Source organism: Thunnus maccoyii, chromosome 12, assembly GCF_910596095.1.
Source record: "Thunnus maccoyii chromosome 12, fThuMac1.1, whole genome shotgun sequence".
Taxonomy (NCBI): Eukaryota; Metazoa; Chordata; class Actinopteri; order Scombriformes; family Scombridae; genus Thunnus; species Thunnus maccoyii.
The window spans coordinates 15,084,277-15,145,224 of record NC_056544.1 but is presented as its reverse complement, the minus strand read 5'-3'; the positions used below and the strand labels follow the sequence as shown (position 1 = coordinate 15,145,224).

Genomic DNA, 60,948 nt, shown 5'->3' with positions numbered 1-60,948 from the left:
TGGACTTAGAACACTAAGTTATGACCGACTTAGCTTAAGACCAGGTGTAAGCCCTGTTGGTGTAACGGGCCCCAAGACACTGGCACTGCGAAACAGGCTCTCCTGGATGACAGCAGGTCTGCCTGATGCCAAGCAGGTAGGCCTATAGTGTGATTATGAAATCTGAAAGCCTTTTTTTTTTTTTTTTTTTTGTGAAACTGCAGATTTAGGTCCCTCCCTAACTCAGATGACACTTGCGCTGAGTTAAATAATCTACTAGCAATGCATTTATTTTCTACCAAGAAACACTATCCAAATATTATGAATTTTACCCTAGATTGAGCTGTGAAAGAATTGGGCTGTGTGTCTGACTTCCAATCAATTTTGTAATGGCATGGCTCTCTCTTTCTCCTCTCTGCCTGTTGCACCATTCATCTGTCAACTCCTTCCATGGAGATGCAGTATTTTGCTCTTTCTATTAAATTTCTCTGAATACTTTACTCGAGAGGAATGCCTCCTATTAAATCACTCCCCACTTGATTATGATTAGCCTACATATGCAGCACTGTGATATGGAAATATGCTGCTTTAATCAAAGACATGATAAATATGAGCATAGGCCTACATACAGTTGTTCTGCATCTATGCAGTCTGCACTTGTATTAGATTAAGTCACCTTGACTTGAGTCTATAGCTATCCTAATGCTCAAGTTACACTGTACCTAGCCGACATTATCCAGTCTTTCTATATTGCAGGCCATCACAATGCGATTTGCGTCTGTGTTGGACAGCAAAGATGTGCTCCTTGCTGCTGTCACATTGCTAAACTTTAAAGTGTTGTGGCTGAGAGAAGAGGAGAGGAGAGAAGCCCTGAGGACCCTGCTGACTATCGAGTGTTGCGCTTTCCCCCATGATGAGCAGGGCACAACGCTTTAGCAACTGACCCCCGCCTCCAGCAGCAGTGAGAATGACTACTTTGCGTTTGATGAGGAGGATTCAGCTTCCCTCAACTCCTACACTGAAGTCATTGAATATTTGAAGTCGGGGTCAGAGATGGAGATCTTGAACCGTTTCCCTGCAATAAAGACTATATCCATGAAATTCATGATATTGATGCCGTCTTGTGCACCTGTGGAGAGGCTCTTCAGCCTGGGCAATCTTGTGCTGACTCCGAGGAGAAACAGGTTGTCTGACGATTTGAGAGGCTCCTCCTCATGAGGTGTAACCACTGCTCTAGTGATAGAAACACGTCAAATAAGCCACACTAGTCTATAAGCCATGGTTTGGTGAGCGGGTGAGTTTGTTTCAGTGTGTTAGGCCCATTAAATGCAGTTCATATGCCAATTAAATGTGTTTTTTTCCTTTTAAGTCTGTCATCATCTAATGGCGTCACGAAGCCCAGTCTCTTATATTACTTTATTTATTGTTATTTATTGAGGCAATTAATATTTGTACTAGGTGGTGTTAGGAAGGCCAGTGTCTTTTATATTGTTTTATATATTTATATAGTTTTATTTTGAGGCAGTTAAAGCCTATTGCCGTTGCCGTCTTGATTGGCCTGCTTGAGAGGCCAAGGGCTCAGCGCTATTCGGACATGCAATTAAGCATTGTTCTCACCACAACGTTTTTCTGTGAAGTGCTCTTTGGGCTGGTTTTCACCAACTTTGTTGTTGGCTTTGTGGTTTTACTTTATTAAAGAGCATAAAAGAAAGATCTTGTGCATGTCCTCCTTATTAGGATAGGGATTTGTGCTGATATGTGGGCATGGATAAGGTTTAATGTTATACTGTTAACTGGGAATGACGCAACAATGCATCTCAGGTGATGTTGCAGAGTAATGTAACAAGTAGTGTAACAAATTACTTTCCACAGGGAGTAGATAAGTAAAGTAATGCATTACTTTTAAAAAAAAAAAGCAAACTCACATATTATTGTGATTGTGGTTATCTTCATTCTATTTAACACTGTTTACACCCTCTCCTCTCCTCTCCTCTCCTCTCCTCTCCTCTTTCTTTAATAGTAATTCACCACAGAAAAAAACATGCGCTATAGGTGAATCCATACAAGACATAGTTATCTTGGTATTGTTGATATTTTTGGTCTCTTTTTTGTTTTTGTGTTTTGTAGTTTGAGTCACATTTTGGGTCATTATCATTTGGAGCCTACAATTGACAGAATATATCACTGTTAGCTTTTTCTTGTCTTTTTTCTAACTAATTTTTAATGCAGTCTTAAGCAACTTACATCAAATCAGTTGTATATTTATATATATGTATATATATATATATATATATATATATATATATATATATATATATATATATATATATATATATATATATATATATATAATTTCAAATCATACTTAAAAAATCCACAAAAGCCTGTGTTAACTGCAGAAGTCATCCTGGTTGGAAATCACTGATTAACATGAGATCAAAAACTCTCCTCTTTTCATATATAACACATGTGTTATATGGCTTCACTGTGTTACAGTCTGCAGTTTCTGGTCAAAATCTGTCTCCAATTTGTATTTTCTGCCTAGTATAGATGCATTGTTGTTTTTTCTTTTTGTGATTTAACACCAAATGGGAAAAGGAGTTTGATTTTTGCAGTTTGCGAGCAGGGTACCTTAACTTCAGTCAAGTCCTCGGGTGTGATTCAAATATGAGAGCTGACTGACATACATATGAAAGTGTCTCTTAGGGCTACGCTGATGTGAGGGATGAGCTCAGCAGAGAGTTTGTTCTACAATTTATAAGACTGCCTACAGAAAAAAAAGTAAAGCTACTTGCTCAAAGAGTTGGATAGGGATTTATTGCAGAGGGTTCAGTGTAAGCAGTGTGTACGTGTTTGTTTGTGTTTATGTGTCTCTAAGAGAAAGAGAGTAAGAGAACATTTGCTGTTTTTGAGAATGCATTCCAGCCTTAATTCAATGCACACACACATGCATGGATGCTCAGTATGAATTGGATTGAAGTGAATGGACATCCTGCTATAATGGAAAGTGACTGTAAGACTTTGCTTCAGGTTGTTTAGTTTTGTATTTGGTCAACATGCAGAGAAGGTCAAGGAATAAACACTTAACTTCGTTTATGCTATTCTAAATGACTTGGGGAAGGATGAGAATAGGAAAAAAAAAACATTATTACAAAATCTAATCATTTGAACTTCATTTCAGTTGCAATTTTGAAAACAAATCATGTTTACACACGTGTGCAGGGGCAGGTTCACAATGAGGCAGCAGTTTCACAATGCATATTTGTTAATGTTCACACCAAGCCAAGTTGTTGCCAGTGATTATCTGCTTTCACTTCTATGTTTATGAAGCCAAAGCAGAACTGCCCCCCTATCATTAACTATCTACAACTATAATTGAATGACATTTCATAAGCAATATTGAACAAGAAAATTTTTAGCAGAAAAGGCTTTTTAACTCAGGGGTAATGTTAGGTTCAAGTTGTATGCATAGTCACATGGTTTAGGTTGAGAAATTGCTACTAAACCTCAAGGCTTAGACAACATTTTCAAAACTATTAGGAAACCTTTGTAAAAAATGAAAAACGGAAAGACACAACACATCATTTTCAACACCAACATAAAAAGGTTTGATTTTTCAGTAATGTTCCTGTTTAAAAACTCATTTCTGTTAGTCAAGGTTTCTTACTTGAGCCAATCACACTGACTACTGTTCACTTAAGGTGCTTTGTGTGAAGTTAGTCTGTTTTGTTAACAGAAGACATTGATCGACAGAGATTACCAGGGAGAGAGACTGGATACTGAGATAATAACGAGATGAGAAAATGTGACACAGTGAGGAGATTAATGCAAGCAGAATAGTCAATTACTGTCAAATAGACGCAAATTGAGGCTGGAAACAGTTTAAAAAAAATAAAGCTGTTTTTTTTCCTCACTGCAGGTCGAGAATGTCTAATTTAACTCGTTTGCTGTGTCAAAATGTTTCTGTTGCTACAAAGTAGAAATTAAGAGTTTCACAATTTTACTTAAGTAGCTGAGACACTGCAGACAAGTTTTGTCATCTCAAACACACACAGACATAAAAAACACACACACACACACACACACACACACACACACACACACACACACACACACACACGACAAAGAAAAAAAAATAGGGAAGTACATTCTTGTACTTCTTGGATATCGCATGACCACATAAGGTCATGACAGTGTCTGTGTTTGTCTTGTAAGACTGTCTATCAGACATTTCTATTTGTAGGATACACCAAAGTCTGTCTGTAAAAGATAATGACATAACAGTTACTACTGTATGTAGCTTTAATCTACTTTAACACCCAACTGTCTGTCTGTAAATATATCTATCTGTGATTTTTCTGTTTTATGAGTCATTTTTTCTTAAATTCAAGTATCCATGACAACCTAAAATGCTGGCTAACTTGAGTGAGTTTTTATTCCCACGATGTCTTATTTAGCTTCTTCTGTATTTGGAAATACTGGGGAGCAAAGAGGAACTTAGAAAGTCCCCATTGATTGAAATGAAGCAAAATACTTCCTTTACTGCACACAGTCACCCTTTATTTATTTATCCAGCAGACCTAATATATGTTCTTCACAAGCCAAGACAGGAATTTTAACGAAATGTCTACTCTCAGAGTACAGCATGTGTCATATGATAAATATGCTGAGATTGTTACATAAATGAATGTTAAAATAGCTCGCACTGACTTCATAGTTGGAGTGTGTAATCAGGTCTCCTTGTAAAAGCCTAAAGTTTACATGCCAACATGCCAATAGCTCTTAAGTGATGGCTTTCCTTAAGAGACTGAGAGAGAGAGAGCAGAGAGGCAACTCCTTATATAGACGAATCATCTCTTTCTCTGTCTTGCTCTTTGCCTGTTTTTTCAGCGCTGGGCCCAAACATTTTACAGGACTGAAAAACAGCTAAGGTTCTCCTCTGGGGTGACCGGTTTTATTTCTGGACACTTGTCAGATTCCACTACAGCAACCCTTTAGTCACTTTTCATTATTGCTCACATTCAAAAACTCACAGAGTGCGCAGTGTTGGGCTCACTCATATGTGTGTGTGTGTGAGAGAGTGTGTGTCCCTCCCCATGTTGGCAGGACCAGTAGGTTGTAGTGATTTATAATACCCTTCTGCACGGCCCAGTAATTCCACGAGGCTTTACTTAATGCTACTGGTAATGTCACAGTCACTTTTTTGCCATCATGATTGTATGATCAGTGATCCACTGTGAGCTCTAGTGGTCTTTCCTACAATTTGTTCGGCTACAGACTCGAGCTGGATAAAGGGATATATTGTCTGAGCTTTCCCCTCGTAGGTGAGCATGACTGAGAATAAGGTTTCTATAAACCAGATGAGAGCTACACAGCCATTATAGGACAGGGTCAGCGCAGTATAAATTGAGAGCAAGGTTTCCATAGAGGAAATGATACGCATACGAGGGTCACTGCAGTGTAAGTTGAACATAAGGTATCCTCAGAGAGAAGGGAAGGTATAATAGGTTCCTTATAATGTAGGGACAAAATACAGTTTCCATCAAGGAAATGGCAAATAATAAAAAAATATTACCTTGAACTGTGACAGCCAGTGCAGTAGACCTGAATATGCATTTTGTTGCACTAAGCCAGTGTCTCTGACAGCTTTTTACAATTTATTTCTTGTGTCTTGTGATGGTTAAAAAGAGAATCAAATCTGAGATTTTGAAATGATCCCCACAGGCATAAAAGTGTGTATAAAGCAGATCTATACGAAGAAAAGGTGACTTCTACATGCAGGTGCGTATGCAGTAGCAATCAAAAGCAGGCAAATGAATATGTAGTGAAATCATTTTCATATAAACAACAGTAAATAAGGATTTCCATCAAGGAAAGTGGCGCTACACTGAGGTCATTAATCAACACTCGCTCGAGGTGACTGGACACTGAAGTGCCTCAACAGCAGCTGTGATATAGCGTCACTGTGTAACACTACACACCCTGCCAGTCAGATAGCACGCTGTGTGTGTGTGTGTGTGTGTGTGTGTGTGGTTGCATGTGTGTGTGTGGGCGTCTGGTTGCTATTTGTCTAAGATGGCTCAGACACACCTGCAGACATGGCGAGGCTTGTCTCATCAATTTTCATGTAACTATGCCTGTAGCTATGAAAAAGCACACTGCATGTTCAGCCAGTCATGGTCAGGAAGTGTGTTTTTCCGGATTATCAGACACAATGTTTCATCTTCAGTAGCTAGAATGTGAAATTTATTATTAAAAAAAACAGATTTGTATCCACATTTTATAAACTCTTGAATTTCTGAATGTGTAGGCAACGCTGTGAAAGAAACAGCTGAGAGCAAAACATTTAACGGAAATACATCATGGTTATGTGACCACAACCGCTTTTTTAGCTCTTGCATTTGGCTTTACATATGTTTCTAAGCTTGCATCATACAGCATGTGAGGACACACAGTATGTGAGTCAATGCACATTCACTTCTAATCTCCCCCTTTTCAGGACAGGAGGGTAGATTGAATTCTACTTCATGTCAGCAGAACACTTTTTAAAAAAAAAAAATCTTACTTGAATAAAACCCTCTTTTGCTTGACTGAACTGAAAGGACATTGACCACAACGCCACAGGCACAGGAAATATGGGTGGGTGTTTATGTGTGTGTGTGTTCACATGACCTCACTCATTCACATCTCTACAACTACTTCTGTTTAACCTGGTGGTACCTTCAACGCACTTTTGTACCTTTCATTTCCCCTTTTCATTCTAAATGTGGGACTTGAAAATCTGGGTGGAGATGGGTTTAACTGCTATTATGCAAAAATGCTGCAACCTTTTCTTCAACTATAGGGTGTGTTGCCCAATGTTCAGATCAGGGCATGTGAGGGAACATTTCCTTTATAATCCTAACATAGAGAATTCATTTTAAGACACATTTAATAAAAGGCTTCTTATGAATTCATCTCACATTTCTTATTGAGTTTACTTAACTTCCTCTCTGCGCCTCTGTGTCTGACATCATTCAGCGAGTGTGTGTGAGTAAAGTAAAGCAACCACAAGAATTCAGTGCGCCATGCAGGAAACACATAAGTCTCAAGACAGAGGGCCCATTCTTACACAAAGTGGGCAGGGTGCAGTGACGTTGTGACCAAAACACACACACACACACTCACAGAGAAAGAGGAGGAGGAGGACGGGAAACAAGAGTAGAGAGGGAAACAGGAACAGAAAGTGAAGACTTGTCAAGATGTCTGGGTGAGGGGGATCAGAACAGAGAAGGAGCCGGATGCCTAAACAGAAACAACAGAAGTTTGAGCAGCTGACTGGATCAGACAGGAGGGGAGACTTGAACCTGCCACTTCACAAACGCCCGCGGGGTAAGGTGCTGCTTTGAAATAGATCTTGAGTGCCGGCAATACTTTTAAACTGTTCTGAGTGGTGAGCATTTATATATAAGCTGTTGATGCTTTTTGCTGTGTTACTCTGGGAAAACAAAGGCAAAATTCTTGCTATTGTGGGAGGCTCTTTTTATAAAAAAAATATATTTTGGCAGTACCATCTAACAGGATGTTTGACAAGTTATGATGATAAACTGATAAGTTTCTTCCTGCCTTTGAGTGCTGCAGCGTGTCACTATAACACACTCTTAGTTGTTTTCTTGACTTTTAAAATAAACATCTAATTTTGCGCTAAGAAGAAATTTTACCATGTGATATAATCTCTACTTGCTACATCAACCATATAGAATGACTTTCTGTTCAATGGACCTTTGCAGAAAAAATGTTTACTGATGATAGTTTCACATTCTGCTCCTACTAAGAATGTCCTCCACTTTGCTCCTTTTACTCAGTCAGGATCGAGTTGACACAAGTCTGAACCGCAATAGGCTTGTGCACTTGTGCACTCACTGTGGAGAACTGTACTCCTCTAGACTTTTAGTGACAGCGAAACAGCTGCACTTCCACGATAGCTCAAGTTTTGAGCAAAAGAACTTATGATATGAGACTTGAATTAAGTATGTGGGTTTAATAGTTTGTTGCTGGTCCAGTCAAACTGTGCATCAATATGGACTGATAAGGGCTTTGCTCTGACTGTGCGCTCGGGGCAAGTCATTAAAGATTCCTGCCTTGCCTTCTGTCACAGCTTTGTCTTTTAGGTCACACATGTTCCTTAAAAAGCAGCAGGGGCCATACTGATCGCAATCATAACATTTTTCTCAGCCCCTTCCTGGCTTTGTGTGCCCCAGAAATGGCCTTTTCCTGTATATGAATGGCTCCAGGAGAGCACAATGTCATGAGAAAGTGAAGAGTCAGAGAGTCAGTCAGAGTCTTAGAATGGCATCTCAGTGAAATCATATGAGCCAGGGAAATATTTAAAGCTTAATTTAAAACATACTTAGAGCTATTTTTATTATAAAAACATGGCTATACGGTCTATAAAATGACCTGTTGTTGTTTATTTTCATTAAATGACAAACTAACCTCAACTCAAACATGCATCACCACCAGTTGGAGTGTGAAAACCACAGAGCTGCAAATGGCTGACAGAGAGACACTCAAATGTTTACCTCGAGAAGAGTTTGAACCATCCGAGTGTGAAACTATCTGAGCTGGAGAATTTTCTGTAGTAATACAATAAAAAAACTTTTTTGACATTAAAAAGATAAAATGAGATCATATCATCCATGATCTAAGATCTTTTTTTACATTTCCTGTGTTACTTCTTGTTAACACTGCACTAGTACACCCATGTTTAGACACAACTTTCAGTGATCTCACTGTTCCGGGCCACAGACTATAATTATCATAACACTTAGTGACTTATTCATTCCATTTAATGACTTAACCTCTGATACATTGTTAGTCATCTCTTTTTCTATAGCTAGATCGCCCCTCTATGCTGCTCCTGGCCTCTGTCTCTCTCTTACAGACATATTGTTCAGTGGCTCGGGCTTGTTGTGTTGACAGTAGTTTCATAATGTAAGGGAGTCGCTCACCGAGACCAGAGTGTACACAAAGGTGATGGAGCTCAGCCAAGCTCATCACAACAGCATGTACCTACAGTAAAGAAAATAATCACGAATAATGCGGCGGTGACACAATCACTCAGAGCAATGTGCTCAGTCTTCATTGTGGCGGTGGTTCTCAACCTTCAAATGAAAGGTTGTGTATTTGCGATGCCCTAGTCACTGATCGCATGTCTTCTGGTTATAACGGTGAGTTTATTTGAATCATTTTTTGAAGTAATTCAAAACACACAAAGATTAGAAGAAAATCTGAAGAAATGTGCATCATTTTGTGTAGTGGAATTTTTTTTTATGCTTTCCTATCCTCTTAATCATCTTTCAACCCACCAGGTTTAGCTCTTTGTGGGGGTCATGATCACCAGGTTGGAAACCACAGACACTTTGATGAAAGGTTAAAAAAAGGTCAGCTTGCACCTGAAATCTAAAAACAAAGTATAAACTTTACAGGCTCAAAAAGCCCAGGAGTGCTTGGCCTAAAATACACAACGGCTTGTGTGACCTTGTAACTAACATTAATTGAATTTCAGTTGCAAAAAAATGTAACAGTAAGCCAAACAGACAAATATAGTTTTCAATGTGGTAATTTATTTTAGATCAGTGCTGGCTTCGGTGAAACTGCTTACTCTGAACTCTCACTTTGACGTTTCAGGTGACGCACTTGCTACTTAGCTTTAAGAGCTCAGTTTCCTGTTGAGAAAATGAACAGGAGGGAAGTTAGTGGGCTGTCTGAGGGTAAACCAATTTCACACATGAGACGCAACGCACAGCGACATCCACGCCAAATCTATTTGCTCTCCACTTGCAGGTGCATCTTCCTCTCCCTCTCTCTCTCTCTCTCTCTCTCTCTCTCTCTCTCTCTCTCTCTCTCTCTCTCTCTCTCTCTCTCTCTGCCTAAGAAGCAGCCAAATGTGAGATGAAAATCTTTTCTCCCTCCTGCATCTAGAATACAAAGGAGCCCTGTAGCCGTGAGCTACAGAGACTCTAAGGGACATACTTAAGTCAAATGGTGTTTGAAATCATTGAAAAACTATCGTTGTTTAACACCATTTAAATAAAGACGTCGCCTCAAGGCCTTGGAATTAATCAAACAGTCTATATTCTTTGAGAAAAAAGAAACAATATTTCTTTTATTTCTAAGACTTATCTTATTGCAGCCCCTTTACACCACATGAATACCTCACCTTATGTTTTCTTCTCCAGGAGAGCTGTTAAGAAGAGATTTCATCTGAGGGCAGAGGAAAATGTTACAATCAGACATTTATGAAAACTAAGGCCAGATCCCGTCTATCTCCTCCAATGGGAACCATTAGCCGGCTATATTCAGATGAATCTCCTGCAGCATGGTTCTCTCTAGCTTACCTCTCTCCCTCCTCTCGCTTATTTCTGACACTCTGTCGCACTCTCTGCCTCAGCGGGACTCTTAGAAAGATTGGTTACCACTATCTCTCCCTCAGACACAATCTCCCTCCATTTCTTCCTTTCTCTCCTTTTGCCTCCTGTCTTCCTCAGAGGGACTTTTAGAGAGATCTGCCCAGAATCCTGAATGACTCCTCTGCAGTATTAATGAGGGGAAAGCTGAAAATCTGAGGCTGACATTGACAAGAGGGGAGAGCAGGAGTAGAGACATTAAAGATGGAGACAGAAAGACAGATTGGAGGCAGGGAAGGGAAAGAGGGAGGAAGACAAGCTTTCTGCTGGAAACTAAATGTTCACTTTCTCTGTATTTTTTTTGTTCCACAGACACACCCAAACTCAACCACCCCTCTACAACTGGATTAAACTAAATCAAGAGCCAAAGGGCAAGAGGACAGGAGAGGACAAAGAGCAAGAAAACGGAATAAACAGACTTGGCTGATTTGCGGCTTTCTTCAAGATCAGAATCATCACAACGGGGCCATTTCAAAGAAAACCTTCCTATAAACAGATTTTCTTTTGGTCTCTTGGATTTGTTTCAAAAAAATGCTTTGGCCTTTTAACTGCTTGACAGGACACTTTAAGGAAGGAGGCATATATGAAGTCACCCTCCACGTTTCCAGTGATTCCAACTAACATAAACAACATAAGCCTGAGAGCATACACAAACATCACACAGTCAGCAGATAGAAATCTGCGTCTCAGGGCATCTATCTAAACTCCAATCATCAAAAGCAGGAGACATGAGAACATGAAAGCACTGAGGCTGACCTGAAAGTAAAACTTCATATCTTAAAACTCCAAAGCAGCAACCACATAACATAAAAGGACTTTAACTTAAATTAAAAGCATATCTTAATTATTTTTGGTGTCTCCAGCTGCCTACTATGCACATTTACTGTCTTATGAGCTTCACAAACCTCTAAAGGATTAATTGAAACTTTACAACTGCCAGACAGACTCAATTAAAAGGAGTCACAGCCCCGTATCCTAAAGCCATGGATGGGAAAACAGACAACATCCAGGATTTTTTCAACCAACTTTGGAGCTTTGCAACAGACAAACACAACCAGGGTGTCTACAACACAGTCTGCCTGGTGGTTCTTCTAATTCTTCCCCTGCTGGTCCTCCTCACTACTTTGGTGGTGTGCTGCCACTGCTGTTGCTGTCGCCATGCCAACGGCTGCTGTTGCTGCTGCTGCAAACACACTATGGCAACTGCAGGGTCGGAAACGAAAAAGAAAAAAAATGCGGCCAATACGGAAGACTTGTGGATCTCTGTGAAGACGGGGCCGATGACACCTGACAGGGTTGCCCTGACCATGGTGTAGGAATCCCTTTAAAAAAAAAAAAAAAAAATATTGCTGATCTTGGGTCAGTGGATGCAGTGGAGCTGATGAAGTGTCAAAGGGGCAAAAAACTCTGACTATCTTGGACTCAAAGGAGGCTAAAGGAAATGTTCAAACAAATGGGGAGAACTTCACATCGTAATGGACACAGCTTTGGTTTAACAGTGTACAGATTCTTGTAATTTTGTATTCATATATATGTGAATATATATCATATATATATGTAGTATGTGGAGGTTTTATGACAATGTTTACAGCATTTTGTATGAACTTTTTAGTGTGTGGTACATAAAGGAAGAAATATGCTAGACACAAGCCTATACATACTTACAAATGTGTGTGTGTGTGTGTGTGCTTGTGTGGTTAGGTTAGAGAGAGAGTGTGTGTATGTGTGTGTGTGTGAGAGAGAAAAGTACAGTGTTATTGAGAGCACTTTGTTCTTAGAGCTCCCATGTGAAATTCATTGTGTCTGTATTTGGGAGAGAGAGCCAATTTAAGGACTGCCCAGTGTTGAGGTGGCTGTAATGCTGCCTACTTTTCACATGCAGGCTGCAATCTAGACTGATGATTGACTCTCACTTTCTGAACTAAAAGCCTTCCAAAATGTTGAACTCACAGCATGCTGAAAGAAAACTATACCTTCATTCATATCAATATCTTTCCTGTTCTTGCTTTATTTGCTGTTGCAGTATTTAGGTCAAGGGAGCCTTAAAGGCACAATTTTTAATCCAAATGTAAACAAAACCACCAACAAAAATTTAAACCAAACATTCCTCTCAAACTAATAGTCTCTTAATAAACTCATTGATACTAGATAACAAATATATCTAAAGTCAATTAAGTTTTCCGGTTTGTTTATATCAATAATGCTTGGAAACCCAGCCACAGTCAATTATATTCCGTTGAGAAACAAACAATAATCATTTATTTCATCTTTCAGCTGAACTCCTCAATTATGCAAATAAATATACCTCAGAGTTATGTGGTCAAACAATCAGTGCTTTAAAAGTACAATTTTTTTTTAACTTATTTACGTAGCAGAAACTCTGGAATAATCAAATGATTTGGGCTTTAAGTGGATTGTGCCAGAAGGCTCATTTTTTTAAAAGGTGTATGACATCTCTAAGCCTGATACGCAGTAGCGTCTCAGCAGTATCATCGTCTTTATGCATTAGCTTACACTGGCACTAAGTTGATCTTCTTGTTCAAGTGCTGCTGGGAAAACAGGCCCCACTCATTTCATTACTGCTCAGACAGATACAGTCCCGTGTGGAAATCGGGGTTCGTCTCTTCTGCTTCATGTTCAGAGAGAGAAACTGTACTTGTTGGGCTTAATTTGAAAGCTTGCCCTGCAAAATAAAGCCCTTGTAGCAATGCATGATCACTAATCAGAGCTACGCCGCCCATACTGAGAGGTTTGCCAAGAAATAACATCATCGACATGTTCAGAGGTTGGCTCAACATGTTATTGTGGTTTGTATTTGTCAGAGGGAGATAACAGTCAGTTCACAGAGTTTCTGTTTTTATATGACAGAGGCAGGCTTTCTTAACAGCACATACAGTGAAATAATAGTCAAATAGATAAAAGACAGGAAAGATAAAACTACAAAAACGCTTTCACATGCAAGTGAGTTTTGAGAAGACATTTTAGAAGATGATTCTGACACACAAACCTGAGATACAAGGCAGGGAGTCACAGCTGGGCGTCCAATGCTGCAATAATTAGACAACCCAACTGATCACAGATTTTGAGCATTGATGGGTGAAAAATACCTGTCATGTGATCGTTGATATTTTGTTTTTAAGATACGGGGGAATTTGTTTTGCTTTCAGTTTTCTGCCAGTGGTTTCATCAGTATAATTACAAGGAAAAATGTAGGCAGGCAGGAAAATTATGGTTCTGCGAAAATAATCAACTATTCTGGCATGCATGCATATTGATATTTTTTCAAGTTCATTCCAGTTGGCCTCCGGCTGTACTCAGTTAGCAGCTGACCATGAGTTACTGATCCTCATTATCAGTTTTCAGATCTATCATACTGTAGAGGATTGTTAGTGTTTTTACAACCCTATAAATGTTTACTATTCTGAGGTGTTAACATGTTCACACCATTCACACTTTTCTCCTCAACACCTATTAGGCAGTATTTGTCATATTGAACCTTGTCGTGTTATGACTTTCCTTACTTCCCTCACACATCATATTTGATTTTCTAGGGACTACAGTATGTAAATCAGGAGGCAAAGGGCAGAAATATAAATATATGTGTTTTGCTTTTTCCCCTTCGTCGTTTTGCCTTGATCAGAGGGAATAGGGGTGGGGTTGGGGGGGATGGCAGGGGGGATTTGTCATCTGTTTGAACTGCAAATCTGCCATCCTGGAGAGTTTTCTATACGATAGCACCACTTTTTTTGATCCCATCCAATTATGCATGACATTGTATATTTAGGACATGTTTTTGTTGTTCCATAGTTGAAAAAAATGCTGAGGTGATTCTTTTTTTTTAATTATGTGCCTGGCTGGGCTTTGTTGGTTGCTCTGCATGCATAATTTATCTTGACATATAGAGATACAATGATAAAGGAGAGCACACTGTAGAAGATGACAGGGAGAGAAATAAAGTATTTTTCTAGCTTTGTGGAATCTCATTTTTCTATTTCTAATATAAATTGAAGTTAACAGAGCCTTTGAAATTTGACACCAAGTCATTATCTTTATGTGTAAGCATATCACATATTGCACCTGCCTCCTCTTTCAATGTGGCTGCCAAGACTTAAGAAGTATGCTCACAAAATTCAGTATTTACTGTGTAGAGCAGTGTGTACGTGATCACTTTTTGCAGAGTGTTAACACACTTTGCTTACTGAGACCACAGGAACTGTGACTGACTGTGAAATGTTAGGAAAAAAAACAAAACAACAACAACTAACAAAGAGCTGCAATTGTTTTTCATTTATGTACAGCATGACCTCTACTGTGCATGGCTTCAAACAGCAATAATTGATGATAAGCTGACAGTGGGTGCTGCAGTGAGTTACAGAAATGCTTGTGGATGGCAAAAAACAACCAAAAAAAAAACATGCAAATAGAAATCTATATTTAATGAATAAAAGTGATGGAGGAAAGTTACTTCCGGTTTAAACTGTAAGCTGCTGAAGCAAAGCAATTAATAGGCACTTCTGCCTCCAGTGATCTTCATGAACATGTAATTTTCATCATCGGTTTGATGGCCATAGCAGAGGAACCTTTGATGCAAGTAATCAGTTTGGCTTGAGGAGCAGTTCATCTCTGACGAAATTAAAGCTCAGACATGTACTTTGGGAAATTTGTTCCGTCTCACGGATCCTGATTCTTAACCTGCGTGAGATTCTCAATGTTGTCAGAGTATTAGCATAACTTTAATTTCAGCATGTAAACAACATATTTGTTTATTTCAGTCTTTAAGGCTGGAGGACGTGGCTTTGAGAACAATCTTTCATAACTTGTAATCTTTTCACTTTGACATGTAAATGTGAAAAAAAAAATCTGGAGGTGAATCCAACTCTCTGAGAAATTGTTTTAATGTGGTTATAAATAATGTGTGATAAATTGGGAATAATAATCAGTGAGCTTATTTTTAACACTTTAGTTAAGTGGTTGTCGACCTTTTTGGAAGACCTGACCCTTTGTAATGAAGGGCCCAAAGCTGCACATTTGTGACTCCACCTGTACATGAAAAGTACACATATATAGCCTCATTCAGGTCACATGTGGGATATAAACTTAGAAAGCCAGACAGCTGTGGCTGTTAATTTTTGATGTGGGAAGCACAATTTAGTGTCAGACATCCAAACACCACATAATACTGCTGCTCAGGAATAGGCTACTTGAAGGTGGACTACTTGGGTAACACCTCTATTGCAAAATTTGAACCAGCTAAAATGCATTGTTTTATATTGGCACATGTGTGAAAGTGAAAATCAATCAAGGAAAAAAAATACATTAATGAAAAGATCAATATATACATCATTCAACTCAAAACGCTGCCACTGTATCCCTGCAATACCAGGACAGACCACCAGGGGTCCGCTTTAGCTATAATGTACCTCATAATACAGGAACTTGCACCATCATCATTAGTAATTTTGGTACTTTTTTGCTTTTTTGCTGTGTGACAGTTCATAGGCTATTTCGACATCTCTTCTCTTCTCTTTTGTGACCTCTCTCTGGTCTGCACTTCTCTCTTTCCATGAACAGCTCACACTCCACCCCTTAAAACAAACACTCCCTTGTTACAACCACGTTCTGTCATGGAAAAAATACATCACACTGAAACTCAGGCATAAGTATCAACCTGACCAACACAGCCAGACAAATGTATGTATGCATGCTACTGTACTGTATTTATACACACACACACACATATGAGAGAGACTGAAAGAGAAAGAGAGAGAGGGAAAGAGAAAGGGCAAACTTCTCTTTCACCCCTTTGTGTTTATCCTGGCACGGAAAGAACAACTTGCCTTGCAGAGCAATGGCAGGAACCAATCTCCTTAAAGTAATTTGCAGTCACTGTGGCTGAAAAGGCCTTTCCCATCAATGAGCTTTTGTGAGACATTTCATTTTAAAGTTGAAATGAAATGCTATGCTAGGAATATCTGCTGCAAATTTGTTTTTGATGAATACACAGTAAAATGTTTTTCTTTTCTCTTCGTCCTTTTGGCCTTTGGGGATGAAGTGATGTTCCTGAGGTGTTGTTTGAGCAGTTTATGTTTGATAGCTGTATCTTTTTGTGTTTAAAAGGAGTAATCTGCTGCTTATATTCTGTCAGTACAGTTTTGGTTCCTTCCCAGGCAACCAGTTAGCTGTTGCCATCTACAGATTAGGAAAAACAGAATTGGGAAACTGTTATTAGACAAGATGGCAAACAGTCATCAGTTCCTGCAAGTAGTAGCTCAAGTTATTATGATGGCCTACTCTAGGAACACTGCAGTCATAGATAGAGAAAATCAACGGCACTCGTGTATTCATCAACCTTACAATTGGCTTAACAGGAACAGATTCAAGGTGAAATTCAGGTTTCATAATAGATTTATAATGTTAACTCAAAATATTCAAAATGCAATCTGAGCAAACTGATCAAGAGTGTGGTTGAAATCTCCACAAAAAAAAATAGTGGGTGGACCTTGAGTTATGTTAGACTGTGAATAGATGCAGATTGTTGAAACTAAAGCTACTGATAGTCTTTGGATATCTTGTACTATAGTTTTTAGGTTTAGGGATGCCAATGTCAGCCAGTCAGTAACTCCACCACTTTGCTCCAGACTGAAATATCTTGACATGTTTTGGATGGATTGCTGTGAAATTTGATACAGACATTCATGGTCCTTGAAAGGTGGAATTCCACTGACTTTCCTGATTTTTCACTCATCCAGTGAAATATCCCCACATCTACAAGATGGATTGACACATCATATTCTCCAGACAGTCATGCCTTGAGGATGAATCCTAATGACTTTGGATCTAGCACCACCATCAGTTTGACATGATTGGTTTTCACCAGTGAAATGTCTGATTATGGATCATGAAATTTGATACACACATTAATGTCCCCATCAGGATGAGTTGTAAAAACTAATCATCAGGTAAAATTTCACTTTGTCTAAATTTGGCAAATGTTAGCATGCTAACATGCTGAACTAAGATGAAAAAAATGATATAAACCTGGTAAACATTAGCTTGTTAGCATTGTCATTCTGAGCATGTTAGCATGCTGATGTTAGCATTTAGCTCCAAGCATTGTTGCAAAGATCCTCTCCAGACATATTTTAAGACATATAAAAATACCCAGAAGTTTAACTGCTGGACACAAGATGTCTCTTACTTCACTGTAAAGTCCATTCTCAGTGTTTGTGCACTGTAGGCTTCAAGTTTCCACATCACACTTGTGTAAATTGATTACTGGACCAAGATTTGCTTCCAAACTAGTTATCACAAATCCTGCTCATAGGCCCAACCCTTAAAATTAGATTTTCAATGAGCACAGAGAATATTTCCACTATCAGCAGATGAACGTTGAAACAACCTTCTAGTGTCAAACTCTGCACATGCAGCATTCTGCACAGTGAAGCTCAAACACCCAACTGTAGGAAGAAAAATTTATTTTTGAGTGGATGGGGTTTTTAAGTACAGTCTCACAGAGCTGCTAGCATGGCTATAGACTTATATTGTTATTGTGGCTAAATAATAACACAGTAATATGACACTACAGTAATAGTAAAAATATATAAAATCCTTCCTGACATTTCTATAGTAAGATACCCAGTCTTCATAACATCAACTGTGTGCAGAGTCTAAATTTTTTCATTAAAATCTGTGGAGCATAAAGATAGAGCCTCATGCTCATTAATTATATAGTTCACCCCATAAAAAAGCTCAAATTGTCCTTAGATGAGGAAAATGACAATGTCTTCATGTCACAAAAACTTTTTATTTATTCATTCTGTGAATGTGTGGCATGAATATGAATGAGCTATAATGTTGATTTGACAACACAATTGATACAGAAAATATTCATTCTGATTTCTTTGTGAACTTCTGACCTTGAAAAGACTGGTTGGGAATTGTCTGGAATAAAACCTTATGGGCCATGAAAGCTTAAAAAGACATCTTAGGGAATGCAATTTATGAGGGGCATGGACTACAAATCAGCTCTGGCAGATTAGCAGAAAGGTTGATTGATGTCTTCTGTCCTTGTCACATAAACCAACAGAGTTTGTGATAAAAGTGTAAAAAAATGTAATTAAGTAATAAAGTCAAAGTCAAAGCAGTATTAATAACATTTGTCACCTTTCCAGATTGAAAACAAGAGTTTGGTCATTAAGTTCCTGAGGATAAGGCGACAAACTCTGATGAAATTAATTCCTGTTGACGTTTGATGAGGGCACATTACATTGATTGATATGCGTTGTCCCTATCATATGATCGTAAAACAGGAGCAATATGGCCATTCCAGACAGCCATCCATTGTTGTTCTCTGGCTTGTCCCACACCAGCTACTGTAATGTGATGTGACAGTGTTTAAGGCACAGTGGCAGTCTAATGTGACACAGCCAGCCAGCGTCATGATCAATAAACTCAGGGCTCTAACTTGCTAATCGTCTGCACCTGATTCTTGAAGAAAACACACAAGCTGTTGGTACCACTTTTTTGTTTTACATTTATGTTATTATGACAATACTACTATACACAGGAAAAGCTGCTACTATTTCCTCTTAAAACATGAAATTAACAAATATTATACAAATAACCTGGGTTGCTGCCCTAAGATTTTTTTTCCAAAAAGTTTAAAATGAATGCAGTAATTGGTGAAGAAACTGAATTTTCAGTTTCCAATTTCCCTCAAATGCACTGTTTCCTGATTTAAAACAGCTTTCTACCAAAATCTGTGAAACATGAGTTTTTGTTTTATTACAATGACATTATAACTGATACACTAAACTCAACTTAATGTTCAACTTCAGTTCACTTCAAAACAACTCCAAGGCAGCTTCCTATTTGCCGCTTTCCCACAATCACACTAAACCTAGGAATTACTGGTGAATCTCATTGTAGACAAACAGCTAATAAGTTACTATTGCTTTTGAGCAATTCTCTCTTTGCCCAAAAAGTGTAAATATTGTCCTAGACTTGAGGCACTTAGGCATGTAGAACGGTGGGAATTCATGGGTGGTTATAGGTGATCCACACTGAACTCTTTCAACTGCACGAATATGAAGACATAAACCTAAATCTAACATGATGGCAGGTTGATACGGCAGAAGACGGCTGGTGTGGTTTAAGTAGAAGGTGCCCTTCTATTTCTTTTGGAGGATTTTGTTTCTGTTCTTCTCTCTGGCCATCAACGATCGTCTTTTCCGGCTGGACATGGCTCCCAGAGGTCGGATCTTCATCTCTGTGAAATCGAGGGATGTCAGGTGGCCCTTCCATGGTTCCCAGTTCACTCCCTGAAAGTGGGACAACAGATTGAGTGAGAAAGAGATTGAAGCGAAGAAGGGGAGAAATGAGTAAAAGTAAAGTAGAGTAGAAGGTGGAGGAGGGATGAAAGAGAGGAGAGGGGGGTAAAATGAGGGAGACAAAGGGAGAAGAGGCAGGTGGCATGACGGACGGGCAGAATGACAAACACTAATAAATACCAGCCTCTAGCTTCATTTCATGTGAATACAAACTTGTTTTGACTGTTATTGCATTTTGCTGACAAACATTGCGGGAGACATCTGCAGCAGCAATATTATGGATGAAATCTCGACAAGAGCAGAGAAATCCTCTGGCATTTCCTTCAGTATCAGTCTCCCTTAGACTTAATAACTGTTGTTGTTACCCTATCAGCCTGGTAAAAAACACTTATGGTTTATAGCTGGTGTGAGAAATGTGTTTTCTTATCACTGCTGATGGATTCAGGCCACTTCTGCTTCACCTCAACAATCCAAAACAAAATAAGTTAAAGTGGACTGGGGTGAAGTTGTCTTTGATTGCTGACCAGGGAACTGCCTCCTGCTCGGCTTTTTTTTTTTTTTTTTTTTTGCCTTTTTGCCTTTTTGTAAGTGGGTTTAGAAAAAAATGTCAAATACCAATCATTAATTTTTGTTGTGTTGCTGTGTATCATTTCAGCAGTTGCAAATAGTAACACGAGATGCATTTTGCATAACTGTATTTCTTTAAGCAGTTCGCTGAAGTATACATAATGAAAAATGAAAAGAAAAAAAAACTTCCAAACTTTGTGATAAAATCTGAGTGCTGAAACCAATAACTGTTGAGTTAATCAAGAACAACACTCAATGAAAACTTTATTTGCCACTCAGACCAAAGGACTGTAATACAGTTTTGGGATCCACAACTATCAAAGATCAATATTGTTTTGACAACAAGTCTACAATATATCTTAACTTAATGAAGCCGATTTAAATGGTAGAACTTCACACAAAGACAGAGAATAAAATTATTAGGCAAAATAGGAGTCAGGGCATGATGTTTGATAGACCTTATTTTTTTCCCCACCTGCATTCCACGAAGACCTGATCTACTCTGCCTCTGATTGGCTAGTACTCGTTGCCTTTGTTGGTTGGGTCGATTAGGTTTAGGCATGAGCCAATCAGAGGCAGAGTAGGGGCGGGTCTTGGTAGAATGCGGGTTTGACAGCCTTGTCTCTTGCTGTAACCATAGACTGTAAAAAATAGCTGTAACTGGTAACTTGGGGAAGTATAAATCTGTCATCACATAATACTCACTGCCACCTATTGGTCTAAAGGCACACCACACCTGAAATCAGAGGTTACTTAAAAACCTTGTGCGTCATGTTTAACAATCCTGTATTTATGTCAATAAAGTTACAGTATGATTTAATGCACTTCAGATAAAAATTCATTTTGAAGATGTATGATGATTTGCATTTACATGATTTCGTCATCCTGATTTTTCATATTGTATTTTTGCTCTCACACAACATGCAACTACATGTCTGTCCATTCTGGAGGAGAGATCCGTCCTCCATTGCCCCTCCTCCTTTATCTGAATTGAGGGTGTTGTATGCTGTACACCTTGAGCAAATTTGTGATTTGTGATATTGGGTTATATTTATCAAATTGACTTGACATGACATGAAAATCTAGAAAAATAATTATTTTTGTTCTTCAAAATCACATTTTGCATGCATGATCCAATAATCCATAATCCCTGCTCACTCACCATACTGTGCCTGTTGTCACCCCATTTGCCGTTGAGGTTGGCCAGGTGACAGTTTTTGTACCACCAGGCGCCACGGTGGGTCAGGGCACAGTTACCCAGGGCGATGTCATTATCTGAATCAACAGTTGTCCAGGGTCGACCTTGATGGTACGTCATTGCATCACCTAGGGATCGTCAACAATGATAAACAATAATAATTAGCACTGTTGAAATGTTCAAAACTCTAAAGAAGCGTCTCTATGCAGTTCATCTTTCCTCTACTCGCAATATATTCACAGAGCTTGCTGCCTCCATCTGCTCACAGATGGAAGAAATTTAATAAAATGCCAAAAATAGAGAGATACAGTAGCACAGTATATGTTGTCTCAGCACACTGTGGTATGTGTAGACACAGCATCCCGCTGTTGTGAGTCTGTATCTGTCTGGCTTCAAAGCCTACTAAAACCCTGCCTTTGTCAGATACTGCCTTCCCTCTATAGCAACTGTCTATTACTGACTGAATATAAGTTTCTGAAACAAATATCCCACCTGCTGTTGGTGTGTATTTGCTTTTCTCAGCACCCCATGGCATGATGGGTGTGCCCACTGCTTGAAACCCTTACATTCCCACCCTTGTCTATCTTATTACCATCCTTACCGTCTCTTCTTCTCTATAAGTCCCTCTACTTGAGTTAAGTGCCAGAGAGAAAATATAAGCCTTCAAAGCTACAGTATTTATATTGCTTGTGGCTTGGAGAGGATTTTAAGAGCAAAAGCCCACCTGCTGTCCCGCTGTATTTGCCAATAGTGAGCTTGAACTTCTGCTTGACTGGGGCGATCTTAAAGTTGTCGTACACAGCGTACACCCTCTCTGAGCCAAGGCCCAAGTCAAACCTCAACTCATACTGGGTGGGAGTGTTGGTGAGCTCATATATCTTATCCAGACCTGAGGGAACACACAGCCAGAGAATGTAAAAGAGAGAAAAGACACTCTGGTACTCGATTACTCATTAAATGTGCATGTTTCAGTGTCTGCAGAAAAACCCCTGAGAACACTGGAGCGCTTACCAATCCAGAACTCGTCTGTCATGTTGCCAAAACCTGCAATGTACTGTCTCCAGCGTTTCATAAAGTCCAGCTTGCCAGTGGTACGGCGCTGCAGCATCTGAAAGCAGCAAGCACAAGATGTTCACTGACTGCAAATGTTTACTTTTGGTTGTTGTTTCCCACTAATATGTCTATCGTCTTCACTTATTAATCATTTGTACCAGCCAGCCGCCTCCATCAGTGTCCATGTCGCAGTAGACTTCTATTGGTTTGGAGCGGTCATTGTTGATATAGACAGTGTAGATGCCACTCTTCTTATTGCCATTCTTCATGATCTGAATGCAGTCCATGGGGAAGGGGTACAAAAGACCAACTAGGGAGGAGGATGTGAAATGAACATTAGTAATGTTCGCGTAACTCTCATGATGTAAAATCACATTAAAGTGCAACATAACGTTATAGAACATCGACAAATGACAAAAAAGACAGCAATGTACTGTGACAGGATGCAGAATTATGCATGTTATCCGTAGACTTGGAGCTGACAGCAGTGACTGAAGCTGCATACACAGTACAGACCTGTTCTGAAGATGGTCTCTACCACCCTGCTCCTCTTGCTCCCCCTGTAAGCAATGATGGTGACGATGTATCTCTTGCCCATCTCCAGACTGGATACAGCAAAACTGCTCTCGCCAGCTCCGAGCTGCTTTTCAACAGCCTGACCACAAAACACAACAAATTAATCTTACTGACTCAGTATAATACATAGTAACATAATAGTCTTATGTTATATATAATTTTGTATATAGTGTTCCTGACATGATGAAATTACATTAAAATGAGTGTTTTAAATTTCATTTGGACACAGGCATGATGTTGGCTCCTCAATAATTAAAGTATCAAGGAAAAGATCAGTAACACCATCTGTGTGCTTATTACTTCTAGTAGATTAATGTCATTTTTGGCCACAAGAGGTCAGTGTTCTACTGAGAACATTCACCTTTAGCCTCAGCCTGCTTCAAACAGTACAAACATGCGTCCATTTGCTATTTTAAAGCTTTGGCAAAAACAGAGCTTAAAATAAATTCAGTGTTGTGTGGTTTGTCATTCCTCTTTTGCTGCAGGACTCTACATGGTGGCTCTGCTTTTATCTGATACAGAATAAGAGGTTTTGCATATCCTCCTACGCTGTCAGTTTTCCACTTTGTTGGATAATAATCAATATAAACATACCGTGATACAGAGTAGTTTATTTCTGTATTTCCAAACTGTGAGATAAAAAGTTCAATACCTTAGCTGTGGCATTATTATACTGCATTGTAGGAAAATGTGTAAAGTCTGTCTCTCTCTCTCTGCGTAATTATGTGTGTGTTTTCACCCTTGTGGCTCAGTACCTCCATGGTGCTATCCTCATCTCTGTAGGTGAGGATGTACCCATCAATGTCAGCCAGAGGAGGGATCCAGGTCAAAAAAGCAGACTCCAGCGTCACATCTGTGGCCTTCAGGTCCCTCGGGGCATCAATATCTGTGGGTTAGAGTGTACATCAAAGCAGATGACAGCACAAGAACACAGTGTGTACTGAATGCTCATTATCAACTCAGCTCAGGGTTGGGTAATAGGAGGATTTTGGTGCTGCTTTCATTGGAGTGTAAAACAGGGGAAAATAATTGTGACTGACTTCTCTTCTTTGCCTCTCTCTACCTGAAGCTCAACGCCAGAGATGACTAACATCCGCATGCAAAGTTACAATTTGCCTCTACAGATAAACTGGCAGTTATTGTCTCCTTTATTTAAATGCTTTGGAGGCTTGGCCTGAAACAGATGCTGAAATAATTTGTCTGACACGAAGACGCCTGCTGTAACAGTGGGAGACTTAACCTCCCATGGCTCAAGATATTGGAGTAAGTGTATGCCACCATGAAGAGCAAAATCAACCCAAGCAATCTATTATTAACTCACGTCAAGAGTTATACTTTTAGTGCTCTTCTGCTAAGAGAAAAAGTAGAATACGGTTCGATTGAGGGTAACACTGCCTTTATTTAGGAATTATCGAATAGTAACTTTTAAGATCAGTGAAAACATTAAACAGCTTTGTGGTAATTAAATTGTAATTGGAGAAAATAGTGTGAATAGTGGCAAATTTAGTAGCACCTTTGGTACCATTAGTGGAATGCAGCTCATGAAAAAGTCTATGAAACACACTGGTGTTGGTTTGAGACAGCTCCAACTGACACATTAATGGTGCCTGTTACTAGGCCCAATAAAGTCACAAATGTAATAACACATGCTTTTATGTATCCCAGATGATTTCTTTTGACACAATGGCTTTCCTATTTGAATCCAGCATGGCATTGGTCTGTAGCCACCGATGGTTGCTAATGAGTTACGACGAGACAAGTTTATAATCCAAAACTCTGGCCTTTGCTGCCTAATTGAAAAAGATCCAGCTTTCACTTAGAGCTCCCAGGTGATTTTACAGATCATCTGGCTCACACAAAGATACCCGTTGTAACCCATTCACCATGTGGTGCTGCTGCTATTTTTTTATCCCACACTGAGTTACGAGACATACCCGGTGACCTGGCCTGGCCTGTGGAAAGCATTTCCTGCCAGAACAGAAGTGTTGGTGCTTTCGGGCAGTTCTGAAGTTTAGACTAAACAGATTTTGAATGGGTAAGAAATGTGCAGTTGAATAAATCAGAGGTCATATGACATAAGAAGTGATGGATTGTTGTTTTGCAAAAACAGCATTATTACTGAATGAATAAATAAAGAAATAAATCCCTATGTCCAACTGGTTTTCAGGTGTCTACAAAATTCGGTAGACTACTATGGTTTGTTTGAATTACTATTTTTGACAGTACTGGTTGTTTTGAAAATTACACAGATCAAATATAAAGGTACACTTTACTGTACATTTACTAAAAAAACTCCATAAATTCCACATATAATGAGAGGTTTAGGACCAAAGTGAATCACCCAGATGCTTTCCCTGACCCCTGATACTTAACCTTTGACACCTGTGTTTATCATGCGTGTCAGAGGATAATAAAACAGTCAGGATTCCAAAACCCAATTCAAGGAATTTTGCTGAAATTAACATCATGAAATTTCTGATCACCTTCATAGGAATTAAATTAGTCCTTGTCGTCTTCAGAAAGGTATTAACTTTCCTGTGCCTGTGCCAGTAACCTGTCTCTGCTTCTGTAGAACCATTCTTTCCACAAGTTAGAGCAACATGTAGCAGAACCTGACTGACTGAAATTCTTATCAGCATTCTCAGACTATGGTTTTTGTATTTAACAATAATACAACAGTAACCTGAACAATACCTGGGAGTCATTACTGAAAGGCAACTTGGCGTTTTGATACCTTGTAGGAATGCTATTTCTAGAATGTGGCTGTATGCATTTGCATTGTTACATTGGTTTAGTATGTTACACATAGAAAATGTTCTTTTATCAATGTACAGCCATGCTAAAACTTAAAAATTATGACTTCAGGATGTAATCTAGTTTTGTTTCTATGTTTTTCACCTCCTGTCAATATGAGAATAATATTCACTGCATGAAAAAACAGATTTTCAGCCCTGTGAATGCCTGTAAACCTCACTAATTCGCAGCAGTTAACAGCTGTTTACAGCCTGTGAAGTCCCACATTCGCCTTTGTCTGTGGGGGGTGGACTTCACACCCCCTGCAGAGATCTGTGATTTAAGCATAAATTGACAGATTTACCATTTTCACTGCTGTCTCATATAAACATCAGACTGAGGCCTACTTTTACTGGAAAGGTCCAGGATCAGATCACATTTATCAGGATAGTTTTCCGTATATAAACTGCTTAACCTCTGTGCCTCTTTGTATCAATGAATGCAGAAATCTTGACTGCCACAAAGAAGGTAAAAAAGTGATAAAAGGTCTTTGTACTATGAAGTTAGCTTATCATTAATTTATCTTCACCACTTTAGGTGTTAAATGATGAACTGCCTTTTCAAAAGAAAATGGGTCTTTAATATTACCAAAAGAAAATCCTGCCTGATAGTGTATTAACCTGTCTCAGCTTCTGTTGAAATCTTCCTGGTGGATTTGTTTCCCTTGATGGCCCAGACGTAGACAGTGTAGAGGACTCCAGGCCTCAAGCCAGTCAGACTGTAAGAGGTGCTGTCAGGCCCAACTGGGATTTCCCCACTAGAGCCCTCAGAGGAGCTGTAGGTTAGGACGTAGCCATCAATTTCTGCCTGGACCCGATCCCATGACACGCTGAAGCTGGACTCTGTTTCATCTCGGGCTAAGAGGTTAGCAGGAGCATCCAGTTCTATAGGAAGATGTTAGTAGAGGTGGTTATGATGCAAACTACAGTACAAGATGTATTGTTTCATTTCTCACTGAAAGGAGAAATCAAATAATTTAGTGTGCGTTTTCTAATAACATTACTAAATGACAGTGAGTAAATAAAGAATGAAAACATGCAATATAACAAACATAAAAGATCATATTTTAAATAAATTGACCAATAGATCAATATCAAATGTAGAAACTTGTCTCAGCCTGCATTTAAATCTTCATGCTAGCTTTGCATGCCTTGACAGTTGAAAGGTAAGTGACGCAAGATCTCAGGCAGTTAAAGGGAGTATCAGGCCCCATCGAGGGCCTTGAGCTTTCATCAGAACAGTAGCTAAAACTACTGTACGTTCCTTTTTTTCTGACTGCATGTGGTCTCATGACTCATTGATGACATGCTCTCTTTCATCTTACACCAAGAGATTCATATGAGCATCCAGTTCAGCATATGGAGTCATGGTTAAAACAAAAGCTTAGAGAATTTTTCCATGAAAAATGGACACGGGAGCCCATTCCTGGAACCCAGCCGGAATCTGGGTGAACCTTGTAGCTCAGCCAGAAATGCTGGGATTCTGGGGCTATGTGGCACAGACAGAGCAGATTTCAGCGATGTCAAACATGCCATCAAAAAGTGACTTTGAAGGTGTATTCTCTCCACTCTGGAGGAGAGAGAGACTGAGCTAATGGATGGGGTTGAGAGACACTCAATAAATATTTTTGGGCTGAGCTCTGGACACAGCATCTGTCTTTGAACCAAACTTATTACTAGTTATTTGTTGCAGGGAGAAAAACTTGGATTGTATATTTAAAGGGGACTGTTTGTAATTTTCTGTCATTTATATACTGTTATATTGTCGGATGTCTGTTAAATATGGTCAAAGTTCCAAAACGTGAGCTCCCTGAAAGTCAAAAGCCAGGGCTTCAGCCTGCTCTGAACACTCCATTTGCAAAGTTACCTCTACTTCCCCATTGAACTGATGTCAGATTGTCATTCAGATGTCCATTTTGCAGTATTTGTTGCTAGAGTTGTTGCTATGGTTGTTCAATGGGTTGTCCATTCGCATATCTCGGATTGGATTTCAGCTTGTTAGAGGATATAGGAGAACGATTAAAAGTTTGGGGAATCATCTATAGAAATGCAGACATTATATCAGGTCATGCTAGTAAAGAGACAGCTGAGCCAATATTCAATCCATCCTTCACCTGTTGTCACAAACTTTAGGTAGTGCAGTAACTGAGAGGATCACATTGTTAAATTTAAACAAAGGCTGAAATGATGTTCCCCAATATGTTGGATGCCCTCAGTCTGACATAGTTAGGATTTTTGATTTGAGAGGAACTGTGTGGAGCAGCTGCTCCTCAACAGTAGCAGGTAGAGGTGTTTTGGACACTTCGAAAGAACGGCTCTGAGGGCCTCTTTATGCTCCAGGCATGACTGACTGTGAGGAAACCGCAGGTTAGTCCCAGCACATGCTGGCGGAATTATACCTCTGAGCTGGCATGGGAGTGCTCAGGAAGAGCTGGAGCAAGTTATTGGGGGAAAGGATGTCTGGGCTGCTTTGCTCGCCGTGACCTGAATAAGCAGTTGGCAAGTAGATGGATGAACTGATGGATGGATACATTGGAAAACTACTTTAAACAAACAAGCTGACTCTGATTAGTCTACCATGTGAGAAAACACACTTATTTTTTTGGGAGGTTTACAAGGGAGTTGTCTTGTATTTCAAAACACCTGTAATTATAGGGTGTTTGAAGAGCTGGTGTATTCAAAATGGATATAATGGTCAGGTAATTTGATATTTGAAACCTGTCTCAGCTTGTGTCGAGATCCTCCTGCTGGCTTTGATTCCCTTGACGGCCCAGACGTAGACGGTGTAGAGGACTCCAGGCCTCAGGCCAGTCAGACTGTAAGAGGTGCTATCTGGGCCCAGAGGGATTTCCCCACTAGAGCCCTCAGAGGAGGTGTAGGTTAGGACATAGCCATCAATTTCTGCCCGGACACGATCCCATGATACGCTGAAGCTGGTCTCTGTTTCATCTCGGGCTAAGAGGTTAGCAGGAGCATCCAGTTCTATAGGAAAATGTTAGTAGAAGATATTAATACACTACTGATGCAAACTACAATTTACAGATGGGTGACAAGGTATGAGCGGAGTAACATAACAAATGCGGGGCAGGAGGGGTCACTGAATGGTTTGATGAACATGATGTGAAACATAAGCTCTGACCCTCACAGTCACCAGTTCGCAACCCAAATGAACAACTTTGGAGGGTCGTGTTAGACATTGTTCTCCATCACCATCATCAAAATACCAAATGAGGGAATATCTTTGGGAAGAATGGTGTTCATCCCTCCAGTAGACTCTAAGCCAAGAAGCACTGAAGCTATTCTGGAGGCTCCTGGTGGTCCAACACTTTAATAAGACACTTTATGTTGTTCTTTTTTTTCTTTTAATGGGTCAACCATCTGTATATTATTTGATCTCCTACAGACAAATACTACATTATTAAGATGTCAATCATAGAGAAAAGAGTTTCCTTCAAATCAGATAATCAAATGCTTTGGATTTGAACATAAACTGTTGGATTTAAGACCTGTCTCAGCTTGTGTCGAGATCTTCCTGCTGACTTTGTTTCCCTTGATGGCCCAGATGTAGACAGTGTAGAGGACCCCAGGCCTCAGGCCAGTCAGACTGTAAGAGGTGCTATCTGGGCCCAGAGGGATTTCCCCACTAGAGCCCTCAGAAGAGCTGTAGGTTAGGATGTAGCCATCAATTTCTGCCTGGACACGATCCCATGACACGCTGAAGCTGGACTCTGTTTCATCTCGGGCTAAGAGGTTAGCAGGAGCATCCAGTTCTATAGGAAGATGTTAGTAGAAGATATTAATGCACTACTGATGCAAACTACAATATACAGATGGGTGACAAGGTATAAGCGGAGAAACATAGCATAGGCAGGGCAGGAGGGGTCACTGAGTGTTTGATGAACAGGGCATGAAACATAAGCTTTGACCCTCACAGTCACCAGTTTGCAACCCAAATGAACAACTTTAGAGGGTCATGTTAGACAGTGTTCTCCATCACCATCATCAAAATACCAAATGAGGGAATATCTTTGGGAAGAATGGTGTTCATCCCTCCAGTAGACTCTAAGCCAAACAGCACTGAAGCTGTTCTGGAGGCTCCTGGTGGCCAAAAACTTTACTATGACACGTGATGTTGTTTTGCAGACAAATACTATGTTCAGAAGATGCCAATCACAGAAAAAAGTGTTTCCTTCAAATCAGATAATCAAGGGCTTTGGAATTGAACATAAACTGTTGGATTTAAGACCTGTCTCAGCTTGTGTCGAGATCTTCCTGCTGACTTTGTTTCCCTTGATGGCCCAGATGTAGACAGTGTAGAGAAGGCCAGGCCTCAGGCCAGTCAGACTGTAAGAGGTGCTATCTGGGCCCAGAGGGATTTCCCCACTAGAGCCCTCAGAGGAGGTGTAGGTTAGGACGTAGCCATCAATTTCTGCCTGGACACGATCCCATGACACACTGAAGCTGGTCTCTGTTTCATCTCGGGCTAAGAGGTTAGCAGGAGCATCCAGTTCTATAGGAAGATGTTAGTAGAAGATATTAATGCACTACTGATGCAAACTACAATATACAGATGGGTGACAAGGTATGAGCGGAGAAACATAGCATAGGCAGGGCAGGAGGGGTCACTGAGTGTTTGATGAACAGGGCATGAAACATAAGATCTGACCCTCACAGTCACCAGTTTGCAACCCAAATGAACAACTTTAGAGGGTCATGTTAGACAGTGTTCTCCATCACCATCATCAAAATACCAAATGAGAGAATATCTTTGGGAAGAGTGGTGTTCATCTCTCCAGTAGACTCTAAGCCAAACAGCACTGAAGCTGTTCTGGAGGCTCCTGGTGGCCAAAAACTTTACTATGACACGTGATGTTGTTTTGCAGACAAATACTACGTTCAGAAGATGCCAATCACAGAAAAAAGTGTTTCCTTCAAATCAGATAATCAAGGGCTTTGGAATTGAACATAAACTGTTGGATTTAAGACCTGTCTCAGCTTGTGTCGAGATCTTCTTGCTGACTTTGTTTCCCTTGATGGCCCAGATGTAGACAGTGTAGAGGACCCCAGGCCTCAGGCCAGTCAGACTGTAAGAGGTGCTATCTGGGCCCAGAGGGATTTCCCCACTAGAGCCCTCAGAGGAGCTGTAGGTTAGGACGTAGCCATCAATTTCTGCCTGGACACGATCCCATGACACGCTGAAGCTGGACTCTGTTTCATCTCGGGCTAAGAGGTTAGCAGGAGCATCCAGTTCTATAGGAAGATGTTAGTAGAAGATATCAGTGCACTACTGATGCAAACTACAATATACAGATGGGTGACAAGGTATGAGCAGAGAAACATAACAAATGCGGGGCAGGAGGGGTCACTGAATGGTTTGATGAACATGATGTGAAACATAAGCTCTGACCCTCACAGTCACCAGTTCGCAACCCAAATGAACAACTTTGGAGGGTCGTGTTAGACATCGTTCTCCATCCCCATCATCAAAATACCAAATAAGGGAATATCTTTGGGAAGAATGGTGTTCATCCCTCCAGTAGACTCTAAGCCAAGAAGCAACAAAGCTGTTCTGGAGGCTCCTGGTGGTCCAACACTTTAATAAGACACTTTATGTTGTTCTTTTTTTTCTTTTAATGGGTCACCCATATGTATATTATTTAATCTCCCACAGACAAATACTACGTCATTAATATGTCAATCACAGGAAAAAGGGTTTCCTCAAAATCAGATAATCAAGTGCTTCAGATTTGAACATAAACTGTTGGATTTAAGACCTGTCTGAGCTTGTGTTGAGATCTTCTTGCTGACTTTGCTTCCCTTGATGGCCCATATGTAGACAGTGTAGAGGAGCCCAGGCCTCAGGCCAGTCAGACTGTAAGAGGTGCTATCTGGGCCCAGAGGGATTTCCACACTAGAGCCCTCAGAGGAGTTGTAGGTTAGGATGTAGCCATCAATTTCTGCTTGGGCACGATCCCATGTCACACTGAAGCTGGACTCTGTTTCATCTCGGGCTAAGAGGTTAGCAGGAGCATCCAGTTCTATAGGAAGATGTTAGTAGAAGATATCAGTGCACTACTGATGCAAACTACAATATACAGATGGGTGACAAGGTATGAGCTGAGAAACATAACAAATGCGGGGCAGGAGGGGTCACTGAATGGTTTGATGAACATGGTGTGAAACATAAGCTCTGACCCTCACAGTCACCAGTTTGCAACTCAAATGAACAACTTTGGAGGGTCGTGTTAGACATTGTTCTCCATCCCCATCATCAAAATACCAAATGAGGGAATATCTTTGGGAAGAATGGTGTTCATCCCTCCAGTAGACTCTAAGCCAAGCAGCACTGAAGCTGTTCTGGAGGCTCCTGGTGGTCCAACACTTTAATAAGACACTTTATGTTGCTCTTTTTTTTTCTTTTAATGGGTCACCCATCTGTATATTATTTGATCTCCTAAAGACAAATACTATGTTATTAAGATGTCAATCACAGGAAAAAGGGTTTCAAGTAGGTAATCAAGTGCTTCAGATTTGAACATAAACTGTTGGATTTAAGACCTGTCTGAGCTTGTGTCGAGATCTTCCTGCTGGCTTTGTTTCCCTTGATGGACCAGATGTAGACAGTGTAGAGGACCCCAGGCTTCAGGCCAGTCAGCATGTAAGAGGTGCTGTCAGGCCCAACTTGGATTTCCTCACCCGAGCCCTCAGAAGAGCTGTAGGTTAGGAGGTAGCCATCAATTTCGGCCTGCGCGTGATCCCAAGACACGCTGAAGCTGGTCTCTGTTTCATCTTGCGCCGTGACGTTACTAGGAGCGTCCAGCTCTGCATGGGGAGTTATGGTTAGTAAAGACTACTAATCACTACATTCAGTGCAAACATAACAGTAACTACACACCTCTGATACAAAGCAGTACACACATAACTCATAACCTTATAGTTATTGTGTAAGAAGTTATAAACAATGGATAAGATGTCAAACTTGCATCGAACTGAGTGGAGAGGTTAATGGGTTTTTTGGTATTTTAATAAAAATGTGTAATTTTCTCATAAACCAGATTTGTTTGTGTGTTGTTGTAAAAATGAAATTTAGGTTAATTGAAAACAGTTCTTTATGTTTAAAACATTTCAATATTACCTATAATGACCCTATTTGACAATTTTTGTTTTGAGGAATACATGTTTGACATCAAATCACATTTTTCCATAAGCAGTTGTACTATTAGTACGCTATGAGCTATGTTAATAAAAACATGCAATACCACACAACTATTGCAAACAAACGAGTATGGAAGAATATTGTTAAGTTAGTCATTGTCCTATTGTCACTTATTGTTAAGAAGAATCAGAACCACTGTTGTTCTGTCTTACAATAACACTGATTGAGAGATCTCATAAAGTATTTTTTACCAGCTCATGTGCCATCATTAGAATATGCTGCATTCAGAGACTTGGTGGATGTCACTATCTTTCCAAATTACCACATGACCCATAATTGACATTAATCATTAATTGATTAATAGCCATTATATGTATGGACATCATGGAGGTGGATATCTGTAGATCTATTTACTTCTGGGGCTCTCACACTGGACAGCACACTAAGGGCAGCTCACCATGTTGTTGTCTGTTTGGGTTTTTAAATGCACAATTACCCTTACAGGGATACTGTTAGCAGATTTGGTTCATATTGTAAGATTTTACATTAGTTTGCAATGTCTAAATGTGTGGGTACAGGTGCAGTAAAAAGCACACCCCTTTGATTTTGAATAACACAGAAGGTGAACACTTTCATATTCCACAAATAAATTCACTCACACATTTCAGCCTCATCTTTCTCTGTTCATGACAGAAAAAAACAGCAACAGTTGCTCCTCCCGTATCCCTCTATATCATAGATCTCAAACAACACTTCTACCATCACCAGCTAGCAAAGTGAGTTTCAAGACACTTCAGATGTGCCCTCCTGCTGTGTGATGTATGAGTGAGGTTATTGGAGCTATCATGTCTGCTTCCCTCGTCAAAATCAAAAACAGGAAAAAAAATCTGAAATCTGAATGAAAAAAAGATTCAAATTGTGTGTAAAAATAGAAAAAAAAGGAAAAGTACATTTGGACTGTTCTACAAAACAGAAGTAGTAAACCACTGTTACCCATTTTGCTAAAATCAATGGAAACCCTTAGTGGCACAAAATAAATACATACACATACAAATGCTTACACACACACACACACACGCACAGCACCACATATTTGAAAATTATTAATAGGATAAAACACTGTGGATTTACATTTGCTGCTCTTCTACTGTGTTCCTGACATGTCAAACATTTGTACTGTTGGCATTTAATGCATCCATCACATCAGAACAAATGTGATAATTATATCTTCCTTTTCTGTTGAATATGAAGAAGTTTTTGGTCCCCATTTTCAACTAAACTTTAAAGCAATTTGGATAAAAGTCAGTCAACTCTCAGATTCACTCTTCTTCTGGCATAAATGCAAGCAGACAGCAATAGCTGCTAACCTTCACTAGAACAGGATTAAGAGACAGCAGAGCATAAGAGACAAGAGACACAAAATAGCCGGCTTAGTTGACTTAACAAAATTGTCTCTTCTCAAACTTCTAATGGACATTCAACCCCAGGCTACACTAAACCACCTTTAAATGAAGTGTCCAGCCTAATTATGTTAAAAAGCCTTTTTCAGTGAGAGTTCAAATTTGCCTCTTGGCAATTAGGCAAAGTGAAAAATGTCTACACTGATGGTTTTAACTTCTTGCCATCCACAAATAAACAAGAAAATTATGCAAAACACCAACACACAAAAGATTAAAAGGAAATGATTGGTGCATTGTACATAATTACTATTTGAGGAGTAAGTTTCCTGAACAAAGGATCTTAAGAAAAAGAGACACATCTTTCCTGCAGGGTATAAAGATGAAAGAGGCCTTGCATGAGGTATCTGATAATCACAGGTCATCGTCCAGACCTTGAGTAATTAAGAAGTGTACAGAGGATACTGTTGTTTTTAGTTTGCAGGTTAACCATGGTGTTCAAAAATATGGGTTAGTAGTTGATCTTTTGTGTCTTACCTTTGTGGAGTTCAATGCTTACTTTGTATCAAATATCAGACCTTTTAACAGTCATTTTCTGTAAGTCTCTTTACACAGAAGAAAAAATACATCAACCCCTCCTCTAACGATCCCAGATCTCATTCAAAGTTTACCTGTTTCAGCTTCTGTTGAACTCTTCCTGCTGACTTTTTCTCCCTTGTAGGCCCAGATGTAGACAGTGTGGAGAACTCCAGGCCTCAAGCCAACCAGCCTGTAAGAGGTGCTGTCACGTCCTACAGGGATCTCGACACTGGAGCCCTCAGCAGTGGTGTAGCTCAGTATATAGCCCTCTATTTCTGCCTGGACTCGATCCCATGAAACGGTTGCAGTGTCCTCTGTTACCTCAGTGGTGACAAGGTTTGTAGGAGCATCGATGTCTGAAGAAGTAGAGATAAGAAGAAGAAAGAAAGACTTAAGTTGAGTTCTTAAGCCTTTCCTCTTACTCTGTTGAGCACAAAGCATAATCCAACTGCACCCAGGGTATAGAAAACAGAAACCAAGAGACATATCACCATGATATACTGTACAAAAACAAGACAACTATAACCAACCTCCACCCTGGATAGTAAAGGGAGAAAACCATGCAACTAGTCAACAAGAGTGTGGCAGGTACAGTAGGAGTAAACAGCACAACCTGTGAGGAACTAGTGGCAAGAATAAAGAGTTGGCAACTTACTATAAACCCAACAAGTCCTCATATCTAAATGACAAAATAGGTAATCTGTCAATGCCTTCCAAAATGACCGATATAACGATTCATGTGGGAAGTTTCTTATCTGCCACCTCTTCAGGTTTGGTTAAGTTTAAGCAACCCTAGCTACCTGGTTAAGGGTAGGGAGAGATCATGGTAATGGTTAAAAGAGATGAACGTTGACTGTTGGTAGGAGACGGGATGTAAACTGCAAAGTCTACAGACAATGACCTCCTGAAAGGTTTCATCCAGACTACTCCTGCATTACCTGCCCACCACCTCCACCTTGAGTTTATCGTTAGTAGTTATTAATGGTTGTAGAGAGTAATTGTTTGTATGACCACAAGAGGTTTCATGTTAAGAAAACATAGGAAAGCCATCAGTCATTCAGTTTATGAATGACTGATGCTGGCGTTTTGCAATACATATACGTCCTGAATCAACTCAGATTTCATTTTAGTCAAGATTAGTCAATATGATTTAAAAAAATATGTACAAATGCTTCAAATGAAAAGATTCCTCTGTTTTGGATCCTCCCTGTATGAGTTCAAGCAGCATGATACATATTTAGAGGTGTTTTAATCAAACCCCTTTTAAAAAATAGTGATGCTTTGATGAAGCATTGTTGAAGTGGTCTTAGTGGATAAAGCATGTGAGTAAAAATCAGAACCAGCATGTGGCAGGTAGGAGTAAAATCACAACTAGTCTGCGGCAGCCTTTGTCAAAAAGGAACTACAGAGCACTTTTAAGAAATGTCATTGATTGTTGTTTGTCTTTTTCAATCCGCTGTAAGTGGCATGCAAAACTTTTCCAGTAGAAATTCACACACAAGCTTGTTATCCAGAGTTTTGTTTCATATGAACACTAAAGAATTTGTAGTCTGGCTCAAAGGAAAAGCTCTGTGAATCTCTTCAAAAGAACATCACTAGCAGACAACACGACCCATGATCTTGTCCTGTCCGCTGAGTTCCACAGGATGAGCTGCACGAGCGGAGCAGAACACAATGCCTCTGTTTGTAAAGTCAGTGGGTTTGAGGTATCACAAGAGACATATGGTAGAGGCAGGCGGAGAAGTCGGTAGGGCATGTGTGTGGATAGGTGTTTGTCTCTGTCGAGGGAATCTCGATGAAAGCGAAGAGAGAGAGCAACAAAGAGAGGGAGAGAGGCAGAGAGAGAGGATAAAAGAGAGAGACACAGAGGCATAGTCAGAGAACCCAACAGAGACACAGAGGAAGTGAAGGGAAATGTAAAAGCAATCATCATTTAGGATTATTCCTCTGTGGCAACCGTTCAGTCAAGGTCAGTCTTGTGTCACAGCACAGTCCGCATCATGAAAACTGATTGATGATGCGTCCAGGAGAAGAACTCCATACCACCTCTTTCTCTCTCGTCTCTTCTCCTGCTGTCACTTTTCTGTCCTTGTGGCTGCACTGCTTGACAGTCTGTCGTGAGCTAAACACAGAAAGAATTTATAATCGCTCTGTTTTATTAGGGTTGAGTGTTTCCTCCAAGGCCTAAAAATGAGAGGTCATTCAGTAGTCTAAGTAGCTAAAGTGAGCTCAGAAAGCATCCATCCATGTGTGTTTTGTGGCGTACAGTATATTCACACAGACTGTGAACTTTTTACGACTACTGCTAATGATTTCAGTGTTTCATACCTGGCTGCTTCAGGCAGATTGTAAGTAGGTTTGCAACTTGTAATTTGGCAGCGACTGGGATGAGGTGGTTACACATGATAGCAGTAATCTCATTTTGGTGGCACCAGTAGTGGCATATACATTATATTTAGAAATTGCACACATACTAGTACACTATAGCCAATTTGTTGAGTTCACTAAGGCAAAACACCAAGACAGCTCTGGCAAAGACTACTTGACAAAGTTTTACCTTTAACTTTTTAACTATTCCTACAGGCAATCTGAAGAGGATGAACTCTGCTTTTTTTATGATATACTGCACATTTTTTGTTGTGATACATAACATAAAATGATGTTGGCCACAGATGTCTTCTCAGTTCAATAAAAGTAAATCAAAAGAATGGCTTTTGAATTGATTTACAGCAGCAAGACAGCAGAAAACAGCCATGAAAGACAAATCATTTGACAGTTTGAAGTAGAGTCTGCTGTTGCATTTTATCCCTCCCTACAAATGAACTCAAATTGTTATTTGGCTTACACCCCTCTAACTAAAGATTATACTTATATAATGCCTTGTTCTCCTTCAGAACACAGGATTCCTTCTCGCTTCTTCAACAAAGAAGTGCAGCTCCTTTTGCTCCTACTGTATATGCGGTATAGCTGCTGTCTCAGCTGTCTGATATGTTCTGTATGTTATTAGATCTTTTTTCCAAGAACTACTACTTTGAAGGGGTGCCTTCATTTGCTGTGAAGTTACAGTATATGATGGATCTAGTTACACCAGACGTTCTACCCCACTAGCTGTGTAGCGACAGTGGCTACCGGGCTACACAATACGAGTTGTGGCTTTGGCCATTTGGAAAACAGCTTATCCATTATGGTTGGCATTTTCAGCAGAGGCAATGTCGACCACAAGACGCACAGAAACAGGCTGTCTTTCATCATTTACAGCCTCACAAGTTCACTGTATAGTCTAAGCCATACAATATGCCTGTGGTTGGAGCCAAGGGAAAATATGTGTCAATAGGGTGCCATTCTTTTGGAGACTACAGTATGTCAGGTGTGAAATGATGTATGTTATGTGGTGGAGTCCCCTGGCTACAGGATTTGTTTTCATGTCCGTCCAAGAATTTATTTGTACTGTAAGGAGCTCATAACTCTTTATGACAGAACTAACTTGTCTGTATGCTACATCTAGACATAACATATGATAAGGATGATATGAAAGCCTCGATTAGGGTTTTGATTAATACACCAAGAGTTTTTCCAACAGTTTTTTTAAGGATATAGCAATGCTGTCAAAAGCAAGCATCAATGTGTAACCTCTTAAAAATGATGCAACGTAGACAAATATTATGTTTGATACAAACTTAACATGTATTATAAATGTGAAGTCATTAGTTCAGCCCCACATTGATACACATGGAAACACAAGCAGTACATATAGTATATTACTGATATACATTGAAGATGAACACTAATGCATGCAAAAAACAAACTTTAAAGGATACTATGTTGTATCAAATACACATAACTACACTAAAGCTATAAATGGTAGAAACTCCCCCAACTGCTTCCATGATTTAGAAGACACACACATACAGAACAGTATCTCTTCACACACACATGCATGTGCATGTTCACACACTTGAACAGGCCAATAGAGTTGTTTCTACTGCACCAACCCTATCTCCTAGACATTATGTTTATACAGTTTACTGCTAAACATAATTCTGTCCATACTGTGTGTTTCTGTCCACATAATGAGAAAATTTTGTCAATTAACACATCTGACAAGGTGCAAAAAAATGTTGATACTGAACATGTGAGTAAAATGTTCAGTGACAACGCATTCCTTTTTTTTCCATCAAAATATCTATCTTGCAGCACAATATCCACAGGTAGTATACCGCTTTATTAAACTTTTTTACTTTGTTTAATACAGAAAAAAGTCTGCAGTAAGTCCAAGCATGAGACATGTTTATTAACATTCAACAGAAACCACAATTTTTCACTAACCTCAACCAAAGTGCTTTTGTTGGCCAAACCTAACCACACACTGGGCTCAGGATGCGAACCTTAGTCTCATGACAATATCCTTTATTTTGTACACCCCCACCACCTCTCTATGACTTCAGTGCGGTAGATAAATGTAGCGCTTCATTCATTTGAAGAAAAGGTTGTCTGTGAACATAATCCAGACAGCAATTACATTTTTCATTGTTTGTCAAAACCAATGTAATGAACAAAGAAGGGGGAGTTCATTTAGTAGGTTTGAGTTTGACCTTTCATGAATCCTTCATGCATCCTTCCTTCCTGTCTTTATAAGGTCTCCCTTTTCACATTTTTGCTTGTCATTTTCCTGGCATCAACTGCACAGAACTAGCTTAAAAAACCTCTGATGGACAAGCCTGAGCACACAGGGTACTCCCACTGGACCACACGAGGTGCTATAGTGTGTCCAGATAACATAAAGACTCAACATTCGTTCCCTCTTCCTAAGCCAAGTCCATCTGCTTTTGGTTAAGTGGGCTTTGGTTGTGTCTTTATTGAATCTGAATCAGCAGTAGCGGTATGTTGTGTTTATACGCCTTATAATCTTTTGGCACGTTAGTGAGTATGAAATGTCTGCACTGAGTAGAGAGTCCTTTGATTATGGTGTTTTCCTAAATGTTATCTGTCACTGAATAATTTTACTTACTTCCCTCTGGAACTTACTTCTGGAACTGATGGCAGTTGGGGGACACCATACATACACACACACACACACACACACACACACACACAAACAGTACAGTACGTATAGAGTGTGCCTATGCTGTAAGATCAGCATTATTTCACCATACCACAGGCTGAGAGAGGCTGACTTATAGAGCCACACTGGATGCACACATGGAAGGTCAACCATAAATTTTAAATGCGGTGCCATTCAATAACTACATAGAGCATAAAGTTCAATCCGCTCTTCATATTGAACAAGTTGCAAGGCCATACTTGATACCGATTTCATATTCAGCACCATTTGCAGCATGGTCAATAAAAAACATGTTTTAAAATTTTGCCTGTGTGATCTTGCATAAAACAGATAAATACATTCCCACACTTGGGATCAAAGTATGTAAAACTATGTATTTCTTGGTGAGATTTGGAGCAACATTTTCAGTTTCTGAAAACAGTGACAAGAGTGAGTGAGATAAGACTGAATGAGAGTAGGGGACCACTACAAAATATGATTAAAAAATCATATGAGAAAGAATGGAAGACAGATGGTAAAAGTGAAGAGAAAATGTAATATCTTTCTACAATGCAGCTTCTATAATGGAAGGCGTCAGCTATAGCCTCTAAGGACAAAGCTCAGTTTCATATCATAACAGTAGCTACACAGTAATGCATTACGTGCAGCTACAACTGAGATGACTTCTGTGTGACCTGTTATTTTTTATACTCTGACTTTCTTGATTTCTTATTTTTCCTTATTTTACTTGTGTTCTCCTATTATTCCTGCTCATTTCTTACCTTGATTTCTTTCTGTTACCTCACTGTCTCCTTTTTATTTAGTACTCTAGCAGTTGCTGTGTTATTTGTGTATTTTCCATATTTCCTCCTTTGTATCTCTCACCTCGTATAACCACGCTGGCCCAAGGCAAACAGCATGTTGAGCGAGATAATAAGTGACTGTTGCACCATGCCAGTCATCATGAAACCAGCACAACCTTGCTGGCAAGCAGAACTGAGGACTATCCTCTTCAATCACCTCTAAAAGCCTTTTCGTGCAACACCTAAAATGAAGGATTGCAGCTACTGGAGTGAAGACAAGCCACTGTCTGTCTGGTGTAGATTAGCACACACGGTAACACACTCACATGCAATTACCACACGAGTAGGTGGCACACTCACACAGAAGAAAAAAAGATTAGCAGTGACAGGGGCTCTTGAGTACCTGACTGGCTTCAAAAGAAGAGAGGTGAGTCTTGAAAATACCTAGCTAACACTGGTGACTAAAAACCATTAAATTGGCTGCCTCAGGGTCTAAAAAAACAAAGAGCCATCAACCTGGAGACTGCTTTTGAACTGAGTAAGCACTCAGGGTGGATGAGACAGGAGGTGAGGGAGGAAAGAAAGTGAGGGAAATATGAGACCAATAAGTAGAAAATAAGAAAGTGCAAATGAGCAGAATAACAGCAGTGACTGAAGACCTGTCGTGACATTGTGGACCATTTGTCAGTTAAATAATAACTTTAAAGCAACTGAATGTCAAGACCAGCTGCTGGAGTGAAACTGTAAAATGAATTCCTCCTCACGTCCTAAAACCGGTCCAAAACACGGTTAAACTGAACACTTATAACTCAATACCACACCACTAAAATCCAACATTACCAGATGGAGCCTGTAAATCATGGACCTTCTCACCTCAACCATCAGGGAGTATCTTGTAGTCGTTACACCATTGATATCACATTTCCCCTCAGTGACCATGCTCACCACAGCCATTAGAACCTGTCCAGATTATTAGGTTGTAAATTCCAGCCCTCCATCATTAACCCATAATTGTACCTCTTGCTAACTGTATTCATTATGCTATTATCATTGGCTGTGTGTTGAAGGTAATACCAGGTTGTATCAAGTACTATGTCACAATTGTGTATGACAGATTATGTGTTTTTTCTATTAAATTTTGACCGCTGGTGAATTATAGGTGGCACTACAAGGGCTAAGAGTCTGTCTTTGATGGTGCACCCAATTCAAAGTGGAAAAATGCATATCTTCACTGTGTCTCTAATGTGTTTCAGTTCCACAAGTGGCTGATCTATTATTTTAAGTGTCATCCAATTCAGAAACAGCCAAAGATAGCACAAATGCAGTCTGAATGCAATTTCTGTACAGCCATATTTCATTTCACGAAAATTAGGCCCATTTTGTGATCACTGATGATATAGAATTTGTTAAAGTGCTGGTCACCCCTAAAGCACAGTAACACATAGCCACATTAGGTTAAATGGATCCTGAATGTGTTGACACTGACCTGTGACACCCGTGACAGAGGAAGATTTTCCCTCAGTGGTTCCTTTGATGGCCTGCACTGAGATCACGTACTCTGTTCCTGGATATAGACCTGCAGAAACACACATTTGTTTAAACTCTAAAATGTAGCATTATGATACTCAATTAATTACATGAACGTGATCATCTAAACATCTTTATTTAAATTTATTACATTATCAGTTTGTGATATAATTATATGAAATGATTTTATGAGCATATTCCACATATTCCAGTTTTTACATATATTCACAGCTTCTGTGCAAACTTGGGTTTAATCTGTTCCAACACTTACCCACAATAGTGTGTTTGGTTCTTGCCTCTTGGCTCTTCTGTATGTTCAGCTCTTCCTCCTGTCCTGCTGGGTCAGTGTGAGTAAGCCTGAAGTGATCCACTTCAGCTTGCGGGTTCTTCCAGTCCACCTGGATAGAGACTTCTGTCTGGCCAAGAACTCGGATATTATCAATAGCGGATACATCTGGGGAGGACAGAAGTGTCAAGTTCATTATAAATAGACAGCAAGGGAAAACGGGCAGTACAGACATGGCCCTTAAACTGGAAATCCTAAGTTAAAGCCTCTAAAATGGCAAGAATCTGCCCTGCTCTGCTCCCAAATGTCTTGATCTCCCTGACATGTGAGCTTTCTGGGAAGGAAGCTGAGCAGGAATTCCATTTTGGTAATCAAGCAAATAAAACAAAATATTATTTTGTCCTATTTTAAAAAATTAAAGTGACTTTCAATCCGGTCTAGTAAGTTCTGACTCGTATTTCTGTCCTACCATGTAATTTTTTATTTATTTTTTATCATGTTTTGACACAACACTCCATTAACATCAAAGAAGTCATAGATAGTACATATCTAAAGTGAAAGCTAAGCATTTTAACACATAGCCACTTGATATTGCCAGACAAAGTTACATTCAGCATTTTGGGCATAAGTATAAAAATATATATAACTGCACATACAGCTACAGTTAGAATGTGGGAATAGCCAGGAGGGATGTGAGTATTTGCAGCATATGGTGGAACAAGACAGAAAGATGTGAACCATCAAAACAAAACAAATGGTACTAAATGGAAAAAGGACTTTGCATATTTTAATAGTCAGCTATTGTGTTTTCCGGGGTGGTGTAGGAGGGGAAGAAAAGCATTCACTTAAATCCTCTTTTGAAGCAGATCATCGTTTGAAGTTGAAAACTATGTGACCAGTGAAACGTGTGTACTCCTCACACAACCATAAGCCAGATGATGGCGTGTTTTCTCATGCCTTTATGGGAATGCCATGTTCTGTGACATTTTTCCGTGGATAACCAGGCTAACCACATTTTAGAGTTGAACTCAATCTCTCCATCTGTCTGTCTGTGTGTCTGTCTCACTCTGTCCCACCAATCCTAGTCTAGTAAACTCATTCTCTTCACATCTGTTGCCAACCACATCTGTTAGCAAGTCTCATTTCCCTTAAACACATCCGTAGAGTCATCTCCTTGTAATTACTTATAAATTGAATGACTAACAAACCAGCGCTCAATGAACCAGTTACTAATGACAGGCTGCAGCTTATTCATTGCTTTTTAGCACAGCATTTGTGTTAAAGAAGTATATGATTGATTGGGATACCTCATCTGACACAGGGATACTGCAAGTAATTTAGCATAAGTGGAACTGACTTTCCATTCGTTCGTGTATATATATCTTAAACATGTGACTGCCCATATCAAGAAGTGATATTGAAATGATTTTAGGTATTAACCCAACTCTTATTGCACAAATTCACAAATCCAGTATTCAAAATTTATAGGTGACCCTTCATCTCACATTTGTTGATCTTCTTCTGTAAAATCTACTTTCTTAGTCTGCAACACCTCCCTGTGCATAACATTTAAGTCTGCCATTTGTGTTTTCATGCCTCACCACCCATGTACTTCATTTTGACCTCAAATGTGACCATTTTATCCACAGAAAATCTAACTAAATCCCCCAGACCTCAGGCCATACCTGGCCCCCCTGCCACATGAGTCTTTTATAGGTCATGTCTACCTTTGCTCTAAGCCACTGACATTTTTTAAAGCCTACACACTGCACCCAGCTCCATTCCGCGTCAGCAGCACTGAAAACATGGTTATTTAGACAAAAGAAACTAATTTTAAGGCCTCAATAATGCTTGATTTTCAGTCCTAATCACAACTATCTGTGCTCACCTGTGGTAGCCTCAATCTTGTCTGCTTCACTTTGGATTTCTTTGATGACAGCGTGTATCTTGACAATGTAGGTGACCCCAGGAATCAGTCCTGTTATGAGGTATGAGTTATCTGTGTTGGGAACCCGAACCTAATGTGGATTGAAACAAAGATGTTTAAATATGTGGTCTTATGCTACATCCTTTATTTATTATCTACAGATGAGACCAAAAAGAGACAAAAAACAACTTGCCTGCTGCAGTCCACTCCCTCCATCTTTTGGCTGATATGTCAGAATGTAATACTCTGCCCCACGAACAGACTCCCACTCAACCAGGAGAGAGACGTCAGTCAGCCGGACCAGCCGCAGACCCTGAGGACTGAAGACTAAAGGAGAAAAAGAGGTACACAGAGACAGAGAAAAATAGCTTTTATTTCTTCAATTGCTTCCTTGACAGTTTCATGTTCATGTGTTCATGGAAGAGTTGTGCAAATCTAATAAAATAAACTGAATCAAAGTCATGTTTCGCAACTCTTCTACCATTTGCTGTGTTTGTTGCCCAAACATTTCTTTCATCAGGGTGGTACATTAAGTACATATGTATCTAAACATTGTCCATTACTCAGTTTTACAGGATTAATTCAACTTGAACAATAAAAGTAGACGTGGCTTTCATTCATCATCGTTTATTTGGATTACTTAACTTAAGCAGGTTTTAAGTCTCTGGAAGGTGAAAGCACGCTAAAATGAAAATATTGGCTGCCTAGAAGGTTGGACAAATTTCTTCAACACCATTGTGTTGTAGTGTTATTGTTTCATATTCTTTACATGCTCTTACAGCTTCTCTTCTCTTTTACCTGTCTCTCTCTCTTACACCGTGTGAGTAAAGTCATGATACAAGCAAAAGGAATGCACTATTTTGAGCATTGAGGTTTATTCCTGAACCTGAGATGGAAACTGGGAAAAGATATTGCTTTTTAGAGGTTGTCGTATAATACAAGGGCAGAGTTCACCACTGGAGGTGGTGGAAAAAATATGGCGGGGGGGCGAATAAAAAGGTATATAAGTATGGGGGAGTACAATAACAAAACAGCAGCCAAAAGACAGAAGACAGCAAGTCAGCAGTGTTGCGGAGTGAGGCTTTCCATGAACAAGAAGAACTTTCTGTGGGTACGATGGAGGGAAATATATGGTAGATGGTGGTAGATTTAGTAAGTAAAGCATAGTACGTAAGCATATTTCAAGGGAAAAATGTGAAACGGGTGGTAAAGGAGTCTGCCATAACTTTGGCAAGGAAAGAATTCACATCAGGTTTAGATGCTGTTCCACACGGCAAAGTAAGGAAGCTTAATGTTTTTCCTCAAATGTAGCAGTCTTTTTCCATCCAGTAGCAGCTAATATCCCCCTGTTGCTACTCAAGGCACGACGATCAACAATCTTTACCCTCAAATAATATTTCAGAACAGCTTGGGTCCATAAATTAACATGTTGATATTGGAAAAAGTGGAACATAATGGAGATTTGTGTATTCTCTGATTGAAAATTAGTTAAATACTTTTAGAAGAAGGAAAAAATGACTCATTCAACTTGTTTGGACTTCTTAAGAAGACTGTAAATCTGCAGTGAGTGAGCACAAAAGAAGTTAATGCTGTTCAAAATATGTTCCTGTGTACTATAATTTCTACAAAGTTCTCCATCTGTTTTTAATATTTTAACATTAGTCACATGAATCGTCTTTCTGAGACAATTCAGAAGTGACCAAATATGGTTCAAGACAAATTCAAAGGGTGCATTATGTTGAACAGTATCTTTTTGTCTTTGAAATTGCCTGTAAATCAAAGGAAACATTTCCGAGACGGTCAAAGAGGATACAGTAAGAATTATCCAAAGCATCTGCATTGTGTTGTGGCTCTAAAGACATTGAGTCTATGTTCACTTTTCATAATCTCACCCATATTATATCCAGACTTCATTAGATGTGGTTGCTAAACTTTCCTCTGTTTTTCACCATAATCTTATGGATAGACAAGCTAAAAATATTTTGATTGTTAAAGCACCACATGAGATCTGCCTTTGATAGTGGAGATAGAAAATAATATTGAAGCTTTCATCAGTGGTGTTGAATTAAACTGCACTATCCCAGATGTACAGTATATCTAAAACCATCACCTCAAGAGTCATCACCCACAGAGCAGATTGACATCCATCATCCAGGTGTTGAAATGGCAAATAGCCACATAAAGCAAAGAATGTCTTCATTGTTTTGCTTTTGTGCTGCTCTTCTCCCTGTGCTTATTACCACTATTATTACTAACACCTAAAATCAACACAATTTATTATTTTTTGTTACCTCCCACTTTCCCTTCCTCCCTGACTTTTCCTCTGACACGGTGCCACTGTTGACGTTGGAATCTGTTCAATAGCACCTACACACGAAGCTAGGTATTCTCTGCCTCTGCAGAGCAAAACACAGCTTGAAGAAACTAAATCGCTATCAAGGTTTTGACGTAGCTGACCTGCTACTGTGGAGCCTGAACCATTTATGCTCTATTCTAGGTTCTAAAACTGTGGTTCAGGACCTGACATTGGTTGTGTGGCAACCTTTGATGGATCCACTTGCAGAAAATCTCCAGTTTTTTAAGTATGTGCACTGTACTCTGGGTTAAATGTAGAGAAAGAAATGCCATAGACAAGTAAAGACAGATGTTATATATAGGAGATTATTTTAAAGCCTATTCTGCAGAGACAAGCACTTTGACAAAGTGAAATTATCTGCCACTGACCTGCAGTCAAATTGTCAAAATCTCCTTAGAAACTGTCATAAACTCATAGTGTGAACTCATAGTGAATTAAACTGTCCATGCTTGGCTGCCATTACTCACCTTTTTGCTTGTCTGGCCTGAAATTGCCACAAAATATAATTTTGTGCTCTGTTCCTCAGGCAGTACGGCAATAGTGGTTTGGTGAGCAGTGCATTTAACAGGAAAGATGATGCTTCTTCTACAGGGTTAAAGCTAGATGGAGCCCCAAAAAGACTGACAGGCGTTATTTTATTCCTGTGGTATTATGTGACCTGATGTCATAAGTTGTCTGGAGGCCAAGGCTACCAGCAGTGACGGGGTCAGAACGGGCCCCATCAGCTGCTCTATCTGAAATAACTGTTGGAGAGATTCTTTGAATACCACAGAAGTAGGTCACTTTGGCCATCATGATAACTGCCATAACGTTAGGTACAGTTAAAGAAACTTATGTCAAGGAGTTGACTGTTTATTGCAAATAGTTTGCTGTTAGAATTGGCCAATAATGTTCTGTTCTTTAAGGCAGACTCTCCATTGGTTATTAAAATCGTTATATCTTAGAGAGCACCAGTACCAAAAGCCTTAAAGCATAAGGAGGAGATTGGTCTAGAGTGGAGAAGCATTGTTAATAGCTGGTTTGATTTTGGATCTGGTTTCTGCTTGGTCAAATACCTGGATTCACTAAACTCTGACACTAACAAATAATTTTATGTCTCCTTGCTCTTTTTTATTCATTAAAGGCAATGCACAGTACAAAACATTCAGGCAGTAGCTTCTCATGCTGACCATTGCTTTCAAAGGTTAAAATGACAAATGTGATGGACGGCAGCCTTTATCAGCTGTTGCTTGTTAATAATAATTTGTAATGGCTAAATCACACACATCACTCTGTAACATTACTTTATGGACTGTATGTTTTTGTACTTGAGAGAGACCAATATTCTGGTGACTCTTCTCTAGAGAAATTATCTAGCTGATCACTCCCAGTGTAACTTATATCATAACATTTTAAGCTTATCTTCTTAAAATTTCTGCATTGTGGCCGCCAGTATTTGGAGCAAGTAGCTTGTGAAAAATAAGGTGAAAAATACTGGAAAGTAGACTGCAGCTGTTATTTCAATGTGTCAAATCAACACTTATGCTATTTATCTCATTTTCAGGTTTTATACAGATTGTGAAAACTAATTAGGCTTCCACTCAAAATTGTAGTTTATCTGCCTTCTCAGCCAGCAAATGATGATTACAGATCTTTCAGATGTAGTCATGTATAACTTAGTCACAAATGTTAAAAGGTAAACTTGGATTTAATGGGGAATTTGAGAGAATTCATTACTCATTCATAAGGCAGCAGCAGAGTGAGAACTGTTGGTTTAGAAAACTCTGTACCTGCATGAATATGACTCCACTATACTTCAACTGCAGCTACCAGAATTAATAACGGCTGTACTCCGTTTAGCTGCTTTGGTTTCAGGGTCCTGGTACTGTGCATACTGGCTCACGATCACACTGTCATGGCGTACTGGGACACTTGAATCCCGACGTTTACAAGTCAAAATGTCAGCTGTAAAAAAGACCTGTCGCCAATCAGCTGATGAGCCATGGACGCTGAAGCATGAATCAAACAGATTGTAGCTGTTCAGCTGGTGCAAGTGCAACAGTGTAAGTCTTAAGAATTCATTCAAGTATGTCCTCAAAGTTTTACTAAATGATATACTATAGCACGGAAATTTATATGAAGGTGAATTGAGCTTTAGGGGAAAGTGTTATGTTTTTAATGGCCCCTTAGCTGCTTGTAGCATCTGTGTTTTCCATGATATAACAGTTAATATTCACAGTTTTATGTCCGCTTAGCCAAAAGAGGTGACTCTATAAAGAAGGTTAAACTAAATTCAAGCCTTGGTCATAAAAAGTTATTATGCTGCATGATAGGAAATGTTGCAGGTAGCTACGCAGGATAAGAATGGCCCTCAGGGAGAAATCTTGTATGAATGATCTATGACCTGCAAGGAACAAATAGACTATAATACATTGTTGAACATTTTTCTAGATACATTTCTCACCAGGATTTTCAAAGACTTTCCGACTGTCCAGATAGTCCACTTTACAACACAAAATCAGGATCTGAAATCAATTCATTTCAATGCAATTATTATAATCTCTGGATTTGCAAAGATTCCGCCAACTGTCAGTTAGCAAACTTACTGATAGTTCACAAGATTACTGCTTTCTTTTTTCCCCCTTTAATAACTCTTTATTGAAGGAATTGATGTACAGTCCTGAGAACAAAACACCAAGGGAGCACCTGGCCTCTAGCCTCTATTTGTAACTGGGCCCTTAAGCACTCTGAGATATATCCATCAATTATGTATCAATTTATTATACACACACAAAAAAAGTTTGTGATATTAAGCATTTGCATAGCTTACCTAATGAACAATCCTCCCCATAAAAGCCTTCATCACAGATGCACTGGCCATCCACACAGCGGCCGTTACCAATGCAGTCATTGGGACACTTCTGGATGCTGCAGTCCTCGCCAGTGAAGTGTGGGAAGCACACACATTTTCCATTCACGCAGTGTCCCTTGTCATTGCAGTTGTCTGGACACATCAGCTGGCTGCAGTCGTCTCCTGTGTAGCCCTGATGGCAAACACACTTCCCATCCACACAACGGCCATTGTCATTGCATTCGTCGGGGCAGGAGGACACCGAGCAATCTGGGCCTTCCCATCCGGGGTTACAGAGGCAGCTGCAGGTGTCGTGTTGGTAGGTACCATGACCACTACAGCTTGTGTCCACACCTAGAGAAAGGTGTAAAGGTGTAAAGGTGTAGTTCCTTTACTTGCTTTTTATTGATCATATCTCTTCACATATATATCGCTGCTTTAAACTAGCTCATAGAAAATATAGTGTTGTCAGGGTGTAAAATAAGATTGTCTGCAGCTCCCTCCCTACTGCAACCTACACTTTCCACTAGTTTATCCTGTAAATTCTGGGTCAAGGGTTGACCTCTCAGCTCAGCTTCCTAATAATATAATCGTTGTGATTCAGCCTACCTGCAGCGCCACCTCTTCCACAACATCCCTGAGCACACTGGGTCTTCAGGTAGTTGACTTCTTCTTCCAACCCATTAACTCTGTACAAGAGAGACTTGAAATCTTCCGACTCCTCACAGTCACACTTGGGCATTTGCAGCATGAGATTGTGTCTGAAGGTGATGTCATTTTCTCCATTCGTAGTGGTTTCTGTCTGCAGACCTACAAAATGTGACAGAATTCAACTTTTTGATTGCTAAATACAGTACCAGTCAAAAGTTTCTCATTCAAGGGAATGGGATGGTGTGTCCAAACTTTCGACTGGTACTGTATATCGGTCACAATTGTTCACACACAATGATATAGTAGATATGATCTCAGAAAAAAAAGCATTTATCATTATGTATTTCTGTTTTGGTTATCAGCACTCTGTATATATGGAGAATGCTCCATGTACTTTCATATTCCTGTTCTTGCTTCTACTTATTCTCAGTTGCATTCTCTCTTTCATTTTTATTTTGTTTATGACCTGCTTGGTCCTGGATTGGCAGGCGCTCTAGTTTACAACTGGTGCTCCCTGGGATGTCGATTTTATAGACATGGCTGAAGGTGACTCCCTGCTCTGGAGCTGAAGGGCCCAGGTGGTTGTCAGCGAAGCTGAAGCGTGAGATGGTGCAGAGTAGGGCCAGCAGGCTCAGGGCCCTCCACAGAAATCTAGTGGTCATGGCTAGAGGACAAGATAAGAGTATGTCATTATTAATTTCTCTGAATTTTCACTGTTTCTTTTTGACACAAGGTAGACATCCTATGCACACAGGGCACAAATAAGTGATTTTACGATGATTTCTGGAGCCATTAGGCTAATTTCGAGTGTAACTATGGAATGAAATAAATGATACGTGCCTAAAAAAACCTTGTTGCAATATTATTTTCTAAATTTGTACAGCATCAATGTATGTGCACGCAGAACACTGGCTGGAATGTATTCCTTTTAAAGGGCATTGGCCCTTTCCAAACCAAATACGTATCATAAATGTATTGTTTCCATGAAACAGTAAAAAGGACAGAAGGGTATTTTGTGGTTTGAACTGCAGTTAGTACTCCGGGATAGAAAACAAAAATGCAAAAGTTTTTACCATTAGTGAACCCATTGCAGTGCCAGCATGCTATAATATATCAGTAAAAGAATAGTTCAACATTTTGGGATATACACTTATTCAGTTTTTTACTTTACTGTTTGTTGTGTTTATTTGATCAATATAGTTGGACCTGGGATGCTCTTATTCACCATCTTTCCAAAGGTTTGATGAGCTAACTCTTGGAAAGAAGGTGAATAAACATATTTTCCCTTTAAAGAAGCGGAAGTAGAATTATCTCTCCTAAGAAAAAACAAAGTCTTAATTGTAGCAGAAGGTAAGTTAAGCTATAGGCTAAACATTGCTTACCTGACTTTAGGTAAGGCAACAAGCATATTTTTCAAAATGTTAATTGTTTGATTTTACCATACATAAAAAGCTTTCATAAGAATAAACTTCATCACTCTTTACTGAGCCACATTAAATTCACTTCTAAGATTGTCACACGAAGTGGCATGAGACAAGACTTAATTTGGAAATTAAATATTCCATCTGTTCTTTAGCGCAAATTTATACATTTTTTTATAGATTGTATCTTCAGCACGAACTTTGCATAACAGACTACAGAAACTGTAGATGTTTGTCGTCATGGCTGACTGGTCCTGAGTCTCCAGGGTTGAAAAAGGGTCAACATTATATTTTCCAGTCAGTGTTCTATAGAGAACTGAAGACAGAAATACTGTCTGGACGATATATAAGTTACATTACATTCAGTGGGGCACGCTGCTGTATATTTAATCTGAGGAAACCTGAACCATCACTGAGGTGTGTGTGTGTATGTGTGTGTGTGTGTGATGCTCTCATTCCACAGTATGGCTGCAGAATGTGAGCAGTCAGCACTTAACCAGAGATCCTTTAGCCCTAAACCATTAATTGTGCTCGGTCAGGCGTTTCAGATCGTCAACGGGTGCAGAACCTCCTCAGTGATGTCATTGTGTCTAATGACGGTGATGTCATGTGAACCAAAAATCCTTACCATGGCTTCCCCAAGAAGCCAAATTACATGCTTTCAAAATAGAAGCCCTGTTTTAACGATCAGCTGGCCTTTTTACTTTGGTCTGTATTCAACTTTCTGGTGTAAAAGTGTAAATAGCAGCAGAAAGAACTTCTGATCTAACTGTGCTGAGTTTGTGTGGTTTATGGAAACACAAAACCTCTAATAAAGTGACTGAATGCTCAGCTATAAATTGTAGGGGGCCTTGCTCTGATGCTTGACAACTGGAAAACTGTAAAGCAGTATATATATATATATATATATATATATATATAAACCCAAATTTGTTTCAATGCTGCACATACTGCATAACCATAGAGGACAGTATCAGGTAGGAGATACAGAAAAGAGATAAAGAACTCCCTTCCTCAATCTTATTTCAATGTTTTAGCCACACTTTAATATGGGAACTATAAAAGCTGAATAGAATATTTGTATATTTGTAATTCTGTAAATTCATTCAGCTGTTTTCTAACCTGTTTGCTAATAGAGAAATTGACTAACTGGAAGCCCCTCTTTGCTCATTGAGCATTAAAGACTAAAACAGATGGAGAAGGTAAAAAAAAAAAAATGCAGAGAGAAACAGATCCTAAAAATCCCACTGGACACAGTGTGAGCATTGGCTGGAACATTAAAATGTCAGCAAGTGGGCCTAAAACCTGCTCATCCCCCAGGCCACCATAATGATACCATTATCAGATTAACAGGGATTCTCAGCAGGCACCTTACACGAGAAAACCTGACCCCTTCAGTGGTATGGAAAGGTCTTACATATTTTAAATAGCAAAGGTGGAAAGCTACTTTACTCAATTGGACACAATTTGTTTTCAGTAAAATAAACTTTGGTCTAAGAATCTTCCTTCAGATGATTTACGCAGGACATAACTCAAGTAGCTCTATAATTCAAAATGCTCCAGTCCATTTTTAGGGAGAGAAATAGTAATTAGTGCAATCTGTTTTTAAGTTGTCCAAACTCAATATGCCTGACCTTGTTTAGTTATTTTAGCTGTCTGTTTGATTGCTGCTGGTCAAAAGTTTGAGGTTGGTGTCTGTGCAAGAAATCCAAGCCATGACATCACTGGGAAATTGCTTTTTTTGACCCTATGTGGCGGCCGAAACTTAGACTTCAGTGAGTGTTTTATCAATGGCCAAGACTTAGGAGGGCAAACCAGAAATGAAGAAAAAGAAACATAAAGAGAGACAGATGGAAAGTAAGGGGAGAGAGACCAAAAAAAACCGAAGAGTGCGAGAGATGAAGTGAGTGAGAGAGAGTGAATAGGTGAGAGAGAGGGAATGATGGAGAGAGTGTGATGGAGAGATCAGTAGTTAGCCACATTAGAGACAGTATACTATGTGGGATGGTACTTAGTGCTGGAGGGCAGAGATGCTTAACGAGCATGTTTATAGCTCCCTGTCAAGGTTTTATTTGATGCTCACAGTTTTTAGGCCCTTCCCTTATTTCTCTTGGAGAAGATAGCACTATGACCTTCCAAGCATAGCAGAGGGCTGCTACTGACTGTTGAGAATGTCCCAATGTGGGAGAAAGAGACAGATGGAGGAATCAATGGAGAGAGGAAATGGGGAATGGAGAGGGAAGTGGGGCAGTCAGAATCAGGATTACTGCAGGATGAATGGACAGATATATAGATACTGTATATACGGATTGATGGGCTGATGAATAACAACAGACAAATGGATGAGTGGATAGATGGATGGAGTAATAATTAGATGGATGTAAGGATGGATAATAATGTTTCGTTTCTGACATGCTTTTTCAGACTTTTATCTGAATTAAACATTCTAGTGTGAAGGTTTAAAACTGAGCTAAGCTTGTGTGGTCTATGAAAATAAAAACCCTCTGGTAGAGTGACTGAAAGCCCAGTTATAAATTGCTGGATTGTTGGATTTATTGCTTGAACAACGGCAAGAACGGTTGCTAACAAACATGCACCTCTTACGTTTTCTCAAGGACACGCCTTACCGGAAACGATGCTTTCCCCCCATTCTTCTCCATAGTGAACTGCAAGTCACCACCCCAATATGAAGGGCCGCCCTGAAGAATTGGATTGGTTCTGCACTGCAGTTTTTTTTTAAACTCTCTAATTGTTTCCATCCAGTTTTAACAATGAAACCTGAGAGATTGTGTTAAGTCTCTATGAGCAAAACATTTAGAGACTGAACTGTGGGTCTCGCAAATATAAAAGGATGGAAGGAGCCGATTATTGTTGGACTGTGAAATAACAAGTACGATTAGATACCACTGAATGAATGAAAAACTGGATGTTTGTAGCATTAAATGATTGTCAAGACACAAAGCAGAAAGTTTGATTATTTTGAAAGCAGAAGGGCTTAACTTGACTTAAAGATGCTAAACCCTGTGTTTGCCATCAGTGTCCAGCACATTCATCCTTTAAAGCCACTTGACTGTTATTAGTTACTCCGACTCAACATGCATAAGACTGTAGGATGAAGCGAGAAAACAGAGTGGCTTCAGTCTGGTTATGCTGCCTCTCTGTACATCCTAATAGCTTTTCAGCATGACTTTGAAACCCTTGCAAGTAAAATTCAACATGTCCGTGAATACAGTTAAAAATTCCTTCCTGACAGTAACTTTTCTGCGTCAAAGCAGAGCTATGTCAATAGGCCTGTAAAATGTTTGTTGACTACCTGTGATGAGTGTTCACTGTTTTATATGGGAGAAAACAGTGTGTGGGACTCTGCCCATGTGTGTACAGTATGTGTGTGAAACTGGTCATTTACAGACAAGGGGTGGGGTGAGGTGCGGGGGTGGGTTGCCTCCAGAGGTAATAAGAGTAATACAGTCACAGAGACAATACTGTCTGGCTCCACAGACACCTTTCACTGAAGGCCTCTTGACAAGCTGTGAGGGATGCTTGTGTGTTTATAGGTGGATTTTCCTAAAAGTCCTACTTTATATTATATATTCTCAGAGCTCTGGAAACTAATTGTGCAAGCATTGAGATGAGAGAAAGAGAGAAAGGGAAGAAACGAGTGAAACAAAGACGAACAAAAATCATGTAATACACATACAAAGAGAGAGAGAGAGGCGACCTGGTCAGCCTGTGCATGTTTGCCCTTTCCTCTCAGGAGAGCCATTAAGCCTTAGACAAAAGGGTGATTGTTTTGGCAGGTTTCAACTCAAGACAAATCTCATTGGACCAAACCAAGAAGCCTAAGGATGAGAAGATGAGAGGGTTGAAAAGGAGGAGCTGCAAGGTCGCGCCTTTATATGCGGTTGTAAACTTTGCCATGTTTGTGGTCATTCCTTTCCCTTCCTTTCGCAGCAGCTTGCAGACAGAACAGGGAAACTGAAATGAATAAAACGAGGCTGAAAGCAATTATCGTCTGAGAGTGGAGCTCATATCTTCATGATTCTGTCTGCCTCCTGCTGCCATGCAGACCACAAGGAGACCTCGATAAGGACCTTGCGTCATAGAGGCTCCGTTCTCCTCACTGGGGCTTTCAGGTGAAAACATAACCCACCGGAAAAAAAGCACAACTCGTGCATTAATAAATCAGCCTAAATCCTTGACAGAGATAAGTTTCTGAAATAATACAAATGTGTTTTGAGTAGCTTTCATGTGCCCGTGGGTCATTTTCAATTTGTGAAGGTGGATAAAAAAAGGTTTGAGTTGTGAGGTTTCCATGAAAGCTGTCACGTTATGCAATCTGAACACTTTTTATAAACCGCCCATTCAGGGTTGTGGGTCTCTCTCTCTCTCTCTTTCTCTTTCCTGCTTTCTGTCTCCCTCTCTCTATCATTTCACATGGCTGAGGGCCCACATCTGTAGCTCATTTTGCAAGGGCTTCTGTGTATCCCCTGAGCCAGCACAGTAGCATTAAAGGTAAATCTACTGGATCGACAGCCCTGCGTGAATATCTATCTCCCTCACACATAGTTTTTATAAATATTTATACTTAAATATATGCTATTATCACTGGGGAAAATCAGTACTGGCAGGCTTGTTGACAGACAATATGGGATTATCTACAATACAATGTGGATATTAACTGGATATACAAATCGTAAATATTAACTCTAATACATTTTACAGCAACTGAAAGCCTTCACGGCTGCTCCAGTGGGAAAATAACTTTGTTGATTTATGCAGTGTAGTCTGAACATTTATAAATATTTAATTTAAATAGAAATTACCTTTAAACTAATTCAAATTTCAAAATGTTTTCATCTATCTAAATAAAATTTCATCTTACTGAAATATCTCATGTATTTTATTATACATGAATACATTTAAAGATAAAATGGGCACACAACAAACAAACAGACACACACATATTCATGTCAAGACACACCTATTGACAGCAACACACACAAAAAACTAAAGAAACTGAAGAAAACAGCTTTCAATGCTTGTGAATGCAGAAGAAAATGCAACTATACACTGAGCACCAGCACTTGACAACTGCTCACATATATTCATTCAGTGCGTCAAACCTCTCACATATCAATATTTATCGCTGACAAAGATTTCCAGAACTTTCTCATCATCAAAGTGCTGCAAGGCAAACCCCAAACTTAGATACTAACAGCTACAGTCCCGGGACACTTGATAAATTCCAGGTGTCAAGTTAAACTTTAGACTGTCAAATACCTGACAGCAGAGTGGAAGTGAGAGGAGCTGGAGTAGAGAGTGAAGGGAGTTTAGATGGATGGAGACAAAGAGGAATAAGATGAGAAGGAATTTGGAGTGTGAAATGATAGAGAGAGGGAGAAAGAGTACCAAAAAGGAAGAAAAAGTTTAATTTGTCCCCTTAGAATCATTTAGAAAAAGACAAGAGCATCATTGAGCACAGCAGAATTATCAGCCTTGACTTCAAATCTTATACTGATTGGAACAAAATCTACACTAAAACTTTTAAAAGCATCACATACCTACAGGTTGATGATGACCAGCACTATCTCACAAAATCAGAAATTCAATTATAAAAAAAAGACATAAGCCTACTGTATTGCATGTATTGCAAATTTAGTTCAGAGTTTAAATCACTGAGAAATAAATAACACAATTAAAATGTTGCCTTACCCTTGACGGTTTTCTTAAACTCTTCTTTCTACTTCTGCCTATCTTTTCTTGGAACTTCACTCACTAAGCCTCTCCCTCTGCCACCTGTTGACAGGCCCAGGCCAATGACTGAAAGACCTCTACACTGCCAGAGACTTTTGCTCTCTCCCTTTTCAATTGTTAAAATCTCTCCCAAATGCCTACGGGCCAATGGGCAGTTAGTTTGGGAGTGTCTCTATTCCTCCTCTTCTCAAGTGTTTGAATGAAAAGGGAGGAGAAAGAGATAATAAGCAGCATTTACTCCTTCAACCCCCCCACCCACCCACACCTAACCCCAATCACTAAACACACCTCCCTTTCCATCATCTCAACACTTTCTTCACTTTTTAATATTTTTGTTTTTTTTATATGTTTTTGGTTATGGTAGCAGAGGAGGTTGAAATTAATCGCTTCAGCAGAAGCAGTAAGGTCTTAAACACAGTAACTGGATAAAGGTTGGATTCAAGGGGTCGAGAGCGAAGCCAAGAAAAACCTAGAGTCGACTGAGGACAGAAGGAGTCACTGGGGAGGGGTTATATTTGACAGAAAACGTTGTTATTCCAAAATCAAAACTGTACACATGAGTACTTGATATGATTTAAAAGACATGGGTTGGAATCCAGGCATTGGAAAATTAGGATTCAAATGACAAGAATAGAAGTGGCATACAGATTGTGTTACAGATGGAGACAAAAAAGAAAAAAAAAGGACTGGTGGCATTTCCTGGAATAAAACCTTCTGGGGATGTGGGATCTTATTCTGGAAAATTGTGATAATAATCACAAGACTGTTTCGACCATTTATTGTTGGTTGGATGATTGGCAGTTAGAAACCAAAGTCTTGACTTGATTTGATATTTATGCACTATCCTCTCTGAAATGTTCTCACGTTATTTCTGGGCCACCGCTGAACATGCTGTGAAGACACATAGCAGGCTAACTCCTTCAAGCCGACGGAAAAACCACAAACTTCACGATCAAAAACGTACCCCTTCGGCCTGCATTGCGATCACATCAAAGCACAAAAAGACAAAAAAGTATTCTGTTTCAGTTTGGTTTCTGTTATGCATCTACTACCATCACCAAAGACTCCAGGTGTCAAGGTTGGCAATAGTTTACGCTGACAGTGACTGTTTGTTTCTAAATATATAACTATGGTTTCGAATTTCTGTGGGAACACAGAAGACAGAAGGATTGTTCAAGTGAAACTGGAGTTGAGGGGGCAGGTGTGGTTGTTTATACAGAGCAAATGGTGGTCCTGCTTTTAATTGTAACATGTTGGACAGTGCTTACTTATTGTTAATCTTATCCAATAATCTGATGGCACGACTGGTACCAAAACCATGTGTGTGAATTCAATATAGTGTTCTGTTGTTTCCATGTTTGAGCACCAATACAGGAAACGTCTGGCTGAAAGGCTGGATGTAGTAAATTATCACGCACTAAAGAGAAAAATAAAGGACAAATTTATAGGACAATTCATAAAGGAAGGTAATTGGTTTTTTTTTTAGAATCTACAGGCAATAAAATACAAATGAATGCAAAGATTGGTTTACTTAAAAGAATGAAGAAAGAAGAAGAAAGCGCACGACAAGCTCTAAACACAACACTGACATATTATCACCCCATAAAGTTAAGGTGAACAAATTAGGAAACAGCTCATTATTTACACATTCAGCAGAAACTTAACAACTAACCTCAGGAAAATAGCTCCAACTACTAAATGCTCCACTATATATTTACCAGCTAGTTGCCAATGTTTTCTGTCCATTTGATGCTGGACCAGTAGTGTATAGTGGGTTTATCAGAGCATTGCTGCCTGCTGTGGCTAGACACAAGGCTGATGAGAGTGAATCAAACCAGTAAAGTTGCAGGGCAGAAAACCGGAACAATGAGCTGAAAAATGTTGAAATGCTCCATAGAGCTGACGGGAACTGCACAGTTCGGTAAAAGTTTTGAGTGAGTTTGTCACTTTGAGTGAAACCTTTCACATTACGTATATCGTTTAATCTCTATCTTTAATTTTTAAAAAGTGCTGTTATAGCGGGAAATGGTGATAATGGGAAAGTCATGGATGTATTATGTGTTTTAATAGTAAAGTTAAAAAAATCCAAGAGAATATGGATGCCAATGTTGGCACTGAGAGCCACCGCAGCTCTTGGAAGGTAATATCTGTCATTCTGCAGCAGTGTCTCTAGAAACAAACTGCTCCCTGGACCAGGGACAGAGATGAATAAATCACCGGATGCTCCATAATGACACAGTCATTACAGAGAGTTTACAGTTCCTCTGGAAGTTAAAACGCACTGCATCCTTGCAACATCGGCGTGTAGTGTTCAGCCTCTGATTCCTGCAGCAGAGCTTTCTACCAAACCTACTAATTTACATGATCAGAGAACAGTGAAACTAGGACACTTTCAATTATATTATGCATAGATAATAAAGACTACAAAGATTAATTGAGTTGCCTTGAATTTCATTTTACCATGTGCTCTCTCTCACTTTTTCTGTCATTAGAAAGAAGCATCTGTAGATGTACATCTGGAGTTCAGTTAATTAACTTTGTCAGAGTAGAGGATAAAATCACATGGAATCAGGTTGTTATGGAAGAAAGAAAAGATGAAAGGCAGATGAAGACTGATCTGATAGTGAAAACAGACATTTTCCCTCACCATATTGGTTATAATTAACAAATCAACCACTGAGGCGTTTCTGTCATGTAGGCATTTGCATTTGCTTCATGTTTCTTTCAGGTCCACAGACCTCCCGTAGAGACTTTGAAGGTGAGTTAAACTCTACATTAATAAACAACAGTATTTCTTATAAAAACTGTGACATACTACTGATTCTACTACATACAGTAAATGCTACAGTATAAAGAACAGGGATGGCAGGCAGCAAGAGTATGCATGTACAGTATGTATGTATCATGGTTGGCATATGTATCTGTGTCCTTGCATGTGTTTGCATCAGTCTGTGTGTGCAGGAATGTGAGAACACTGTTAGTTGCTTATCTGGGATCAGTTTTGAAAGTTTGGACCTAATTATGACTAGGATTTTGGATCGGGTGAACCGATTCCACACCAGCACAGAAGAATGCAGTAACACACACACACACACACAGACCAATCAGTAAGACTACAGTTTGTTCCCACACTTTAAGAGTGTGTTGCACCTGACAACCCCTCAACATACATCACAAGAAAGACCTTTTCCATTTGGCTTTGTGGTTTGGTTTTGGTACCTCAAAAAACATCTTTCCTGTGGAATTACAACTTCCTCTATTGCATTTAATCAGGTACT

At 39.5% G+C, this 60,948-nt stretch overlaps 2 protein-coding genes across 3 annotated transcripts; one reads left to right on the top strand and one right to left on the bottom strand.

Annotated features, from left to right (window-relative positions):
* Positions 1 to 7,151: 7,151 nt before the first annotated feature.
* On the top strand, positions 7,152 to 14,072 carry LOC121907948 (uncharacterized protein KIAA0040). The gene is made up of 2 exons (XM_042427533.1): positions 7,152 to 7,350; positions 10,740 to 14,072. The coding sequence occupies exon 2, from the start codon at positions 11,411 to 11,413 to the stop codon at positions 11,741 to 11,743; it is 333 nt and encodes a 110-aa protein (XP_042283467.1). The 5' UTR covers positions 7,152 to 7,350; positions 10,740 to 11,410; the 3' UTR covers positions 11,744 to 14,072.
* A 5,098-nt stretch (positions 14,073 to 19,170) lies between these two features.
* Positions 19,171 to 57,715, bottom strand: tnn (tenascin N). 2 transcript variants are annotated; one of them, XM_042427503.1, is made up of 23 exons: positions 57,629 to 57,715; positions 50,962 to 51,159; positions 50,454 to 50,654; positions 49,824 to 50,198; positions 44,852 to 44,985; positions 44,620 to 44,749; positions 42,717 to 42,899; positions 42,405 to 42,494; positions 35,167 to 35,430; positions 32,501 to 32,764; positions 31,717 to 31,980; positions 30,929 to 31,192; positions 30,189 to 30,452; positions 29,449 to 29,712; positions 28,661 to 28,924; positions 26,564 to 26,827; positions 23,906 to 24,036; positions 23,091 to 23,229; positions 22,733 to 22,884; positions 22,533 to 22,629; positions 22,246 to 22,410; positions 21,486 to 21,649; positions 19,171 to 19,747 (listed from the first exon to the last, which is right to left on the bottom strand). In XM_042427503.1, exons 2-23 carry the CDS (start codon positions 51,155 to 51,157, stop codon positions 19,598 to 19,600), a joined length of 4,419 nt encoding a protein of 1,472 aa, XP_042283437.1. In that variant the 5' UTR covers positions 51,158 to 51,159; positions 57,629 to 57,715; the 3' UTR covers positions 19,171 to 19,597. The 2 variants fall into 2 exon arrangements, with proteins under 2 accessions (XP_042283437.1, XP_042283438.1); XM_042427504.1 differs by lacking the exon at positions 28,661 to 28,924.
* Between the last annotated feature and the right edge of the window lie 3,233 nt (positions 57,716 to 60,948).

Bases quoted from the DNA above. Each gene is read 5' to 3' on its own strand.
- LOC121907948 (XM_042427533.1), top strand. From the start codon at position 11,411: ATGGATGGGAAAACAGACAACATCCAGGATTTTTTCAACCAACTTTGG.
- tnn (XM_042427503.1), bottom strand. From the start codon at position 51,157: ATGACCACTAGATTTCTGTGGAGGGCCCTGAGCCTGCTGGCCCTACTC. The intron at 35,431-42,404 runs GTCAGTGTCAAC...CTACTTCTTCAG, and splicing joins CTCTGTCACGGGTGTCACAG to ACATCGATGCTCCTACAAAC. The intron at 31,193-31,716 runs GTCTTAAATCCA...ATCTTCCTATAG, and splicing joins CTCAACACAAGCTCAGACAG to AACTGGATGCTCCTGCTAAC.